Below are 72,030 nucleotides of genomic sequence, written 5' to 3'. Positions count from 1 at the left end.
AATAAGAATGATTGGAGGACTGGTTAGATATTGACACGAGACTTCCAAGGTTGAAAGATCCTTAATGATGATATTAAATAACAAGAATCCTCACCTCAAAAGACAAGCCAGAACCTGTAATTTGATTATCTGCACAGATCCACCTATGTTTTCCAGTAACAGCTACCTGTCCAACAATACTGTGAAGAAAGAATCTTAGAACAAGAACAACGCAGAAAGAAAATAAAAAATTGTAAACGGTACCAATTTTATATTTAATTAGTCATACCCTTCTCCTAAAGAATATGCATGATATGACATCTTAGCCACCGCTAACCCTAGTGCGCTGTGTGAAAATTTCCCACAACCAATCTGTTCCAAGGTCTTCTGGCAGTGCTTATTTTCTGAAGAGTCATAATCATCAGGATTGTTATAGTATGCGTCCTCCCATGTCAAGATCCTGCAAGCAAGTACCACATGCAGAAAATTTAAGGGATGGCAATATGGAATTCAACAATTGGTGCAAAGTGCATCTGTATCCAAAAAATAAATCACCAAAATTGCGTGCAAAATTATATCACTAAACAGTGAAGAGCTTACTGCCAACTACACTTAATACAAAACATCAACAATAACAACAAATGCTATGCTTATCCCATTCAAAATGCACTACGACAAGAGCAACATAAAGCATTTTGAATAACAGAAGGATTACTTGAACCAAAAAATAGACAACATCAAAGAGCGAAAAACCAAAAAACAGTGCAATATGATGGACTCAAGAGACTAGACACACAACACATGCTCTCCTTACTAAAAAAAACTCTAAATTCTAACCAAACTTGGAAGGACAAAGCACGGGGTTGAATATCAACGAAAATCTTCATACTAAAACTTGATAAAATCCATTATAAAAACTATAACATTATTAGGCAAAAACTGGAAAATGAACACAACCAATTAAAATAACCCGCCAAGAAAAACGGCCAAGTCAAATTTCAGACCCAACGATTCAAACATGCAAAACCACAACTTTCCTAATTTTAACATTCTGAATTGCCAACATCTAAGGTAGGTTGAAAAAACACACACACAAGGCACAAAAATAAAGGAACAACTACAACAACAACAATAGTAGTAGCATCATACATTCGAGCACGATGTTTGAGCTTCCAAAAAATGGCGTAGTTCCAGTGAGTATTGAAACATAGGCTTCTGAGCACTTGGTGCAAGTGAGTACCCATGTTCTCTGTCCCCCCCCCCCCCCCCCCTAACAAGTCAGAAACTTTCAGAGCCTCGAGAATAAGGGTGGTGAAATGAATCCTCCAAAAAAGAAAACCCCTCCAATACCATACACTAGCTCCCTCTGTAGGACCCTCTTCCAGCCTGCTTCCTCCGCAACCCCGCTCGCCGTTTTAATGGCGGTCCAACTGTTGGCAGTATCAGAAGATCCGCACCCATCACTCACCCCACCAATTCCCACCACCCCACCAACCAAAGCTTCAAGCTTTCCCTCACTATCGTCTAAACACGCACAAACCCACCTCCCCACTTAACGCTACACTCGACTCAACACAGCAAAACGAGCGAGTCTCGCAACTAGTCATTGAACAATACATATAACCAACCTTGCTAGTTTCCAACGGAAAAGAGTAAAGAAGGTTGAGTTGAATGAGGGAAGAAAAGGGTGATTAATAGTCTAGTCTAGCTTATATCCGACGACATGTGAGAGACTTTTGTGGTTGGGTGAAGAAGGTTCAGTTTCTCTGGAAATGCAATTGTGAACCAAGATTTGACCCTTTGTTTGCAGAATAAGAGTGAGAGGGAGAGAGAGAGAGAAAGAGAGGAGTTTGCAGATGTTGCCAATCGCTGAGTGCTGAGTGAGAGAATGTCAATGGTGGAAAAGGAGTGTGGCTCTTCTTCTATATTGGAGTCAGGTTGGCACACTGTTCCATCTAGCTTTTTCTATGGGAGAATCTCCACCGTTCATTCCTGCAATCATGCCAACCATAGCGTAATCCACCATCCCTTCCTATCATATCACAAACCATACCATGCATTTTAACAAAATTCCACTATATTTAATTTAATATACATACTTGTGTGTGAGAGAGTTGATATAATATATTGAACAACACTTACAAAATTATTGAGTGGGTAAATCAAGTAATAGTTTGGAGTAATATTTAATTTCGTCTTCTTAAGTATTATTTTGAATTCAAATTTTTATTTGAAAAAAGGAGATCTTATTAAAAATAATTAACTAGATTTTTCAACAGAGATTACTTACTTCATATCAATAATGCACTTAAAAAAATATACGTATACGACTGCCAGACACACTAGTCCTACGACTACCGAAATAAGATTGTTGTATTATAAACTTTTAAATAGTAAAACCAAAAGATGAAATGAAAAAAAAATGGCACATGAGGATTGGACAGTGGACAAAGGGCAAAAGCCCAAGGGAAGTCTATGAAGGATTAGAGGCTAATTTGAGCTTTATATTTAAAGGTAACTAAGTAGCCCATGGGCAAATAAAAAAAAAAAAGAGGGGAAAGATTGATGGGGAACAATCCAATTGAGGGCATGAGTGCACTTTATGGTGGTGTCAATTGATGGCGAACAGCATCATACCAAATTGAGAACATGCTTCCTTATTTTCCCCTCAAGTTTTCAATCCTTTCTTTGAAACCCTAGTGAACGTACCTTGCCACCCCTCTTAATGTCCTTTTCAACAATGATCTTATTGCCCTAAAGTTGTGACACCTTCAACCTCCCTACTTTGTTACGTTATAATTAAATCTTTTAGAATGCCAACCTTTGTTTCACACATTGGTCACCATGCTGCTCTTTATGATCATGCCTCGCACCGATTTACAGCTTCTTTCTGTTTTACCCTTCACAATTACCTAGGAACATGTTCTATTGGATAACTATAACATGTTTATCATCATAGTAAATTTATTCTAGATTATAATAAAACTTCATTTTAGACTTTGAGTGGTTGAAGGTGAGAAAATAAATAAATGAGAAATAAAAAAATTAAAAAAATATTCAATTTTTTTACTATAGTATAAATCATTATTGTACAAATATATTTCAATTGATTATAATATTTTAATTGATGACGATAACAACAGTTTGTGAACATCTTTTTATTTCTCACTTGAAACATTTTCGTTCAATCAAACCATGTTTTCACTTTTTATTTCTCATTTTTCTACTTTATTGATATACTATTTATTAATAGTTTTTGGTGAATACTATTTATTAATAGTTTGACATAATCAAACTCGTATAAAAGATGGAATTTAAAGTTAACTCCGAATGTTTGAGCATTTGTACCTCTGTGTTTGACCTATTTCTTGTCCTTCTACCACATGAAAATATGTACATTCGATAGTTATTATCATTATTGATTTCTATGATTAATCTTCAATTTGAAAAAAAAAAATTGGTATGGTAGACTGCAAATTTGATAAAAAGAAAACAAAAAACACAAAGCAGTTGTAGGAAAATGAAAATCTGAGTAAAAAGGGAAGCCCTATTGAATTCCATTGCTGGCAGATGTTCAATTTGTCGGAAGTAATTAACTTTGTTCTCAACAGAATCGGGAGGCATAATCATTCAGATTTGTCTCTGTTGCTAATTGGTTGGGTTAATTAATTACATCTACGGAATCAAATATTTCTCTAAGTTTCCTCAATTATCGATCATCCATCATAATTATGACCCATCATATCTATCATCCAAATTGGACGTAGCTACTAGTCATTAGTCAAATGGCTCTCTATTACTACTTTCAAATATTACCTTAACCAAAACCCACAATAAAAATATATAGACTATAGATGGTAGGTTCCTTAACCTATTTTTCTAGGTTCAATTTTTAATTGTATATGTGAGAAACATTTTTATCGAACAAACTGAAAATTAATTTGAAAAATTTTATGTCTCGAAAAGCTTTTGATTTCCACTGAAAAATATCCTTAATATATATACAAAATAATTGTATAAGTATATAAATATAGAAATTAAAAAATGAAAACAAGAAAAGAAAAACAATACCATTATGATTCAGTGGTGTGGAATGAATAAAAATCTTTGGACAGCCATTATTATTTTTGGCAATAAATTTAATTATAGGGTTATCGAAAGCTTTCACTGGGGATGGTCACAGGCAAAGTCAACTGGGCTATGCATGAATTTGCTAAGTCAGTGATTCTAATGATATAGTGTAAGGGAGTATTATGATGAATGCAGACAAAGACTAAACACCAATGATTTCTCTTTCCATTTTTACTTTAAATTTGATTTTTCTTTACTATACAGTACTGGTTAATTAATAAATTTAGCAAGTACACGTAATTACTGAAGTAATAAAATGTAAAAATAAAATTTATTTTCAAGATTGAATATACTAGTATACTACTTCCCTGTTTTAGATTTAATCACCACATAGGAATAAGAGAAACGTTGGTGTCGCTCTAGCCATGTCTAACACACTTTTGTTTTTAGTTAAAATTTATTAAAATTACATGATAAATTTTATTAATAATTTTGTATTTTTTAAATAGTCAATAATTAAAATTGTATTTCTAGAAGGAAAAAAAATACTTATATACCCTGAAAATTTCTGTTGATACATAAATATTTAACTTTAAAAAATTATGTAAATATTTCTCGAAAAAATTTTAGTTAACCAAATAGATTTTAACTATTTAAAAAATGATGATAACTAATATTTATCATTTTTAAGAATTATGATTAATTAATGCTAAACACCATCTTATGACTTATGTATGTATGAAATAAGCTTAAAATTACTAATATAAAGTCATATATTAAACATGTTTATTTTAATTTAACTAATCTATAACATAATCAAAGTAATTTATGAGTTATCAGAGCAACTTACTAAACTCACTCTAAGATTCTTCCACGTGATACCTGCAAAAATATTCCCAATAAAAAAGAAAATAGTATTCATTAAATGAGCATGCATAATCTTGATACGTGGGGATCGATGTTTCGCAAACACTATTTAATACATTATTTTAAGGTGTAAAAAAAATACATTATTTCAAAAAATATATATTAGACTATTTACAGTTCTTTAGCTTTACAGTTACAACTTATAAATCATATTTTAATAACTTATCGCGCGTTGTCGACATCTGACATCTTTGTTTTCGTCATTTTTGTTGCAAGATTATTTTTCCAGTATGGTAGAGTTCAAGTAACAGGATAAATGGAGACTAAAATTATTATATATGTACGAACATAGATTTTTTTATAAAAAAAAATGAAAGTATGAAAGCAGATAATATCTACTAAAACTTTAAACGAATGCCACCCCAATTTGAGGTATTTTAACTTCAATTAATGAGGAACACGTTTTTATTTTTCACTTTCTAATTTTTTTTACCCTAAAAGAATTAAATCCGATATTTATCAGCAAAGGCAACAAAAGGAAGAACATATTATGAAAATATATTTTTTGAATTTGCGTATAGATTCCAAAGGGCACTTTTATAATGTTATATGGTCGAGTTCCTTTCCCTGTTTTATTTTTCCTCTTAACATGGTTGGGGGCCAAAATCATCCCAAATAGATCTTGTAGCTCAGCTTTTTGTTAACACGTAATCTAATTAACAAAAGGATGCATGACTCCTTGGCCTTCAAAGTCATGAGTAGAGTGTTCCTTCTCACTATCTCTCATTCACTCATCTCTCTCTCACTTAGTCAATATCGATGGCCCGACATCAAAATGGAACACCCTAAGAAATAAAATTTAAATATTTAAGATGCATAAGTGCTCTAGTGGCCACTACTTGAATAAACTATCTTTAAGCTACAAGTTAAGCAACTATAGATTTGGAGTTTTTCCTTTCCCCTTTTCATGTATTTTTTTATATTGGGAATTAAATCTGCCAAGATACATATCTCAAGTGCTATTTGGTTAGAGATTTTGTTTGCACTCCCTGAATAAAACAGGCACAAGGAATCCAATGATAGTTAATCACTAGCTCAAAACTCTTTTTAAGCCTTTGTTCTTCTATAATTTTTTTTACCGAAGCAATAATGTTTCGGTCCCTGAGTGTAAAAAAGAAAAAGAAAGTCTTGTCATCTTGTGAATAATGAGTATATAGAATATTAAATTTCTTACCTTGTTGGGGAATATCATAATTATTTTTGTAAAAATGTTGTCCAATCTTCAATCACTAATAATGTTATATGATAACTACAACGGTTAATATGGTCCAAGTCCATGTTGTCACTTTCTGTAAAGGCTTAATTGGGGTGGGGAAATGGAATTGCTATTGATTTCTCTTGGGATCTTCACAAAGTAGACGTTGGCCATATCCAACAGTGTGTAATCTTAAAATGGTACTATTGCAAGTAAAGTCAAGCATTATGCGTTTTAAAATTGATAAACTTTAAAGAAAGTCATTCCTACCACCATGAAAGGTGCGATACTTTTGTGATTAACCACAATTAAGTTTACCATGATAAAAGTGCTTATTCCCATATGGAAGATAAGATTGGATTATACAGTGAGATTTGTTATTTAATATATATATATATATATGATTCGTTTATTTAAGAAATAAACATAAAATTATTTTATATATTTATTTGAATTAATAAAATGAAATTTTTAAATTTTTTATAAAAAAATTATAGATCTAATTTATGTATTAAAAATTTTAAATTTAACGGTTAAATCGTTAAAATTTAATATAAAGCATGAATTATGAATAGAATAAGAGTTCTTATAAATATTATATGTTGTCCTTTATTTTTTTATACGTGTTCATTTTTCTCGGTTATCTCTATTAAAATTAAACATTTCATGCCAATGATTATTGAAAGGAAGATCTTTTTCATAAATGTATTGTTAAGAAGTGATTAGTTTGTAAAATTTTCCACGCAATAAAATGATAAAAATTTGCCCACCTTGAACGATTTTGATTAAATGCAATCTATATTCAAAGCACTATGTTTATCCAAAGGGTATCTCTACTCTATAGCCATTAAAAAATTGTGAATATTCATAGGTTTGCGTAATGGTTCAACACATACTAAAAAAAAAAAAAGGCTTTGATTTATACTAATAGAACACTATTTATTGTTGAACAAAACAAGGAAAAATAAGATGAGATTTGTCTTCATGGTGAAGCATATTTCAACCCGGATCAAGATAATGTTGCTAACTTGTCATCTCTTGATAGGAAATACCATAGCAATAAAATTTTGAACACTCTGAACAAAATCTTTATAATAGGTTAAAATTTATAAAAGGTTATAAAATTGTATAAGTTTCATTCCTTATTTAATGAATTTCACTCACAAACCTCTACATAGAAATTGTTGAGTTTTACAAATATTAAGTGTCAATAGTGATATATATATATATATATATATATATATATATATATATATTCATATTTAATAACTACATTTAACTCTACAACTACTCTTGTAATAAATATTAAATAAGGATATTTTAGACTAAATATACTACTATTTATAAATATTACTCCTTTTAGTCCATTTTATATAAAAATAAATAAATAAGTGGCAATGTATTATTTTTTATTCTAAAAAATTTAGATAAATTGAGTCTCAAAAACTTAGCATTATCAAGGTAGGTTGTCTCAATATTCAAAGAGCTTCATCAATTACCTATTTTCACCATTTTGTTTTCGCCTTCATTAATGATCAAACACACTCTACATTCAGTTGTATATCAACATTAAGTGATGACAAAGGTTAAATATGTCCTGAATGGTCACTTCACAATTATATTTCCTTCAAAGCAAGGCAGATATCATAGAATTACCAGACTAAAGCCATGGGAGTAAAGCACTAAAGATTTGAGGGACAATGTACTGCTCTTTACATTTTTACCCTCTTGCGTGATTAGAAGTGGGGACACAACTTTGATTTTGACCAAACAACTAGACCTTGAAATTATGGAATATTTTCTTCCCTTATTTGGGTGCTGGATTCATCATCCTTGCGTAGGATCAATCTCACAAACATATTATGTTATCATCTTAATTCTGAATCACATTAATGTTTATCAGTTGTCACGTTTGTTAATTCAGTGGACCTGAACTGCTCATAGTGAGTATTAATTCAGCTATATTGTTCTGTCCTCAGACTATTCAACATTCTTTGTGTATGCAATCATGTGAAAATGGGAAAAATGTTCAGCACAATACAGCTGCCAAGCACTAGCCGCCAAGCTAGGATACGGAAAACTATTTTTTATTTTATTTTAACAGATTATTAATGATGGTAAAATTGAAATTCATTTGAGCTTAACAACCCAAAAGAGAAAATTGGAATGGCTAAATGCAAAATGAGTTGTATATACTGTCCACTAAAATCTTTCAATGCCAGCCATAATCATGACATCACTAAAATTCATGGTTTCTTGCCATTGGTCTAATGATCTCCATGCATGTTCCACTTTACTATTGGGATTTCTAAGAAAAATAACCACACGAAGTAAGAATAACACATGCACAATGCAGCTGCATATGTCCTTGCATGGAGAACAACGTTAGTGTTGTTTTGAGAAAAGAAAAGAAACCCAAATGAATAGTCTCTACGCAAATGACCAGAATTAGTTCCACAAGGGATATAGAGTTAGAGACTCAACAAGACAATTGTGGCCCATTATTGTATTTTCGAACAAAGTGGGGAAAACGAGAGGTAATTATTATGATCATGTGAGATTGTCTGGATAAATATATTGACCAATTTTAGTCCATACATTATAAAATAAAATAATTATCCATTCTTTAGATTACTTAAATTGGATATATCTGTTGGATAATCTTAAATTTCTAGAGATATCCGAGATATTCGAGATATCCAAGATATCCGGGATATCCGATTTAGTTATCTGGAATTATTTGATTTTGAGTTATTTGGTTTCAGATTAGATAAGATAGTTTTTTGGTAAGTTTTGATTTGATAAGATATTTTATTATCTTCTTGTTAATTCAGTACGTTGTACAATGGCTATTTAAAGGCCATCTCTTATTCAATAAAAATCACAGTGAGTTGCTACGATCACCCACAATTTTAGTGTTACTCGTCTCTCTTAGTTTTTCTACAAATTGGTATCAGAGCTATATGCTCTGAGTGCCGAGTGTGAGAGGAAAACAGTGTGCGCCTGTGAAGGGGGAAGAAAGAAGAAAGAGAGAGTAATGGCAAAGGTTGTGAATGGAATGACCGTACCACAACTGTCAAAGAAAACCAATTATGATAATTGGTGTTTACAAATGAAGACCCTGTTGGGTTCCCAAAGTCTATGGGACATAGTGGAGAAGGGGTTCCAAGAACCCGAGGAGGACGAAGACCAATCTGTGGCTCAGATTGCCGCATTGGAAAAGACACGAGTGAAGGACAAATCGGCTTTGTATTTTTTGTACAATGCCGTGGATGAGTCAGGTTTCGAGAAGATTGCAAACGCTGCATCTTCAAAGGAAGCATGGAAGATCTTAGAGGTTGCGCACAGAGGTAACCACCGTGTCAGACAGATTCGACTTCAAACTCTCCGAGGAGAGTTTGAGAGTTTGAAGATGGAGGATAAGGAACAAGTATCCGAGTACATAACTCGGGTGGAGAAGGTGGCTAACCAACTAGGAAGGAATGGGGAGCCAATGCCAGCAAGTAGAATTGTGGAGAAAATCTTGAGATCATTAACAGATGATTTCGAGAGTATTGCATGCGTAATTGAGGAGTCAAAGGACTTGTCAGTTCTCTCAGTGGAAGAGCTCGCTGGGTCACTCGAAGCCCACGAACAAAGGAGGAGGAAGATGAAGAATACTCTTGATCAAGCATTACAGGCGCAACTTGATTTGAATGAAACTCGGAACACTCAGGGCCGAAGATCAGGAGGACAAGGACGAGGTGATCATGGAGGACGAGGCAAAGGACGAGGTGATCATGGAGGTGATCAAGGACGAGGTCGAGGACGAGGTGATCATGGAGGTGGACAAGGACGAGGTGATCGTAGCCAAGGAAGTCAGCCGAGGTCCGAGGTGGAATGTTATAAGTGTGGCAAACTCGGCCACTACGCAAAGGAATGCAGATCGGCAAATTGCTACAACTGTGGCAAATACGGTCACATAGCAAAGTATTGCCGAGCTAAAAGCCGAAGTGAAGAAAAAGGGAAGAATCTTCTCACAGAAGAAGAGGACGAGGAAGCAGGAATTTTGATGATGACGCAGAGCTCGGAGACCAAGCTACGTCCGAGTTCTGCCTCCGAGGTCCAGCTAAACTTGAGTTGCGTCGAGAGATCAACAATTGAGCCTCCAAGCTCATATGAGAAGTCAGAAGCCGAGCTTGATTCGAGTTGCCTAAACAACTCGATCTGGTATTTGGACACTGGAGCGAGCAATCATATGTGTGGAGAAGAAAGTTTCTTCAATGAACTCATCAAGGTAAAGGCTGGATTCGTGTCATTTGGGGATGATTCCAAGGTGGCGGTAAAAGGGCGTGGAACCATCAAGTTTATGCAGAAGGATGGACGAGTTGGAGAAATAAGGAATGTCTACTACGTTCCCGAGCTTAAGAATAACATCTTAAGCATGGGGCAGATGATGGAGAAAGGAAACTCGGTTCTGATGAAGGATCGAGTGCTTTATTTGAAGGACAAGCATGATCGTTTAATAGCCCGAGTGGAGATGAAAAAGAATCGGATGTATAAACTGGAGATGAACATCATTCAAAATAAGTGCTTAAAGCTAGACGTGAAGGATGAAGCAATGATGAGGCATTCTCGTTTTGGGCATTTAAACATTGGAGGTTTGACCGAGCTATCAAAGAAGGAGTTGGTGCATGGACTACGTGGTGTTGAGTTTGACAAGAAGTTTTGTGAAGCGTGTGTACTTGGAAAGCATACAAGGACAAGTTTTCCGAGCTCGTCCGAGCACAAAGCGAAGGAGCAACTTGGGCTGATACACACTGACTTGTGTGGACCAATCTCTCCAGCATCTTTCAGTGGTAAGAAATATTTCATCTCTTTCATAGATGATTTCTCTCGAAAGACCTGGGTATATTTTTTGCAAGAAAAATCAAAGGCATTTGAAGCTTTTAAGAAGTTTAAAGTCATGGTGGAGAAAGAGACTAACAAGCAAATTAAAGCTTTGAGGTCGGACAGAGGTGGAGAATTCACATCGGCAGAGTTTATGGAATACTGTGAAGAGCAAGGTATAAAGCGTCTTCTCACAGCTCCATATTCATCACAACAAAATGGAGTAGCTGAAAGAAAGAATCGTACTATTCTTGAAATGGTCCGAACCATGCTTAAAGGGAAGAATATGCCTGAGAAGTTTTGGGCAGAGGCAGTACAGTGTGCTATATATATACAGAACAGGTGCCCACATTCAAAATTGGATGATGTGACACCTCAAGAAGCATGGAGTGGACAAAAACCGAGTATACGTCACTTCAAGATCTTTGGAAGCCTTGCTTACGGTCATGTTCCAGCTCAGCTCAGAACGAAGCTTGATGATAGGAGCAAGAAGTACATTTTGATCGGGTATGATGAAAAGGCAAAAGCCTACAAATTGTATAACCCTGTTACAGGTAAAATTCTGGTAAGCCGAGATGTCCAAGTAGATGAGGAAAGTGAGTGGAGTTGGAGTAACTCGGAAACGACCTCGGGGAGCTCGAACTCTGAAAGGGAGAACTCGGAGATAATAGGGAGAAGCTCGGATAGGACCAATGAGCATTCCGAGGAAGATGATGAACCTGAGCAACTTAGAACTCGGAGCTTGCAAGACATCTACAACTCCACTGACGAGTTACATGTAGTATGTCTATTGACAAGAACAGAAGACATAAAATCTGAAGAGGTGGTACTTGATGAAAGATGGAAGAAAGCAACGGATGAGGAGATCGGATCAATTGAGAAGAGTGAGATGGGAAGTAAAGCTGAGCTAGTTGAGGAGTTTAAAGAAGTGAAGAGGGAGTTTGTGATGACCGATTTGGACATCATGAAGTACTTTCTGGGTTTAAAGGTGGACCAAAGAGCAACGGGTATTTTTGTGTCCCAAAAGAGGCATCGGCCACCTCGACGCAGGGGGTGCTAGACGTTGCATGGCTCGCGGGGCCATGGTACACAGAGGAGTATCGCGCTCTGGTGGAAGAAGTATCGAAATGAAAGAAGAAGGAGAAATTTAAGATTATGGGGGAGTTTTGTTGGATAATCTTAAATTTCTAGAGATATCCGAGATATCCGAGATATTCGAGATATCCAAGATATCCGGGATATCCGATTTAGTTATCTGGAATTATTTGATTTTGAGTTATTTGGTTTCAGATTAGATAAGATAGTTTTTTGGTAAGTTTTGATTTGATAAGATATTTTATTATCTTCTTGTTAATTCAGTACGTTGTACAATGGCTATTTAAAGGCCATCTCTTATTCAATAAAAATCACAGTGAGTTGCTACGATCACCCACAATTTTAGTGTTACTCGTCTCTCTTAGTTTTTCTACAATATCTATCCAACCAGTGGTAATACTTTGGTGTGCAAACAGTGTTATTTAGTCCATTCTTTCCTTTTTATTTCTTTCAAGTTATAATATAATCATATGCATTATAAAATAACATAATTATTAGTACATGCTATGCAGATCGACACCACGAAAGTGTTTGAATTGAAAAAGCTTTGGTGGTGGTTGGGGAAGGGGGTCAACAAGAGATTATGTTGCAGGTTCTATCTAGCAACCAGGAAGGATGCATGAAGCTTCTCACAGATGTCCATCCAAACCTCTTGTTTGTAAACACTGATATGATTTAAGAGTGGAAATAGTTTACACTATTGTCGGTGATTTACAATCTAGTTCACATTAAATTTTAATAAGCACACATTTATTCATTAAATAAGTTAGGTAAAGTAATTTTAAAAGATTATATTATCTATATTATTATTGAAGTCATCTATATTCCTTAGTGTTTACTCACATAATATGTTTATTTTGTCTTATTTTCTATCACTTAAACTGACATTTTCTGTTATTTTCTAGCATAATTCAATTCATTTAGTTCCTTGTAATACTTTAATCTAAAATTAAATATTGAATTTCAAATAAAATGGTATTTTTAAATTTCTAAAGCAACAAAACCTTAAATTTTTGACTTAATTTAGGTAAAGTAGAAATTATAATTAAAATAATATTATCTAAAATTAGCTATAAATTAAAAAATTATTTAAAAACTTATTGTATTTATATTTTTGCATACTAAATACTTTATTTTTGAAAATATAAACGTTGTAATGTTAGTTGTTCAAAAAACTAATGTTAATGAAACCACATTATTTATAACGCCTGAGGTAATTAAATTTTCATATTCTCATTTCTAGACTTGCAGTAAAACTGAATAGATAATGCTTAAAAATAGTGTATATGACAATGAAATCTCATGTTATGATTTCCTTCTTTCTTATCTGGAGCCATCATTTCGAAAGGCACTGAGCTTAGGAATTTAAAAAGCAATGCGCAAATGTTAGGAATATGTGGGTCAATATTGATCTATAAGATAAAATGTACAAGTGTACTAGTTTTTACATGAGAAAAATAAGGTTCTATAAAGTTTTTGGAGGCAAGGACGTTTCTGACAATTGTGAATTGAACCATCATCTTCATCCCATAATCAGAAACTGTCCCCTCTACTTGTTGTCGCTCATACAATTGCTATGTCACCATGCATTGAACTAAGGACATCTTTAACGGGATTGTTTATAAGCAATTTCCTTATCACATCAGTTCATTTAAGGACATTTTTAACGGGATTGTTTATAAGTAATTTCTTTATCACATCAGTTCATTTTCTCTTTTTTTCTTAAGTATTGAGTTTGTACAAAAAAAATTAATAAAATTTAAACAACTCAAATGGACTGATGTGGCAAGGGGATTGCTTATAAACAACCTCATTGAAGATACTCTAAGATTATTAGATACAAACACCCTACCATTTCCAGACACTTGTTTTTTTCTTTATTTTCTAATTCCAAACCAAAATTAATCACAATAAAAGTACTTGCCTTACCGGGAGGAGATAGAATCAACTAGATTGAACCTGATTCAGCCTAGCATAAGAGATTAGTCTTTCACAGCATAATAAAATTAATGTTTAAATCCTATTAAAAGAAGTGCGATCGATCGATGTGGATAAAATTGTTACCGATGGATAAGTATCTCCCATTAGAACAACTCAAAATAGGTAAATTGACATTGGAATTAAGGTTAAGATCGAAGGTCTTTGAGCGCTATTTTTTTCTCTTTGAAAACAAACTAATTTTTGGATAAGAATATAGATGGTGAAATCAAGAGTGACTAATGTTCTTGAAGACTGTTATCGATTCTTATAGCTCGAGGGAAAGACATGCATTTGATTTGAGGTGTGCCTTACTTTTGTGAACGAACAAATATTTTCTGGAACTTTTTTTTTAATAGAGAAAAGTTTAGATAGGTTAAGTTTCAAGAGTTCACTACAGTGATGACTAAAGTTCTATGAAGATTTTATAGACATATTTATAAATTATTTATCAATAAAAATCTCACATCGATAAAAATTAAACTTACATTCTTTTAATATAAAAGTTTGTTACTTATCATCAATCATTTTATTTTAGATTTCAATAGTCATATAATACTAGTGTAAATTTTTTTTACACAATTAACTAATAAAAAATTATAATTTGTGTAATTCTTAAAATTAACAAACTTATTATTAAATATATCATTATTAAACCACAGGAAATTGTCGTATAGTAACATACATCCTATAATGACACAATAAGTGTCGCTAAAAATTACTTTTATCTACATAATAAATATAATATATATATTGATATATTGTTAAAAAATGTGGGTATAAGCTATAGTGACACAAAAAATATGTTATTAAATCTCATTCAAAATCAACACTAAAATTATGTGTAGCTATATGTCAAATAGATATATACTTACATATATTATATTTATAGTAACACTTTTTGTATGTGTATGAACTCTTTTATTTTACCATAAAATAAATGCTTATCCGATCAAATACTATTTAATTGGTAAAACAATCATATGGCATGGAGACTTGGCTTGAGGAGCACTAAATCCTTTTAGGGAATACTAGATCCTAAAATCGAATTCCATTGCAGGCAGTTTAGCATATACTTTAATTATGGACATGTTTAGATCGTCCTTATAAAATATAAACAAATAATGCGAAGTTCATATTTTATTAATAATTTTAAAAAATAAATCATTTTTTTTCATTAATATTGTTAACCAAACTTGCAATCAGTGCTACCTTTTATATTCACATTCTGGCCCATTAATAGCCCAAACTGATATGGACCCGCTTAGCAATATATATCCAAAGTCCACTACATAACTGGATGGCTATAAGCTATGAACATAAGAAGAAACCTTATCGACTAAGGCTCACCAACATTACGTCAATCATTTTTTAATCATAATACCGTTTATATGATCCTGTTAAAAAAAAAATTAATTACAAAATTTCAATCTAAAATCACGTAGAACAAATTTAACCTCAACCGGTTATCTCATTTTAATATATATAACTTTTCTTTCATTAATATTTCATAATTATAATAATAATAATAGAGATCGAATTTAATTTTAGAATTTTGTATATATATATATATATATATATATATATATATATATATTAAGGAAGAATTTTGAATATATTATTTCAACTCTTTCCCTACTATATCAATTCTAATGTATTATATCAACTCTCTAATGATTATTTCTTATATTAATTAATATGTATACAGAGAGAGAGAAAGAGATAAAACTTTCTCCTTGAGATTAAACTTTATTTTTTGGACCAAACAAAAAAAGTGAAACTTTACATCTTATCCAAGAAAATGATTTGTCAACGATATTTTAAATAATTGAGACCTTCATTATGTTGAATTTCTTCTAGTATATATAATTAATTTACTTGATTACGATATCTTACTTAGGCGACAAGAAAGTTTTCTTGTGTAGCTGTGCTCTCTCCCGGGATTTTTCTAGTTAATTAAAATGTTTCGGAAATTATTATCATTTTTAATTAATTTCTTATACTAAGAAGATGATCAACCTTCATGTGTGTCATACAGGTGGAACATTATTCAATTATATATTTTGAGACTTACATAAAGCATGAGCGGTTGTCATTCTCTTGATAGAATAAAAAATCCTTAGGACGATGCAGCAATTTTTTAGAATATTAAGGTTCATCAAGTATGCTACAAGAATAGGACAAAGCAAGTTTATTTTATAAATAGTAGCTACTACCATTTAGAAAAAAAATTGGTAAATTTCACTTCCATTAGGTAAGGTATTTAAATGATATTGTGTTTCCTTTTATTTCAAAAAAAAAAAAACAAAATACGCAATTCTTTTCTTAGGACTTTATATGTATTACATACAGTTCATGAAATTCCTATATTTTGCGAATTTATCTTTCCACTCTTATATCTCCATTAATAAGTTAGTTTTGAATGTTGGTTATATTGATTTTCGGAACTTCTCAACATAAAATAATGATAATTTTGAGCGAAAATTCTGAAGTTTATACATGTATTTAAAATAGGGGTGTTCAAATTGCTAAAGTAAACTAAACTAGAAGAAAACTAAACTAAACTAAACTAAATTGAATTAAAATAAATATTGACTAAACTAAATTAAACTATTATATAGATTAGTGCACTATAGTTCTAGGAGTTTGAACTAAACTATAATTAAAAATATGAAGAAATAAGAGATAAGATAAAATATATAAGTGGAATAAGAAGAAAAAAAATGAAAAATTTCAAACTTTTACTTTTTTTGAAAGAATTTGAAATTATTCAAGAAATTTTATAAATACTTAAATTTTTGAAAGATAAAATGTTACGTTTGGATAGATTTTAATAGAATGGATGTTGAATTGTTAAATATAATTAAAATATGTATTTAAATTACTTATAAAAAAAAATTAATTGGACAAGACGTAAGATATACTGATTGGCTATTGGTTCGGAAACTTTTTGGCAAAAAGCCTGGGGCTTTGGAAAGCTACATTGAGCGAGTCCGAATCCGTGAATGTGTTTCAGTTTCAGTGCTTGTATTTGGTTATAATGAACTGAACTATTAATTTTAATAGTTTAGCTTTATAAACTACACTAAAAATAATAGTTTGGTTTAAACTATTAAAAAATTAATTTAGTTTATTTTAGTTTAATTTAGTTATTTAAAAAGTTTAATTTTAAATAGTTTTGTGGACACCCCTAATTTAAAATATTATTCTATCTTCTATAATAAAATAACAATAGAGTATTTAAAATTAGTTACTAATTAATCACATAGGAACGAAATTGTTGAGAGAAAAAATATTTCTCTAAAGCACCTAGCTAGGTCATTTCCTCACATTGTTTATATTAAAATAGACTAGTACAATATTGTTTATATTTTAAGAATAAAGCAAGTAATGTTAAAATATAAAATGGAGAAAACCTAATTTTTTAAAGTTATTATTATTGGTGTAAAGTATTTATTAATTAGTTAATGAGTATTTTTTTTATCAAAAAATATGATCAATAACTTTATTAGAATCTATTTTTTCAATTACATTTTTATTTATATCTAAATGAAGCTCAAACCTAATATATGTATATTTGTTTAAAGAATCTAAATACAATTTCACTCATGCCAAGTTGCCAACGCGACATGTTGATTTTAATGCAATTTAATATCATTTTAAGGGAAGAAATATTTAACTCAAACAAGAAATATTGCACGTGAGACATGTTAGAATCTCGTGATACTATATATTCAGAAAATAAAGAGACATGTTCAAATGACAAGGCAGTAGCAACAAGTGACACGAACATAAGAACGTGGTCTGTGCATGGAATAGCATGAAACATGGTCAACACCAACCTTGTGGCCATCTAGTTTTAGGATCCATTCTAGGTAGCCATCTTCTCTTCTTCAACTGTGAACCCAATGTAATTGTGTTTTTCTCTTTCCTCTCAAATATATATACTAGCTTAAACAGAATCCCTCTTCTTCTCCCATTGTTCCATCTCTTGGCACTTGCCTCATGGTAGTCATCAAGATCATCATGAGCTGGAAAGATCTCATCGCGGGTCCGAACTGTGTTGAGTTTTGAATACTTTTGTTCAAGTGATGCCTTTGGTATGTTCCTCGCAAGCAAAGGAGATGCTCCTCCCCAATTATTTGTTCCTAAAGATGGGTGTTGTGGGGTTCTAAATTCCAATACTTTTCCCTCTCTCTGCCTCATGCTTAATTATTTTCAACCTTGAACATTTTGGGGTATCTTCCTTATTTATATATATGTGCTGAAAATCTCTAGGATCGATCCCTTGGAATCTTCTCAAACTTGTAAACTCCGATAACCAAATATGCTTTTCCGACAATTAGATGATGTAAATTAACGTTCTATTTGTATTAGGTGAAGAAATAAGATTAGATCCCAACTGGGTGAAGCAAACAAAAATTTTGCCTTGTGTCTCGTTGGTTCTTGTTTATTGACAAATTGACCCTTTGAGTACATTTAAATATTATGGCGTACGTATAAAGGTTTTCTTTGAGCCAAAGTGTTTCTAATTTGTTTCATCTCATTTTATTTATTCCGACCGGAAATGGCTAAATGATTTTCTGTGTGGCAAATTTTAGATTGGTCCGGGCATGCTGAAATGGTTGTCACTTGTCAGCAATCGAGAAGGGAAATGGGAAAGAAGATAGCTAAGGAATTTATTCCGGTGAATATAATCTATCGGGAAAAAAAAGGGGTGAAGATCGAAAAGAAAGGATTATAAGCAGAAAATGGAGAATAAGTATCTGTTTAGGAATTTTAACTGGTACAAAATTATTTCGGCTTAATTTGTGTCATGTGGTATGTAATTGTATTATTAGATATTTGGAAGAAATTTTTTTTACTAATGACTCATAATAAATTTTATTTGAAACAATATTATTTTTAATAAAATATATGCATGTGATCTATTAAAAAAAGTGTTTGAAATTCACATTGAATCACTCATAATCACAATTAAAATATCTATTAACATAATTTTAGGTATGGTTTCAATTGGTAAAAAGAAAAAGTTAATGGTTTCAACTGAAGAATTGATTTTAAGTTTAAGCAACATTAAGTAATTTTTACTTTGATTAAAAAAATATTTATTAATTTATTTTAAAATAAAAATATTTAAAACAAATCACATCACTTCAAGAATTACTTTTGACCAAAATCAATTTTATTAAAAATTATTTTTATAATTACTCACCCAAACTCAGAATAAAAGGAGAAATAAATTGTTGAACAAAAATTTTCAGGTTCATCAATTATGGTCGTTTAGGAAAACACCAAAAAAGTGTCGAAATATTGTGCACATGACAATGATGTATTAAAGACAGAATCTATTTCCATCATAGTTTTCTCTGGCCTGCATATTGTTAGTTGACGAAAAGAAGTTATTACTATAAAAAAGAGTATCCCAGGCCAAAAGATCCAAAAAAAAAAAAACCAAAAAAAATATATTCGCATTGTTTGCTTCTGTATGATGGTGACAATTAAGAAACCATATATAATAGTATTCAATGAATTTGTTTTGGTAAGAGTTTTAAGATTACAATAGAAAGTATTACGTGTTATTATGAATGAAGATTAAAAGTGTTTTGGATTTGGCTACGCTATTTAGGTCAAGGTATGTAAACAATTAAGTAAACATGTTCCAATGGTGCAAAGTCTAATTACGTTACTACAATCCAACACTTTTCAATTCTCATGAATTTTCCTATGTATAGACGTGAATCATAGGATCATGAACACTACTTGATGGTAACTAATAATGATTAATGAACACCACAAAATATGAGATTGACCTTAAAGGCACCGCAAGTAGTATTACACAAGAAATAACACCCTACTTTCAAGAAGAGTCGTATAAGTAACCAAAACACATCAAATGTAAACATTTTCCTCTAATATTAATTGCATTATTATTCACTTGAGTTATATATATATATAGATACCCCACAAGGGCTTAGGATATTCGAGGTGAAGGATTTGGGATTAAAATCCTCATGTCAATTTTTTTTTTAGTTTATAAAAAATAGTAAAACTTATTTTGAAAGATAAATTAAGCATTCATTTATTTTCTCCAAAAATATATTCGTGTTAGGGTCACTCAAAATCGAAAAAATAATTTGTCACTCGAAAGAGTTGATTGATGAAGCATATGCCAAGAAGGAACATCAAAAACTATAAACACATGTACTCGAGGATTGCTCGAATATGTGAAAGGAAGTTACTGAGGGTTTGTGACAGTTAAGGCATACCAAGATGGTTATTAAAGGTCGAATCGAGGAAATAAAACGTCGGACGAACGGTTACGAGGAGTTACATTTTAAGCCACGTAAATGATGTAGTGGATAGCGGCCATGCGCCCACGATGGATTTACACAAAAAATAAACCGCTCTCGATTATGTCTATAAATAGAAGAAGCGACCTCATGTACAAAGGTCAGAAATTTCATACTTGCACTCTTGAAAGCACTCTGCCTGCGCATATGGCTTCTGTGCATGTGATTGTTGGGTACTAATTTCTTGACCACATTTCCTTGCTTTTCTTAGGATTAGTGTAATTAGTTTCGTAATTAGTTTCAATTCGTAGTTAGTTTAATCCTCATTTGTACTTGGATCTTTATGTGAAATGAACTATGATCTGTATTGTCAATGTATTGATTGTTCATTCTGTTCGTTTGAGTATTTACGTGCACGAACGTTATTACTTAATATTCATTAATGAAACTCTGGAAACAAGTAATTATTAATCTTTCTACTCCGTTTTTCTTATGCTTTAAAGTTCAAAACGTCAAATATCTAAATTGAAACAGTTTCGTGCTAGTTTGAATAAAAAGAACTCATAAACAAATTTCACCACAAACAATTCGTTATTACACTATTATTTTTAAAATGATTATTTTAAGTTTTTCTTTTGTCCCCACCACTTCTTTAAAATATTTAATCCTTAAATGAATCTCTCAAAAGATTAAATATGTCACCAAATTAATTTCTCACAAATTTAAAATGAAAGATTAAAAGTGTAAAGAAATAATTAGTACATTAATTTAGTGAAAATTCATATTTAAAGGACTAATTTAGTGATTTAATATTTAAAGGATTAATATGATAAAAAAAAATATTTAAAAATTTATTCTGAGTAACCAAATGTTAAAAAACTAATATAATAACCAGTGTTTAAAAAACCGGACCGAACCGGCCGGTCGGACTGGTTGGACCGGGAACCGGTGGTCCAGCCGGTCCGAACCTTAAGTTGAATCGGTTATGCAGTCGACCCGTTTCAAACTGGATTGAACCGGTCAATTTTTCGGTTCAACTGGTGAACCGGTGGGTCAAACCGGTTCAACCGCTTTTTTTATTTTATTTTTTTATTTTTTTAAGGGACTATAAACCACAAAAATAATAATGAAAATTGAATCTTTTAATGGAAGAACAAAGATTCTTATTAAATATAACAATGACTACTTGTTCTAATGTATTTGTTTATATAATATACAACTTAAATAACTTTTATAGTATATTATTAATTTTATATTATATATTTAATAATATAATATATGTAGATATTACATATATTATTTTGTGATATCAATTGCAAACATATTATATATGTACATATTATTTATATTTTTAATTTGTATTAATATACAGTTTAACATGTAATTTTTATATATTTTTTACAAAATAAAAATAAAAATAATTTTAAATAAGATAGAAAAATTGAAATTTAAAATAAGATATGAATTTATTAAAATTTATAAGTATAAAATATATTTAATATGAATATTTTTTTAATAAAAATAAATAAAAACCAAGTCATGCGGTTCAACTAGTGACCTACTGGTTTAACCTTTGACCCACTGACCCAGTACCTTAACCGGTTCGATGACCGGTCCGATTTTTAAAACTAATATAATAACACATAATTTTTTATATTTTATAATATCATGTTTATTTTGGGATTGGTAGTTAATTGATCCATGCGGATATGATCTCGATTTTCGATTCTAGAGGTATGTTGCAAAGTCGCATGCTCCGTTTGGGCCTCATGGGCCTACTACGAAGGGACTTATAGTGGGTGCTCAGGACTTAGAACCCAGTTGAGTTTCAATACAACCCAATGTTGTGGGCCTTCAGTACTGTTGCCATTTTTACTATTTCCAGTCTCTATTCTATTTCGATAATCACTTGCAACGCTAATAAAAAGCAAAGAAACTTGTGCAGCAGTTCACATAACCCCATTAAAATATAAACACAAAAGAAAATTCAAATGATGCAACCATGCTACTAACATCGTGCACTTTTTTTTTCCCTGGCATTTTAAGGTCATCTAATCCAAAATATTTGGAAAGCAATAAATTGATTTATTAGTAGGGAAACAAATACAAGAAAATTTATGGGCGTTTGTTTAGATGGTTAAGTCATGCTATTGAAGGGATGATAGAAAGTTTATACCATATTCTAATTATGTTTAGCCTCTACATTCAAAATTTAAATTATATAATAAGATATTCTTTTAATTGCATGTTAGTGTATGATTTGATGACAACTTCAAAGTTATTAAATACATAATTAACAACTCATATATTTTATTTATTATAGGATATGCATAAGTGAATGATTTATATTCTGCTCAATAATATTGCTTACAATTCATTCATCTCTTAATAAAGAGATTTTCCATGTTACACGGATAATATGCACATCCATATATGATTATGTATATTTTTATATTAATTATTCATGTATCTAATACGTTATTGACTTCTTTTTTTATAATTACTTTCTTCAAGTGTAGGAGTCAAGTTTTTAAAGGAAAAAATATATAATCAGAAAGAAAAAAAATTCACTAGAATCAAGTTTTTTGACCAGATTAATCATTGACAAAATTCAATGATACTCCATATTAATAATATGGTTACCAAATTTTTTTTAACTAATTTTACCTCATTTAATCATTCTTTCTCTAACATACTTTTCATCTAATGGAGATTTTTAATTTCAATGATTTTTTTAATTCTTGATATCAAATTTCAATGAAAAGTGTTTTAAGAGATAAAAACCTATATTTTGAAATGAGATTAACACACTTAAACAGTGTTAACTAATTTATTAAGTAATTCATTTTTTTACTTATATTTGAGATCAGGTGACGAATAATTCGACGAATTGATATAATAGTTAGATATTTATCATTCATACAAGATAATTTATGTAATAGAGAATCTATGTTCGATCTTCATCATATAATCAAGACAATGAAAACTTCTATAAGATAAACATAATTAGTTTTTAATCTAATAGCCGGAGTTACATGTGGCAGGAAAAAAATTGAGACCAACAAATGATATAAAGAGTGTTAATAAAACATTGTTTTTAACACATACTTTTTAGTATATTATTATTATTATTATTATTTATTAGGATTAGAAAATCATAATAATATTTTTTTTAAATAAGAAATGAGTTTTATAAAAAGTTATATTTTTAATAAATCTTAAGTAATAACAAAAATATGTTAAAAAATATACTATTAGTATTTTCTTTTAACATATTAAAATTATATCCAAAATAATAACTTTTTATGATGAATTATATTTGAAACCATTTATTTACAAGTTAGGATCAACAAACACAAACTTACCATATAAGACAAAGATGTAATTTTTTTGTTTTGTCATTACATATACCTGTTTTCATATCTTTAAATCATTTTTGAAACCTTTAAAATTTTATTTTTTTAATATATTTTTTTTCCTATCCATCCTACCAAATACAATGAAATAATCTATACTATTATATAAAAATATAAAAATGATATATTTCTGTTAATTGCTTTAGTTTCTATTTTTCATATGTACCTTTTTATTTATTTATTTTATTTGATTTTCACAAATTATATGACATTTTTTTAATTATCTTTTTTATTTTATCTTTCACAATAAATAATTACGTGTTACAATCTTTTTGCATAGAGGTACCACTTTTTTTTTTTTTTTTCCTGCACAAAATACATAAAGACATGGTAATAAAAAGATAATGATAGTATTTGGAATTTTGAAGGAGGTGGAAGGAATACTTTATTGGATAGAACTTATGGGTGAAGGTAAAGACTAGAGAGAGCCAAACACGGCGTTCCTATTATATTAGACAATCTTTGAGTCTAGGAAGAGGAAGAGACAGAAGTGAGAAGACACAACACAACACAAGTACTCTACAACTTATATTTCCCAAACGCTAACTTTATCAAATTAATTATTTTAATTAAATATAATTTTTATCACTGTAATTTCATCGTCTTCCACGCAACTACAACCAAAAAAATAAAAAAAAACCAAAGAAAAACCCTTTCTCTTCTCTCTTTGCGTTCTTCCCCCAACTTCTATCTCCTTCTTCAAATTCTTCATCTCTCACTTTGTTTTCCCCAAATTCCATTCCTTTACTCGATTCCTCCGTTACTCCCGAGCTCTTTCCACCTTATCTGCTCCCTTCAAGGTGCGTAACGTTATCTCTTTCTTTTCCTTCATTGTTCGCTCTTTTATTTCTCGCTTTATCGTTTAATAGCTCTATAAGGTATAGATGATTTCGGTGTTTATAAGGAACGATGAACAACGAGTTTCTGTGGCTCCAATTTCTATTTGTTTCAGCAATTTTTGTTTCTCTGAATTGTTTTTTGTTGCCAAGGTTAGTTTTTTTTGACTTGTTTGGTTACAAGTGTCGATTATTCAATCGTGACGTGGTGATCGGTTTTGTTTACCGCGCGAAGTGTCTCTCAATGCAGTTGTGTTTTAATGCGAACCTGACAGCTAAATTTATGGTATATGGCTTCCGGTTTTGGATTTTTGCTTTATCATGTGAAAACAAAGAAAAGCTCATTACTTTTTGTTTTTTTTACTGTCTTACCTGCTTTGCGAATGCAACAAAAGGAAAAATTTTCCCCTTTTTTGAATGCTATATGGATATAGAACACGGTGCGCATGGTCTTTGTGGTGGGGTTAGCACATGCATGGTCAAGTGAATGCTGTCATAGATATGAATTTTGGCTTGGTGTGTCAGAGTGTATAACAGTTTGCTAGTTAATGAGGAGGTTGTGTGGTGTTTGTGTATCATGTGGCACTAGAATTAAAGTTATGTATGTGTTGAATGTGTTGTATGAAAAAGAGGATGTAAAAATAAACCTTTTTTTTCAGGGCGGTAGACTATAATGAAATTTGTGGAAGTTAGGATACAAAGTATAATGGTGTTTTTTTTGAAGTTTGAAGTTGATGCCAACCTGTTTGTAACAGGTTATTCACTGCATTCAGGCATTCTCGTACAGCTTGAGGTGCTTGTGCTGAAAGGAAATATTTCTTGCTGCGAGTAAATGCTGTTTGCACCAATTAGCAAACAGGCAGAAAAATCAGTTGCAAGTGGCAAGCAACAAATAGTCATCCTATATTGTGTTTGGCTGGAGCCTTGAGGTGGATAAATAAAGGTATCCCGTAGTAGTAATTGAAGATGACATGAAATATGCAAGAAAAATATTTAGAAGAAAAATATTGTTGAAAGTATGGCTTGCCATCGATTTCACTTTCACTGCTTTTACCTTTAGTTATGATTATTGGTCCATTGGATTATTCAAACCTGACACCAAACATTTGTGCTACTGATTTTGATTCTTATTGAACACTGAGGATTACCTGCAGCTTTCTTTCATGAACTTTTATATACATATATATATGTTTTTGTGAAAAAATGGTGTGATACTGATGTCTGAGGATGATAATTTAGGTGCTTCTCCCCCTTCAAATCTTTTGGAATGTCAGCAGTGACGCCGAGATTGATCATGATCAGGTATGTTGCTCATTCATTGGTAGGAGTCTTGGTCTGGATACATTGACAATATTTTTTGTGTTGCAAACTCCATACACATGATGCAAGACCTTCTTGAGTTGACCATATCTGGCTGGTGTTTCAAATTTTTTCTTCTCTTTTATTCTTCAATTGTTGAGGTGGGTTGGTGTACAGTATGACTGATGACAAATGTGTAGCTTATCCTAATATCTATTTTAACTTTTTAGTTTTTATGTTAACCTTTTCTATGTTGTCAATAGTCGCCGTATTGGCCACTGTAGTGGTGGAGTGGAGTGGCTCCTTGCCGCTACAGTACCCCATAGTGGGGCATTTCACTGGAATGGCTGCAAAACCGTGAAGCGGTTTACAAAAATAAAAAATTACTTCACCTAATGAGAGTTTTTTTTTTGTTCTCTTTTGTTGTTTTTCTTCCTTCCCCCCCCCCCCCCTTTTTTTTTTCTTTTTTGTTGGCAGCAGCAATTTTTGTTATTCTGTTCAATTTTTTTACATGTATGGTTGTGTTCTTTGGTAGTCAGCAAAATCATTGCCCGACTAAATGCTAATCAACAAACAAATCATAGTTTTGGTGCTGCTGATACTCATACACCATCAGTGGTCAGCAGGATGAAGATTGAATTTTGATGTTTACTTTTTAGTTACTCAGTACTTTAATTACTTTAGGCTTTAGCTTTAGATGATTTAAAGCTTTGAGCACGTTGTCTCCTTGACTTTTAATTATGTTTTGTTTAAGCACTATGAACTTTTATTATTAAAAATTATTAATACATGGATTTTGAGTTATTTTTCTGTTTTTTAACTTATATATCTATACATACGTTATTAATTATTTAATATATATAAATATAATATTAGAATAGTGGTCATCCCACTGTTTGCAATCGTGCTATCCCACTTTTGAGGTTGACCACTCCACTCTGTTATCCGGGATTGACATCTATGAACCTTTTGAAGATTCTAATATTGATTCCATTGTGTTTGTAGGACTTTGTCATAACCATTTTGTCTACTGGGCATGGACTGGCTGTTTATGCCCACTGTTAGTGTCTGTGAACAATGTTTAGCAGGCCAAGGGGTGCCAGTGCTTTTAGTATATTCAAATGGAAACATCCAGGGGCGTCATCTCTGACAACAGGTTTACTTCACGAAGATCCGCCGGAGATTGAATTGTCTGATTATGGAAAGATCCCCAGTCCAGGAAGTGAGAGCCCTTCAGGGCTTCTTAATGGTGAAAGCCTAAATGTAGAACCAATTGCCGATTTGGATCTCTTCTTTGAAAGGCTTTACAGCTACTACTGTGAGAAAGGGCTATGGTGCATCATTATTAAGTGGATTGTTGAACTTCTAAGTCTGGGGTTCACTATATGTTTTTCTGGATTTTTTTTACTATATGTAGATTGGAATGGGCTCCGTAATGCAAAGTGTGGGATGGATGCGGTTGAATCCGGAATTAAGCCCTGTGATCTTGCTAAAGAAGCTCTTCATCAACACCCTTTAACCCCACTAACACTTACCAAAGCTATTATTGTTGGATACTTGGGAATATTTTCTATCTATTGGATTTTTTGCTTCTTGAGATTCTTTGCTCAACTAAAGGATATTCTGGAAATTAGGCATTTTTACTATAACAGGTGAGTATGAATGATAAACAGTTAAATTGCAATGAAACAAATGGTTAATTGTTTTTGCCATATCTTACCATGGTTGTCTTGCAGTCTCCATGTTACTGACTATGAGATTCAAACCATGCCCTGGGCTACAATTCTTGAAAAAGTTGTTCTGGTACAAAGGTCTCAACAACTTTGTGTGGTAAAAGATCTTTCTGCTCACGACATTGTCATGCGGTTGATGCGGAAGGAGAACTACTTAATTGGAATGCTCAACAAAGGTGTACTAGCTTTCCCTATTTCACAGTGGTTTCCAGGTGCTGGTCCAACAGTGAAATCTAGTTCTAATGGAACACAGAATCGTTTAATACTAACCAAGACCCTTGAGTGGACTTTGAATTGGTGCATCCTGCAGAGCATGTTTGATCGGTAAGTTAATTATTAGACAAATGCCTGTTGTTTTACAATCACAGAGTTCTATCATTTGATCTTTTAATTCATTCATAATGTGCACAAGTTTATCTTCTATGGTAATCATCAAATTTTCGGTTTAGGCTATTTTCAGGAAATCATTTGTTGGTTCGAATGATGCAATGACCTTTTAAATGTAGGATGGTACCTTGTAGAAGGTTACAATTTATATCTAGATATTTGGTGGTAACCTGTTAAGCAGTTCATATGACATGACAATGTGATTATACTATACTTTTTCCAATATTTATATTTATATTTATATTCTCAGAACTCAAATGTGCTGCAGAAACTTTTGTGTCAGAAGGGATTTTGTGTCAAATCCAAAGACATTACAAAAAAGGCTTATGGTAGTTGGGCTTGCAATGCTTCTACTCTCTCCATTTCTTGTCATATTCATGGTGGTATATCTCTTTTTGAGGCATGCTGAGCAATTCTATAATCATCCTAGCACGGCATCATCTCGAAGATGGTCAAATTTGTCTAGGTGGATCTTTAGGGAATTCAATGAGGTATTGTTTTTCTTGATTTTTTATGTTCTGCTCTTCTGCTGCTCTCATGGTGATAATATATAATAAGGACCACAAACACTTTGATGTCATATCAAAGACCAATTCTCCTAGACATTTGAGTTGTTTCATGGAAAGCCCTTGAAAGGTTGTATATTTAATGCATGTATTTCCTTTTAGTATCTGAAAAAGTTTCATCATGGAAGAAAGATTTTAACTTGCAAACAATTATTTATGAAAATTCTTATTAAAAATGATAAGAGGAAATTACAAGAAAGGAATTCTTGATAAAAATATTTCTAGTTTAGGAACAATCGATTGTTTAACTGGTTAATGATGTTTGCATAGTGGTTTATGAATGACCACTTAATTGACTTAATTATCCAATAACCAGTCTAATTGTTTATTATTCCTACTTCTCAAACTGTAAAATCTTTCCCAGAAATCCTTTTTGTAACTTTTTTGGAAAGATGATAGATATTATTCTAGCCAATAGTCATTACTAGCTTGCTCGTCCTTACATATTTCTTTGAATCAGGTCTCTAATTATTAAATGTAGATGAGTGAAAGGAATTTCTAGTTTCTTTAATTGAATTATATTGCTTTTTTTTTTTTTGGTAATTATTATATTGCTTGTTTAACACAACTTATTTGAAGAAAACCTATATATTATTATATAGTAGTAATCTAAGTTGTGAAAGTTACTGGAGATTGAGTTTGTTGTTGTATATGTGTTTTCTTGTTCTCTTTGTGACAAAGGCATTAATTGGTCAAAAGTGGTATTTAGTTTTATCTGTTAATAGTTTGAAACTGATGCTGCCTAGTTATCTTTATTAACATAATCACTTGTATCCTTTTACTTTTATGCTAGAGCTTATTAATAAACTTGTGTCATAGGTGGACCATCTCTTCAAGCACCGGATTAATAGCAGTGTATTGCATGCATCTGATTATGTCAAGCAATTTCCTTCACCCATCATATCTATCATTGCAAAATTCATCTCTTTTGTATCGGGTGGCTTCGCTGCAATTCTGATCATCATTGCTTTTCTCGAGGAGTCTCTACTAGAGGGCCATGTAATGGATTTTTGTTAATTTTGCATAAGTTATACATTATGTCATGGCAGTCACTAAGGATTTTTCTTTTTTCAAATGAAACATATTGCAGATATTTGGTCGGAACTTGTTTTGGTATGGTGCTGTTTTTGGAGCTATAACTGCCATTAGCCGGGCTGCTATTACAAATGAGCTTCTGGTCTTAGATGCTGAGGGAGCAATGTCTATGGTGGTTCAGCATACACATTATATGCCAAAGAGATGGCGTGGCAAAGAAAGTATTGAAATGGTCCGTGTTGAGTTTGAAACCTTATTTCAGGTACTCTACATGAGGCGTTTGTTTAAAGCATTCACATTTAGATAGATCAACCCTTATCTGTTCTCTGTTTTCGTGATAGCATAGGTTTGAACATAACTTTTGATGCTCTTGTATTTTTTAATGGTGCAGTATACTGGAATGATGTTACTAGAGGAAATGGCCTCAATTTTCCTCACTCCGTACTTACTTCTGTTTGTTGTCCCAAAGGTCATTTCTGTGCTTGGAGATAAGATAACTTTCTTTATATGCCATCTGGTATAATGAATTAACTATTTGGTGTTTTCATTTTGCAGCGGGTTGATGATATCTTGCAGTTCATTGCTGATTTCACTATAAATGTTGAGGGTGTTGGCCATGTTTGCAGGTTAGTGTGGATTTTTCATTTTCATCTATATAAACTGGTATCCCTCACCTCTGGCCATTCTTTGGGGCTTCAACAGTTTAATTAATTAATTTATTTTTGAGTTCGAAGTTTTCATGTGTTACTGGCAGAACATATTGATTATATTGTTATGTCTATGATGCTTTCACAGTTTTAGCGCCTTTGATTTTCAAGAGCATGGAAACAGTCATTATGGTTCCCCTTGCAATGCTCCTTATAGCCGGAGAAGTTCCCAGGGGAAGATGGAGAAATCATTGCTGAGGTATGGTTTTGGCTGGGCTTGCCATAAACACAGCACTGGTCTAATAGAATTTTATTACATTACACTACCTTCATTTCTATTTATAAGACTCAATTACCTAATTCATCATGATTTAAAAAAAGTAGTTAATTTAATTGATAGCTATAAATTTGTCCTATTTATATATATATTTTTTCTCTAAAACTATCCTATATTATTTGTCTTTCCTAATTAATACTCATATCTTTTAACCAATTAGAATGCATATCCTATGTTATTTATCTCTCCTAATTAATACTTATATTTTTCCTAACCAATTAGAGTGCATGTTTTTTAAAGAGTTTATAATTAATACATTTTATCAAATTAAGAGAACACAAATTAATTAAGGGTATTTTAGTCTAAAACAATTAATATATGAGACAATATGAATTGGTCTTATATAAAATAACATACAATTATTCTAAACTGGATCTTATAAATAGGAACGGAGGTTTCATTGATGTTGTTTCAAAGAATCTATTAGGTTCTATCATTTCTCTTTTATTGTTGTCTTTTATCCTGCCTTCAAGCTTTGATAGCAGTTGGAATGGGGTAAATGTTTTTTTTTCTTGGTGGGGAAGGAGAGGAAAAGAAATGATTTCATTGGAAAATAGATAGATAGTTAGTTATCTAAGTTCCTTAGCTACAAGAACACAGGAAGGAAGGAAATAGTGCCATTAATTATCCATATATCTAATTTTGCCTTTAAAAATTATTCCCATTGCTTTTCTGATGATTCGGAAACTTTTTTTTTTTCCTTTTCCTCTAAAGTTCAATATACTGAATATAGTCTTTCTCGTCCATTCTTCTGGGACAAATGACAATTAGAGTGTCCAACCAATGGCGTCAACAATTAGATACCACCGCTAAACTTCCTCAATGCTCCAATCTTATATTTGTGTGTTTGAAATTTTATCTTTTGATCTCCAATTCTCCATTTTGTAGTTGACTTGCTTATGCTGTCAATGGTTCTCGTGTGAAATCATGGAAAAAATGAAAAGATGATAATTTTTAGCAGAAAAAGGAGAAAGGAAAAATTATGCTCATTTGGAGCAGAATTAAAATGATGTTTCTAGTTTGATTTTACTCTATAAATAATGCTCCTTAGGAAACTTGAATATTTTTTTTACTGCTTTTGAAATCTTTTACCTCAGGGCAGATGATTTTTTTATTGTTTTGGAACACTGATGTGAAACTGTGACAAGATGATTTTTGTTGTGTTTAACTTCTGTTGTCATCACAGCTTTCAGAGTAGTTACCCATCTTGGGAACCAAATGCAGAGGGAAAGCAGTTCTTGCTAAATCTTAGAACATTCAGAGAGAGAAAGTTATCGGTGCGTGGGGACATACACGCGGCTTCCCCTCCTAGAATGTGGAGGGTTAGTCCCAATATGGGAAGCAATGGAGACAGAAACAGGTTCATATCCAGGGAAATGTCGTACAGTACTTCTGCAACTGGTAATCACTTGGGTTTGTGGTTGATTGAAGCCAACCAAAGCAATCATCCCTATCTTCTGGATTGGTACTATACATCTCGATCTCATGACGCCAATCTGGGAGATGTTCCTTCCGAACCATTTGGAGTAATAGAGCATCATTCTAGAGAGCATTGGATGCCCTCCACCTTGACACAGACTGCAAGTGGGTATGAGGAATACTCAAACGAGTATCACGAAGGTCGAGCTGCATCTCATCTTGGGACTTCCACATCAGTTCCAATCTTCAGGGAAAGCCTAATTCAGGATCGAATTTATAATGTACTGTCCCATCCTAGCAGGAGTCATTGGTGGGCTAGAAGTAACCCACAGGGTGGACAAACTCAGACAAGCTTTTATGAGCCTCCAGATTTCAATCAGGACACACATAATTATTATGAAAAGTTTTCTGATAAAGGGTCAGAGGATCAAGATCATGAACAGCACTTGTACTCTAGAGATAGTGACAGATTATCTAGAACATACACAGATGACTTAGGGGCAGGGGAATTTAATCTTCATTTTGACGATATATATAGCAGACCTCCAGATACTCCCCCTGCAAGCTTTTGAGTGACAGCTCTGTTCCTCATTATTTATTTCGGAGGTTCTTGCTGTCATGAGCATGAATACATTTCCAGGTCTATTCTTTGTTGTATATAGATTCGTTGTAATGAGGTTAGACAGTTAAATGAGCCTCAGTTGATGTTGGAAGGTCTCGAGATTACCTTAAAGGGGTATGGGATGCCTTCCTTTCTTCTTGTAAGTATATATATATATATATATATATATATATATATATATATATATATATATATATAAAGAACTCATTCTGTCAAATGTCCTAATAATTCTGACCCAATTTCTGTTATTTTTTTCTTTTCAAAAACTTGTTTTTTTTTCCTTTACTAGTTCTTTGGTTAGATGGAAGTAGAGATGAGGGAAGACAATGTTCTTAACTGGCTGAATTCAAAATTTTGGAGGGTAGAAGACTAAAGTTTTTCCTCACTAAAAATGTGATGAAGACAAATGAAAACAAAACTTGTAAATTTTACCTCAAGTTGATTCCCATCTGGTCATTGTTTGAAGATAGATTAGGTTCCTATGTTGGCTGTCGTTAGAAGTAAAATTTTGCCTTTCAGAAGAGAAGGTACAGATTTTTTGCCTTTAAAGTTTTACTATTATGCCAAGCATTTGAAAGTGTTTTTAAAAAATGTTTTGGTACACAATGATACGAATGTTCTCTCTTTTTTTTGGAAAAATACTTTCAACATACAAAACATTTTTTTTTGGTAAAGATAGGAAAGATTACAAAAATGGTCGCAATGAAGATTGAACTTAGGTCCTCATGCTTTTAACTATCCCAACCCCTTCCCATCCAACAATATACAAAACATTTAAAGTACATTATTTTTATCTCGAATATGTTTTATATTTTATGCAAAATGGTCCTTGCATGTTTATATCAATTAATTGTATTTATGATTAAATTTTGATCTTATCACTATAGCTATTAAACTACCAAGGTATTTTTTTGTGTGTTCATATGTATTTTTTTTTAAATATATCGTTACAACTTAACTAAATTAAAATATTAGAACATATATAAAACATATAACTGTCAGTATTCTTTCTGTTAGGGTTATAACTAATTTCAAATATTTGCTTCATACTATGGATTCTAACGATGTTTAAAATAAAGGAGGACTTTGCAAACTAGGGAAGTGGAAAATGAGAGATTGTTACTATAGGTTGATTGTAATTGGAGTGGTCCACAGTACTATACAGAACGGGTGGAGCTAGCAATTTTATTTTGAGGAGCCCAATACAAAGAGCATTTTACGGATTCAAATACAAATAAAACTGAAAAAATGAAAAATTAAAGAAAAATACTGTAAACGAGAACAATATTATATTAAAGGTTAAAGTTAAAAATATATATATATATATATATAATGTAATAAAATAGTTACATCTTCGGAGAGCCAACATTAACCATTAGTGTGAAAGGTGCCGTTCACATCATGCGCGATTTAAAATTTAGTGCGTTTAGATTGTATACCTTCCCCGTTTCTAGTAAAATTCATGGATTAATTATGAGTCAATTTCGATAAAGTTTTTAATAAATATTTATAGTAAAAGGATAAAAAGTAAAATAAATCATAGTTAAAAATAAGTTACGTATTTCACCATTTTGAAAAACGAGAACTTTTATAAAATAAAATATTTTGTAAATATTTCTTGAAAAAATTATCTAAATAAAAAATGAATCCAATTAAGAATATATTAAAAATAAACGTGTCAATGTTGGTAACACTAGCACACTAGTATTTAAGAAATGTTACTAAGTTATGTGCTTGTCAGTATTTTTTCAAAATATTTTCAATAATTAATAATTCAAATAGTATTAAATAACAACGTAAAATTTTTAAATTTATATTTTCGAAATCAAAACCTTTTATATATATATATATGATAGTCTTACATAATATTTGATTGAAGATGAATAAAAGAAAGGAACAATGTTTTTATAAACCTTTTTTATTTAATTTAATTTTTAGGAGAGGACGGATGACAACAAAATCTCTCTTGATTTAAATTTAACTCCTTTCAAAATTGGAGAGATCTAAAGGAGAAGAAAGAGATTTTAAAAACATAAAGTTATAAAGATAAAAAATAAATTAATTTAAAAAAAAACTCACTTGTAAATTGTGATGGAACAAGAAAAAAATTACCTTCTCATCCAATTTTTTTTTTTAATTTCTCTTTTCCTTTTTCCTCTCCTCCATTAAAATCTTTTTATCTTTTGAATAAAATAAAACCTTAATAAACTGTTAACTGTACGTTATTATCTAATATTTTTTTTTAAACTATAAGTTATTGACTAATTCTTTTTGTGACAGTTTTTTTTCCCCTCTTTCAACAAAGTGTTCTCTGTATGTACGGTCATCAAATCGATGCTTAAGGAACCCGACTTGGTAGTTTCAACTACCAGTCTGTACAAGCTATCCTGAATAGTCTCTACTGTCGGTATCCTTTTTGTCTCAGATATTTTCATATATCATAAGACAAAAGGTGTAGTAAGTAGTAGTAATACCAAGTTGGTATCCTAAGTAGTTAGTGCTGTCTTTTGCACTTGCCTATGTCATCTGCATTTCTCATGCTGTTACTTATAGCTTCTCATTGTGTTGGCCCCTCACATCACAACTCTGCCTTCAATTCAATTCATTCGACACTCAAACAATGGAACCATAGATCATAAGTGCAAGTAATCATTTTCTTTCATTTCTGATTTAACCAATGTAATGACATGCCTCTACAACAACATTCCTTGTGTCAAGAGTGTCAAACTCACTCTATATAGTGTCAGTCCTCACTGTGCATACTCAAATTTAAAGATGTCACCAACAAAACTACAAAGAGAACAAGGGAGGGAAGTTCATTAAAGGAAAAAAAAAAATACATATTAAACCTCATCCTCCTAAAAGAACTACGGTTTTGAAACTCACATTCTAAGACCTATTATTCTGGTGTATTATGGATTGAAAATCCAAGTAAACTTGCCTATCATTTGCTGAATCCATGGAGAAAGATCTTCGAATAGGCTGAACAGAAAACTGCTCATCTTTCTTCCTAACATCAATACACTCATCTCCCATGATGGAAGAATGGTGACACTTTCTTGTATAGTGACTTCTTCTCTCTCCTATTCTTTCCCTTGAGCCACTTTTTTCTTGGTGCATCCGAGGCAGTGTTGTCCCATGTTCTCCCCCAAGTTCAATGACCACAAAATCTTCATTACTGTCCATGCAAGAGAGCAGTTGAGAATCCTGAGGAGAAGAGCTAGGAGCTGCTATGACATGATCCTGTGGACAGTGTTTGTTGCCTGAAACAATGGTTGATCTACAAAGAGGGCATTTAGCATTGGTTTGAAGCCAAACATCAATGCAATGCAAGTGAAAGGCGTGTTTGCATTTTGGCAAAACTTTTAGCATGTCATGTTCTTGAAACTCATTCAAACAAACCACACAGCCACAGACACTTTGATTAATGTTCTCAACCTCTCCTTTAGTGAATTGAAATGTTGGAATTTCTCTGATGGAAGATTCATCGAGTCCATGGTTCCACATGATGGGAGAGAGTGCAATGAAGGGGTCTTGAACCTCATGCTGTGGAGCTCGTAGGGTTAAGATCCATCTGAATGGATGCCAGTTTGAGCAGCATTTGGCGACAAGAGTTAAGTAGGTGATGAGTGTGATAGCAGTGAAAAAGATGGTGAGGAGAATGATGGGTAAAGCAGAAGCAGAAGCAGAAGCAGAATCTGAAGCATAGTGTGGTGTGTGATGGATTAATGTGGGTGAGGGAGCTTGATGTAGAAGCTTGTAAGAGGGGTTGTGGTGGATCAGTGCCATTTGAAACCTTTGAATGAAAGATATGTGGAGAGTAATGTAACAATTGGATGTTGTTTTGTATAGAAATTAGAGGTCATGTATAATTCATGTTTGATTTAGAGAAGCCGTGATGAAAGTGAAATGCAAATTAAATGAATGCATTTGGATTAGTTCTATGTTCTATGGAACAGGCACATGTGATGTGTTGGTCACAACTCACAAGGAAAAGGAACAATGTCAAGAGAACCACGAGGGCTCAGGTTTGACTCATATAAGGACGGTTATTTATTCCTTTTTCTTTTTTTTAATTATTATTTTAATACATGTATATAACTCTGGGGATGCACTTTAGGATTATTAGGTGATTTTAAAATTGTGTTTATTTTTTCCATACACACCGAAGAAATAAGATCTATCTCTTTATAAGCCGTTAAAGTAGCACTTCCACACGTAAAGTATCAGAAATTTACAAAACATTAAAATAAAAAAAACCATAGCCATGAGATTCATTTATGTTTAAGAGTAAGTATCAATAAACTAAGAGTTTTATTTACAATTTATAATTTATTTATTTTTAAAGATAGGAAAAATTATAAAGATGGTCGCAATAATAATTGAACCTAAGTATTCGTGCTTCTAACTATCCAAATCTCTCTCACTATAAAGAAGACATTTTATTAATAACTCATATTTTATATTAAATTTTAATGACTTAATTATTTAAGAGTAAATATCAATAAACTTAGAATTTTATTTATAATTTATATTTTTTTTTTGTAAAGATAGGAAAAATTATAAAGATGATCATAACGAGAATTAATGAACTTAGGTGCTCGTACTTCTAACTACTCAAATCCCTCTCACTACAAATAAAATATTTTATTAATAACTCATATTTTACATTAAATTTTAATGATTTAATTATTTAACTATAACTTCGTAATATATAAATTAAATCTACAATTTTTTTAAAAATTAAAAAACATATCATATTTTATTATATATTGGGATGACAAAGAAAATTTATAGATAAAGCCTATTATAAATAATAAATGAATAATTAAATGAATAACTATTTAAGAATGTGGTGAAAGTGAGTAGTAAGACATTATATATATATATATATATATAGATATTTATACTTTAAAAATATTAAAAATATTTTTCATTGTATATAAAATAAAATAATTTAATTAATTTTTACTATAAATATATATGTCATAAACACTTATTTTAGAATAAAAATATTTTTTTTAATATAAATACATGTATTTAAAATTATTTATTTTAATTATTTAATTTTTACCTTTTTATTTTAAATTTTGTATTTTAACAAATATTCATGGATACTTATAAATATATGAAAAATTCATTGATAATTGCTAAATGGATACTCGTACTAAATGGGGCAGATAATGTAAACTACTACCAGCTCTTCCTCGTTGTCATCCCTGATTATATAAATTCAAATTAATGATAAATATTTTTATAATTTTTTATTAATTTAAATAATGAAATAAAGTATCAAATAATTTTTTAATTTTTTAGAAATTTGCAAGTGATTAATTTACTTAAAGAGTAAGTCTTAATAAACTTATTTCATTCAATAATTCATGTTTTATATAAAAATTTAATGATACAACTGTTAAATTAAAAGTTTTTAATATATAGATCAAATTTATAAATTTTTTAAAATTGAAAAATTATTTATATTTTATTTCATTAATTCAAATCGATGAATATTAATAAACAATTTATTTTATATGTTGATTTGAATCTATATAACGAATTATACAATAATTTTCAAAAATTTTAAAAATTTGTAAAATTAATCTATACATTAAAAAAATTTAATTTAACGGTTAGATAATTAAAATTTAATATAAAAAATGAATTATAAAATGAAATAAATTTACCAAAGATTTACTCTTATAATAGATGAATCTCTTCCCTTATATATATATATATGATTCATTATTAAGAAGTAATATAATATACTTTTTAGTTGATATAGTATTTAAAAACTCAGAAAATAAAATTATTAATTATAATATAACCAGGTTGGTTATGCTAAATCATAATTAATTAATGAGAATTTCATCACGTATGTTCTATTTTTCATTATTTATGATCAATATACATAGTTAAATATATTCAGATGATTTGCTGATAATTAATCCTCTTTTTAAAATTAATTATGAGAAAATAAAATTTAAAAAATATTTTTTTTAGATATTTTACATTTAATGAAATATTTAATAATTAGTCTTGAAAAATTAAAATAAATAAGCACTTATCTAATTTTTTACACTAAAACGAAAAAAATAAATAATAAAAGATTACAAAGTTTATAAATAAGTTAAAATAGTAATTACATTAACCTTTTATTTTTCTCTATCTTTTAATTTTCCTTAGTCGGTGACATCTTCACACAAAATAATTGTGGATAATTCTAAGGTTTTCTATTTCATTTAGTTGTCACTTTCGACTTTGCCTTTTCCACCGTCCATCATACATAAGTTTCTGACATCCTTGTTTGATTGTCTCCATTGTCTCACGCTCCTCAATTTTCTTGAAATACTTTGTTACAGCAAGCACTGTAATTAAAATTAAGAGGGAATGCATCTTTATTTTGTATGATGCTCGTTTTCTCATTTTAAACGTGTTAACTTTCTGATAAAAAAAATAAAACGTGTTAAATTCAATGTAGTAATATAATACCATGTTTGGGAAGTTGTCTATGCTTTGCCTTTTATGTGTTTTTCTTTTGATCATTTTTTTTGTTTCTTAGATTTCCAACATTTTGTTGATTTCCAAAATCTTTGCTTCCATTGAATTTCATCCAAATAGCGATATTCCTATCAGATTCAGTAAAAAGACCTGCATACCCAAAATCACTTTCAGCAACAGCGTCCCTGTGATTGATCTCAGTGATGCACATGACACGAATGTGATTCAGCTCTCAATTACAATTCAAAAAATTCTCGGGGCTGTTCAACAATTTGTATTCTTTCAGGTTCACTAGCCAATTTTTATTTATTTATTTTTTAAAATTTTGGTCAAACAATGAGATTTTTGAAGCTCAACCAAGTTGATTCTTTACAGATAATTAATGAAACGTTCAGTTGAAATTTTAAGGGAAATTATGTGAGCTGGATGTAGTGATGATGGGGTTTCAGAAAATCTGATGAATAAAACAAAGTTTCTGAAGGGATTTTTACAGCTGAGTAGTGAGTGAGTACAAGCAAAAGTTGTATAAATGAGTGCTTTTTAATTTTTAATTGCTAGCAGCCCAAACTATGATGGTGAAAAGGTTCATATGGTGAGACAGTTTGGGATGCCTACGGTTTTGACCTGAAATCCCAGGTTGCTATTGGTAAGTGATGCACCTTCTTGTGCCAACATAAATACTTGCAAGTGCAATTGTGGCCTAATTCTAATGCATCTTTGTTTCCAAAGAATGTTGAGCCATGTTCTGATGTAGTAATTACTAATTAAGAAGTTAGCGTTTTCAAAGTTTGATCCTTGAAGGCTTAATCTGAAATGAGTTAAGACTTAAAAACTATTGTGACGAATTCAAGTTGTGCAGTATTTTCTCTTTTTTAAATCCATATTTTTGTGTTATTTAAATCCATCATATATGATCATATATATAATATAGTAGTAAGATATGACCCAGTTGCATCATTATGTAGGCATAAAATGTCCTTTGCAATTGCAAAATCTGCAATCAATTAACAACAGCCACAATATTGACACCATTGATTAAAAAAAAATACTTACATTGGTTTTATACGTTTTCTGCAACAGACGTCACTAATAATACAAATGAATTCACCACAAGAGACAAGGGATAAATGAAAAAAGGTCACTCTCTGCTACGTTAGTACGTTTTCATATATATTTTTTTAGTTTGACTTTATACTATATGATATCCTTAGAAAAAGGTTTGAGTTGACATGCACAACAAATAATGCAAATCGAGAGGGCCAGTAAGATCAATTCCAAACCTAAAACCATGATGGCTATTGGATAAAGCAAAATGAAGTTCAATGTTTCACCTTAAATAGAATCCTCTTAACCACGTGATGAATTTAATCTAATATTTTCACGTCTCAATCCCCCCCTTAAATTAATATATAATCTTCTCACGAGAATTTTCACTACAGAATTGATCTTGGGACCAGATGGATCATTAGTTTAGAGAAACAAGTGGCAAGGGAAGTACAAATGGTTATTTTTCTATATCCAAATGTCTATTATGTATTGCAAATAATGATTCGATTTGCATTATTAGCATAAACTTGATGCATGCTCCTTCTGACCTCATATTCTGTCCTATTAGAACTAGGATATGAAAAAGGACTTTCTTTATGAATAATTCTATAGACGACAGGCCTTTAGCAGTGATGATCACTATGTGATCCACATACGTTGAACACTAAAACCAATCTCCATCATGGGGTATCTTAAACATTCATAATTTTCTCATCCATTGAACCTATGATAAATTTCCACACATAGCCAAGACTAGCTACATTGTTAGCTCAATATAAAAGGCCAATTCAAGCTAAGAGCGTGACACAATGGAGGACTTAAAGGAAATGGTAAAGGAAGAAGAACCAAAGCAAATAAAGTATAGAGGAGTACGAAGGAGGCCATGGGGAAAGTTTGCAGCAGAGATTAGAGACTCAAGTAGACATGGAAATCGTGTGTGGCTTGGGACATTTAACACTGCTGAGGAGGCTGCAAGAGCTTATGATCGTGCTGCCTTTGAGATGAGAGGTACTTTGGCCATTCTCAACTTCCCAAATGAACACCCTCCATGCAATGTGCCTTCTCTTGGCAAGTCCTCATCATCTAGAACTCAGCATCAAGTTGTAGTGTTTGAGTGTTTGGATGACAAATTGCTAGAGGAACTCCTTGATTGTGATGACAAAATCATCCATGAAAACTTTTGATAAATAGGAAGATATATATATGGTTCAATTTTGTAAATATAAAAAATTATGTAACACTTTTGTTAAATTAAATATTCTAAAATTTAGAATAACGACTTGTATTTTTTAATCAAGTTATTCAGAATTTAAATTCTGATTTTAAATATAAAATAAACTATGTTAAGAGAAAAATATTTATACATTATTATGATTTCTAACAAATATGAGTCATTACTTTTAATTAATAGATGATCAATATCATAATAAAATAAAATAAAATTATTAAATAGTTATACAATTTTTATTCATACATGTATTTTATTTTAGGATTATAAAATTTGAATAATATCACTTCACACAATTGTTAAGCGGGAAAAACGTAGTTTAGTTATCTCGAAAGCAAGGTACAACTTCTAGGTATAAACTAGATTTTTGAGGATGCCTTGAACTTATTCATTCATCATAACTCGAAGGTGGGGTTATTGATAACACTACGAATAGGCCTTCAACTGATCTTCTTCCATTCCCTTTACAAAGCAATACAGGTCCTATGGTTTGATCCCAATCAAGCATTACCTAAGTAGGCCAAGTAGCTAGACAACAAAAAGTGCATCTTTATTATAGAATATTCCACAGATAAGAAAAATAACATGCTTCACTTTATTTATACATCATCTTATAAGACTTGTGACCCTATAATATTAGTAGTGACCTCACTCACCCATTTTTCAAGAATGTTTTTCTGATTTATATTATTTTTCTGTAATTAAATAAAATGTTTTGAAATTACAATATTATTTTACTTTTATTTATAACAATGTTTTATTACAATTATTTATATGAAATATTTTATTACAATTATTTTCTCAGTTCTTTTATTATATTATAAACACCAAAGATAATTTTTCTTATACTGCGTGTTATTTTAAGTATAAACCTTTGTTTATTTTAAGTTTTTTTTCTTCTATTTCTTTATATAATTTTACTATTATTATTATTATTTAAATTATTGATACTAGAGAAAAGAGACACTTCACATCTCTTTATTTAAAATAAAAATTAAATAGTGATAATATAGTAGATGATTACTTGTTGAGTAAAATATTTAGAGAGTAAAATTTAAGATGCGGGAGAGAAGGAAAAAAATTAGATAAAAAAATATTAGAAGAGAAAGAGTGGTGATGAAAATCTACATCTCAAGGATCCTTTTAGAAGAAATAAGTCTAAGAAGGGTGAAGGTTAGAGTTTACAATAGAGAATCATCCTTGAAGGCCATAAAACCTTTGACAAGATCTATGGTTAGGAAGTTAGAGAAAATTAAGAGAGATGTTATGTTTCTTAGACCTTTGCTTATCATAAGTATAAAGTATGTGTTCTTCTCATAGTTGCTTAGTCTTCTATTGTACATACTTTGTATAGTTTATTTTTTATTCCTCTATATGTAGTAGTAAAATGTATATGTTATTTTTTTGATATTGTATTTAGGGTGTATGTTTCTTTGTTTATAGGTCACGTTTTTAGGATTTAGAGACATGTTCCTTTTTAAAATGTATTCTATTTGACCTTGTATTCATGATCACCAAATTTTAGTTTCTTTTAAGTTTAGTAGTTGGAGTGGAAATAACTATTCTAGTGGTGTGGCAATAACCATTGTAGGTGGTTTGGAAGCAGTAAAGATGTGAAAATAATCAAAAGTGATATTGGACTCGTGTCTTTTTTTTTTCTCTTGACCTAAGTAATTGATTTGACTTAGTTTAACCTTCATTTGGTTAACCAAAGCAAACTAATTCCTTAATTTTTGGTTTAGTTAAGACAAGTCAAAGGCCACCTTGATCGCCCATTTTGGCAAATTCTTTATCTTGAAACTGCTTCTCCAACTATTTACAGATAATAGGACACTTGACACTTGCTCATTAACTCTTTTATATTTAGTTATCGTCCACATGTCTCAAATATATCCACATGACTTGTTTGTGATTGGTGGTACTAAATCTAAGTGTTTCCTTCTTGTCTCCTAGATGTTTAACTTCCTCTCCAAGCTACCTATAGCTTTATATATAGGAGTTTTGACCCATTTTGTACTTACTTTGAGATTTATAAATGATTTGGATGAAACTCCCTCTCCAAATTATCTCTCTCAAAGCTTGTTTTTCTATTTTAAATTCTTCCATTTCTCTTATCCTCGATTGAGTGGTGAGAAATTGAAAAGATTTATCATTTTTCAAGTGTGTGGTACCATCAAGGAGACTCTTTTCATCATCTTGTGTGGTAAAAATAACTTATAGCATCCATGAAAGTCATTGAAGAAGCTTAGAAGAGTCCAAGAGGTAAAGATCATTCCATAGAAACATAAAGAAAAATTTACATCAATACTGTCTCCCTTAGAGTTTTCATCAAGTGGTTTGCTTGTTGGTGATTATAATGACAAAATAGCTAGTTAACAAAAATGTGTAACTAAAAAGGCTTATCACTTTAATTATACTAAAAATAAATCTATATCTATATTAGTAGTAATAGAAATACTAATTTTTGGTGTGAAATATTTGTTTTCATATTTTATCTTTTAATTAACTATCATAAAAAATCTGTACATAATTACAAAAAGGAAAAACTATTTGTTAATTAACTACAAAAGAAAAATTGTTACTCTCTTAAAAATATGAAATGTCTTTTTATTTTTCCTGCTAGTTATTAGTATATAAGTATAAATATTGCTATTATTATTATATTATTATTATTATTATTATTATTCATACAAATAGATATTCAATGTCAATTTTCTATGATTTTACAATTAAAGATTATTTGATTTAATTTGTTTATTTCTACAAATTTTCTATTTATTTATATAATTTTACATTTTTCTATTATTATTATTTTCATCTTATTTTACATCTTAAAATTTAAATCATTGTTTCTTCATTATATAAAGTGTTATAGATAATATAATATTCGAATCGTAAACTAGTAAACGCACTTAATATAGTATCTAGACAATTTCACTAACAAAATATCATACTTTAAGAGCAAAGAAAAAACAGGTGAAAAAAATAAAAAGCATGGAGTCCAATATAACTAGTGTAAATAAGAGAAGTAAAGTTGAAATAGTAAAATAAATATACTTGTTAACAAATTAATTACAAACAATCCATTGCATTAACCCATTTATTTTGGGCCCGTTTCGGGCCCATCGTTGTCAAGATTGGAATCAGTGTTCACATCAAGGTACTATTCAGTTAATTTGGTTTAAGAATGTGAACTATCATTGATTTTGTCGTAAAAAAACTCAACACATTACCTTTTATAAGCTCTTTCTTTTTATCATATTTTTTTATTTATAAAATTCAAAATTCAAAATTTAAAATTTTGCTTAAGATGATCAAACTCAATTCTACTCGGTGTAGTTATCTAACATTACTTTTGCACTTTTAGTATAGAGAATTCAATAAATAAAAAGACTAAAAAAAATCAATATTTTCTTTTAAAGTTAAAGCACGATATTTATTTAATGAGAATGAGTCTCTTAAGTTTCTTTGTCTTCTGCACCAATTAATAATAAATAAAAAAAACCATTAAATAATAGTAACATAATAAGGAAATTGCAACACTAACCAGGATAGAGTATTATTATTACTAATACCTTACAAAAGAAATAGAGTATTACCAATAAAACAACAATAGAATATAAAATATATTTATTAATTTTTATTATAATTATCTTAAACATTATATCAATATCAATATCCGGTTGATAGATATGCTTAAATATAAGAAAAATTAAAATAGAATAGCTGGTAGGATTAGGTTAAAAGGCATATATACTACATCTATATGACGTATTATGAATATTATAGCTTAATGCAAGTGGTGCATTTACAATAATGAATATGTTATATTATTCTTTTTTAATCTAACAATTTATTTTGTACTGATGATGAGGTGTTTTTACATTATGTACCATTTAATATAAAATATGGCGGCCAGCGTCCGAGATCATAGCTTCTATCTTTATTTCATTGCCTTACATAGTTAATTTTTATTTTTGGCCAGGATATATATAGTAGTTCAATAAAACAGCCTTTGCATTTTTTTTGTCTTATTTTATTTTATGTTATTTAATACAAACTGCTTGAACGGTCAATTCATGCAATTTTTTTTAATAATAAAAACGAATTTGAAATCCAACCTTTTACATGATGACGTTGTGTGCCAATTTTTTATAAGATTTTTTTATATTAATCAAAATTTTTAATTAGTTTTAAGGATATAACTAGTATTTTAACTAGTAATACATGAGATAATTTATTTTATTTTATATGACTTAAACTTATAATTTTTTTAGAGCAACTCAAATTTACATTAAAAATTTATTTTGAATATAAAAATATCTTATAATTAAAATTTATAATAATTTTTTTATATAAATTATATTTTAAATTTATAATTAATGATAAATAAAATATATTATGATATAAAATTATTTTTAATTATAGACAATTTTTAAAAAATAAAATTTAATTTTAAAAATAAGAATAAAATGATGGAATAATAGAGATAAGAAATTAAAAAAAAAAATCTTAAAACACTTGGTTGAAGAAAACAGAGTAAAAACATTCTCGTTGAATATATAGTTATACACATACTCAAACAACACTAAGTTTGAGATTGACTCATTTGTATAATCTAGTCTAAAATTAAACTTGAGTTAATTAGTTTGTCTTTTAAAATAATTGATATTTTTGATAAACATGTAATTGATATTGTTGATAAACTTGAGTTAATTAGTTTTTGAGTTGATATCTATATAGGTTCATTTGTGTAAAAAAAAAATTCTTTTAAAAATATATTTTAATAAAATAAACAATGTTTTACCTTTTAAAATGTGTTTATTCTACTTAATTAGTCTTTAGGTTAAATGTCTAACTATAAAAGATTTTTAATTTGTCTCTAAAGAGTGCATTAATCACAATTTTGTTCATGATTTTGAGAAAAAAAAAAACTATACTTTTCTTAAGAAATCACTTAAAAATTTGTCCAATTCTTAAAATTGGTTTAAAGTTGATTTGGTTATGAAATCGGTTCTAAAGCAATTTTAAAACTATTTATAAACGTGATTTGATTCTAAATCAATTTATTAATATAGTTTAAATGATTTATAAACTGGTTCAATTTGATAAAATGATGCAATGTGATTTGCTATATTTTTTTTAAGAAACCAAATTATGCACACCCCTATTTAAAAACACTTCAATAAAAAAAAAAAAGATAAACTAAAATAAAATTTTCTAGATTTTTTAATAAATGGAAAAACTAATTGAAAGAGTTTCCTATAAATAAACTTTTTAGTTTTATTTATTTTTTCCTCTAAAAAATGTCTAATTTATGCCAACAAACTCATATATTAAAAGTAAATTGAACAAGGCTTCCATGTTTAGTCATTTTACAGAAACCATCATCAAAAGACAGAAGCAAACAATAACCAAATAGACTTATCCAAATCATGATCCTAAAAGATAACCATTGTAGACTTCTTTATGAAACAAAAGCTTCACAAAATCTTGAAAATGAGAAATGCATATACATATAATAATATGTTTGAAAAAAAGTTGAAGTGAACACAACCTACTTTTAATTCAAAGCAGCTACTATTTTACTTCTCTATTTGCAGTTTTGGAATTTGCAGTTGAAGTTTAGAGTCTTGCAAATGACAAACCAAACAAGCACAAAGTCATCCTCTCCTTAGCTGAAATATTAATGACTAAAAATGGTCAAAATGACTTTAATTACCAAATTGATAGACTTTGTAGACATAGTTGCAACTTGCAAGCTGAAAAATAGAACAAATCCAAATATTATAGATCGAACAATGTCCAAATTAATGAAGCCCAACATCTGGACTGTAATTGTCATGTCTTCTAGGCTCCTCAACAACACGGAATCTTCCGTGTATAAAAGTTCCATCACCACTGCACTAGCCTCAATAGAGAATAGAAATATCTTGACCTTATAGTGCATTACTAAACAACATCAGTTGTAGCAACAACACTTTTAAGAAAAGGGAATGCAACATCCTCTAACTCCATTTTAAAGTCATTCAGATTTTGCAACACTAATGACAAGAACATGAAGTAGCTAGGTTTTTGGCCATGGGATTTGGGATTTGGAAAGAAGAAAGAACAACGAAAGCGGGTCCTATAGCACCAATGATCAATTCTATAACTGACCAATTTAGATAACAGTAAAATTAAAGATATATCTTGCATTTTTTTTTGTTGAAAAGTTGATATTGAAACAGTTATAACTTATTAGTATGAATCTTGATATAGATATGAGCAAACACCAATAACCGCGAATCATAGGAGAATCAAATAGCAACAACAATCACAATAGAAAAAAGGAAAGAGATAAAAAAAAAAAAAAAAAAAAGCCATCAAGCAATCAAAGATCTCGTGAGCTTCATTATAACACAATGTTGATGCAAAATTACACCCATGCAATCGAAGGGTCTTGAGCAAGATTGGAAAACACCAATAATGGAACATCCAAATTAAGGCTTAACCGAACTCGATATATCCAATAGAATCTTCAAGAAACTAAGCACTAAATCTTTAAAATAAAAAATTCTCATCGCTCAATTGCAAAAGGGCCAAGAAGGGACCATGAACGAAAAACCTCCCACAGATTGCTTTATATAACATCTAGTTTTTAAGTAAAGTGAAGGATCAAAATCTGAATCAACGAATGATCGTTGTAAACTCAAAATAGCACAACGCCAAAGGATCCGTTTCGATCAAACCCTTTTGCCATTCATGGACTGCAAGAAGCTTCAGTTCCTGAATTAGAAATGGAAACACAGAGAAGTGGACTAAACAAAAGCATAGTTTGAGGGAGAAAATTTTGTGGTAGAAGTGGATGAACGAAAATGAGCTGGAGCTCTTTGAAGCAGAAGTCAATTCTCTATTCATGATAGATGTCAATATCTTTTTTATTGCCATTTTTATTAATTATTCTTTATTTTGTAATCATTCAAATTTAATACAGAAAATTAAAATAATGGTAAGTATATCTATGGAAGACGTAATATTTTCAACTAATATTATACTATTTGTTTATTTTTCCATTTTAATAAAATTTATTTTAAATTATGACTCATGATTAAGATATGTATTAAAATTAATTTGAACCACACAAAATTATATATTAATATATGTTAGATGATAATAGTAAAGGAAATGGGCAACCTATGGGGTGTGGTTGTGCAACAAATTATTGAAATTAAATAATCGTAGCCATGTCATGCACCAACAGAGGGAAAATTCTGCGTTAAGGGGGAGGCGCGCGTGGTTCACCAAATCGTCCAACCTTGGTCTACGATTGGATTATTACTTCAATGTTCAATCCTTTGAAATTGCGTTATTTGACTCACGTGCGCAAACCAAATTATAGTACTATACAAACATTAAATGATCCAGGACTAGGTCCAACCATTTATATATTTTAATTAACACCATCTTGGTATAATTAAAAATCCAAAGACATCCTCCCTATCCAATATTCGCAACTAAACCTTTCTTTAATTAATTCACTCCCCATTTGAACATCTTTATTTTACAATCCATTTGTTAATTCACCTCACAAGCAAAAATCCTATACGACTTCCTTCTCTTTTCAGCGGATATATAAAGTTCAAGGCACTCCAATTTTCTACGTCGGAAGTAAAAAAACATAAACACACATACATTCATATTTTTCATCTTAGAATGGATTTTAATCCTTCTATATTTTCGTACCAAAGTGTAGAATCCAATTTCATTTCATGGGAAGAGTTGTTTTCGTTCAACAACCCTCCCTTGAATGTAAGGGGTGGAGGAATAATGAAGGTACAAGAGCACAACTTGGATATTACATGTGATGGGTCAAATCCACAACCACTATCAATGGCCTCAACAACAACATGTAAGCGAGAGAAGAGACCCTATAGAGGGGTAAGAAGAAGGCCATGGGGAAAATTCGCAGCAGAAATAAGGGACCCCACTAGAAATGGTGTTAGGGTATGGATTGGAACATTTGACACTGCTGAAGAAGCTGCTTTGGCTTATGATCAAGCAGCATTCTTAACAAGGGGTGTTCTGGCTACCCTTAACTTTTCAGCACAAGTGGCCATGGAGTCTCTTCAAGAGATGGGTTTTAAGGCTATGAAAAGTGATCGCTCACCCTTGTTGGAACTCAAAAGGATGCACGTGATGAGAACAAAATCTAGGGTTAGTAGGAGTGGTGATAAAAAGGTTAAAAGGGCTTGCAAAAATGGGAAGTTTGACACTACTCAGAATGTGTTGGTGTTGGAGGATTTGGGTCCGGAATATCTAGAGCAACTTTTGAGCTTCACTTCACCCGGTTCTTGGTACTGAAATTGTGGGATCGTTTCAAGGAAAAAAAAATTTAAACAATAAAGCCACCTTAATTTATTCTTTTCAACTCATTCACAGCTTGAATTTAGTCTTAAGTTGTCTATTTCATTAATTCATTCATTTTCTTCGCCTCATGTATATTAACATTTTTTTAACAAATAATAAGAATATCCAGCTTGACATTTTTATATACTTAACTTTTACACTCACCTCATTTTTATGTCTTTCGTTTCTCTATATCTCTTTTTCTTCACCGTATTATTTATTATAACCGGGATTATGATCATTACAAGAAAAATAATCAAAACTTTATTGTATGTTCTAATGACCAAAATTTTTTCCATAAATCTCACTTTTATTGTCGGTTAAGCAATAGCCTTGGAATTATGCATGTTTAGTTTATTGCAAATTGGTATGAATAGTAAGAAATAGCTAAAGTTTAAAATTGATGGTTAAATAATTACTTAAACTGACACAAATAAACAATAATTTAAAAAAACATGGTAAAAAATTGATAGTGTTTTTTTTTCGGCAAAAATTCACAAACCACCACACTTAAAACTTCAACTCCCAAACCACCAATCCTTAACTATTACCTCAATTTGTAAGCTACCACCACTATAACCATCATCTTAGGGTAGATGCATGAGATTTTAGGTTTAATTTTCTTTATCATCATGCAAGTGTGAGAGTAAGTACGTGTATTTTTTTAAATTATATTACGTACTAAAACTTATTCATTGTTGTCATTCCTATATTGAAACGAGCTCCTTAGTTAATGATAAATGATAAGAATAATTTAAGCCTTTCTTCTAATGTTAATATTTTGTTCATTGGCATTGTTATGATTAGTGCATTTGATATATTGTTTAATTCAATGAGCATGTCATGGTTTTGTTCTAACTAAGTGCCTCAATATATATATATATATATATATATATATATATGTGTGTGTGTGTGTGTGTGTACATGTGTATGTATATGTAAACGTATATAAAGAGTGAAGTTTATAAATTTATTGAAAGATATATTTACATCAATCTTATTTAGAAATTCTATTATAAAATATGTTTTTAAATAAGTTATGATCATGAATGTCTTACTAAATCTTAAATATGTTTATATCATATAAAAAAATTTGACTCGATTTTTATAAAACTTAACATATATCTATTTTTTTTTCTATTTTTTAATATAAATTATTATAAAGTAGTACTTTAAACAAGTTTGTAAGTTAGGTTAGACTTTTATATAAATTAAGTTAGATTTTTTATAAAAAAAAACCTATGACAAATGTATATAGAGGCTTAAACAATGTATTTTTAACCAAGGTCAAATTTAGCCTAAACTCAACACAACATATATCTACTCTTACCCCTACCACTCATCTCATAATGAATTTCTCTGACATTTATTTATATCCATATATGTTTGGAGATATTTGTTAAGGTGTAAAACTTTAAAAATAAAAAAACAAGAAAAAAGATAAAATTTAATAAATATTTTTAAAACATATTTATATTAACAAATAACTTCTGTAACGTGTATTTGTAATAAAATTAAATGATTTTGAAATATATATTTATGTATAAAAAAACTAAATTAATTTACTATATTCAAATATTTAAAGTGTGAAAGTTACGAGTGCAAGTATTTCATTTCTCTTTCTCGTCCCATGTCATGTCCCATTTATAAGTAGATATATTTATTTAATTATTTATTTTTTAACTTAACGAGTTTTATTTATGAACATTCATGAATACGATTTTCTTTTTATTATTTTTATTAGAGAAAAATTTTATAAAATGAAATGTGTTTTTAAAAATAATTTTGTAAAAATTAGCAACAATAGCTATCTGTGTGTTTCGTTGCATTTGACATTCGTACGAAATAAAGTAACTCAATATGGCAATTTGGCCATTTTGGTAAACAAAGACCAAGTATTATTGGGAGAGAAAAAAAAACACAATTGACTTTGAATGATAGCACGGATAATTCGTGAAATACACTAAAATGACCGGGACAGCAGGTTTTTATCGGAAGAAAATAAAATAAAATGATTTAAATATTTTTTCCCCTCAAATTTAGGTTATATTTATTTTTTATTCTTCAAACTTAAAATTGTTATTTCTATATATATATCATGCAGGTTTTACAGAAGAAAATAAAATAAAATTTATTAATTTTTTTTTTTTGGTGAAGACTATAGAGTAACGAAAAACGGATACGGGTGCCGGAAAATAGTCACAAAGGTGGTTCCGGAGGTATCCAACAATAGAAAAATAAATTTAAGAAAATAAATAATAGTCTGGTTAATTATAAATAAATAAAAAATGACAAAAAAGTTACAAAGTCAGGTATTTGGTAAATCATGTCAGTCAACCAATTTTTTAATATTATATTTGACGGTCATGATATGTGTTTCATTTATATCCGACGGTCATGATATGTTTTCATCCATGAGGCATCTAATTAAGAGCTTTATGATATATTAAAAGGTATTTCTAAGAGTTATTCATTAATAAAATATTATAAAATAGTGTATAATTATTTAAAAAAAAATTAATTTTTTTTTATATTTAGAGATATAATAGTCTATTAAAAAATAAAAGCTAAAAAACGGTTACATCTTCTATATTACCTTTATAATAGTTATAGATAAATAGGATAAGACAAGATGGATCAATTAATAAAATATAATTCCCTGTCAAGGATTATTATACTCAAAAAACATTTTCATATTTATGTATTTTATGTTACAACATCTAACTTTAGTTGTACTAACAAGTTCCAACATAATTAATAAATAATTAAAATTTTCAAGCAGGTTAAGAATAGTTCAATTCTCTAATCATATAACATAAAAATAATTTTATGTCACAAAATATTAGTTTCACAATATTCTTGGTACAAATAGAAAAAATCTAACGGTAGTTGTACGTTACCATGCTTTGTTAGGATATACTCTATTTCTTTAAACTATGGATCAAATTCGACGGCTTATTAATAAAAAAAAAAGCTAGTAATAAGTGAAAGGACAATTTCATTAGCATGTGTATTTGGACCAAACTTAATTTTATATATATATATATATATATATATAATTTAACATATTCTTCAATTTTCATTAACGAAATCAAACCAAACTAAGGAAAATGAATCTCACGTACAAGTTTAATTTATGTTATAATTTATGGACTTATATATACATGTCTAAATTATAACTATTATTGCTTTGTGGTCAAACTTAGTACCTATTTATTATGCTTTGATTAACATTTTTAAGAAATATGTGGTTGACTAAGACAGTAAAAGAAAAAAAAAAGTTAAATATGAGTTCGTTGAAAACATATGTTTTGCAAAAATCGAATGAATCAAACCAATAAAAGTTAATCTGGTTTTTTTTTTTTTGGAGAGAATTTGATTAAGTTATTAATTACAAACAAATCAATTTACACTTTTTAAAAATAAAACACTGATTAATTTAACTTGGTGAACTATTAATTTCTTTAAAATCAAACTGAACTAATTAATCATGAATATCCTAGCTACCTGATAGGGATTAACCATTACAAAGAAAATATGGATTGTTTGTTCTTACAAACTTGAGAATGGTAGATAAAATTAAAAATTATTTTTATTTATAAATATTTACTGTAGGTTAAACTTAAATATTTGTATTTATAGTTATTTGTTGTAAGTAAAACTTAAAAACTCATTATATAACTCACATAATAGATAGATAAATTATTTGTAGATCAATGTAAAAAAATATTTACCTGCAATTTTTATTTTTAGTGAGAATTTTTGTCCTTGTAATTATAGGATGAGTTTTAGCCATTCAAAATCCATCTTATTTTTTGCACAACCTAAACTTTATTTAAATATTGATTTATTTATTTTTATAATGATCACAATAAGTTTGAAATTTATAGATATCATAAAAAAATACTTAAATCTTTCCTTACAAAACTGACTCTAATGAATTAATTTAAATATTAATTAGTATAAGAGACCGATTGCAGACAATTTTTAAAATATCGGTCCTTAGAGTTAAGATTTAAGAGTTAAATCTCTTTTAACATTTTGATAACTTTTTATTATATTTTTACATGACACATCAGCATTACGTCATCGATGTCAGATTATCTATCAATATCATGTTAACAAAATTTGTCATTAGCTAACGCCACATCAAATTTATTAAACTTTAATAAAAAATTAATGGATGAACTATAATTGTACCTAGGTGACAATTGCTCAATTGAAAAATTAGTGGATCAAAATTACTACTTTAAATTATATATTATCTTATAATTTTTATTCTTTTTCTTATTTTACTTTTCATAATTCTCATAAATTAAATACCTTTAAAATCTACCATATTTATTTGTATCCTATTTATCTCTTTCTTATTTTTGTCCATCTACTTTCTTTTTACTAAAGATGGCAAGTTATTATTATTATTATATTTTTATGATGAGTGTTCTAGAACCTAACTTAATTTAATTTTTTTACCTTTAAATCTTAATAACAAAGAAAAAAAAACATTTTTGATTAAGACAACAAATTTGTAATTCAACTTTCTTCATTTCAATTCCTTTCAAGGGTGTTCAATTCTGCGGACTTTTTTATTATAACATTAAATGATTACTCAAATTTCGTACCTTAAAATATATTTACTAAACTATTATCCTTACTTATGTTGAAAAATTGATCATACTAATTAATTAATTTCTCATCTGAACTTTTCATATTCTTTTTTTTTTTACATTGGTAAATTCATTAATATGTAATCAAATTTTTAACTGCAGTTTTTTTTAAATTATTCTTTTAATATAATATATATATATTTTATTTAATTTATTAACTTAAAAAATAATTAAAATTAGTTAATATAAATGAATTTAATTTTTTATTTTAGCAATTTCTATTATAAATGTGGGATTTTTTAACAATAATTAATAAATTTTGTAATATATGTATTTGTTAGATTATTAAAAGAAAATAAATATTTTTATAAATATTTTAATATATTATAAATGATAAAATTAAAATTTTACATAACATATGAAATTATTAAAATTGACTTTTCATAAAAATAATATGAAAAACAAAATAAAAGATGCAACAATGAAATATTTTAAAGAAATTATTATTGTTGTTGACTAAAAGTTTCCACACAATAAGAATATTTTTTCTTTGTATAACTTGAATTCTTACACATGAAATATCTTTTCACTTTATGAGGTTTTTTGATCATATATCCCTTTATGTACATATACATGAGGATTTTAGATGTCTTTTTTTAATTTCTTTCATGTCCAAATTGTGATAGATTTATGGTTCATTTCATTGTGACTAATATTATTTATTGTGCAACTTTTCAATAAATCATTTGTATACGTTGGAGATGTATTCTAACATGTAAGTTGGATATATGTAAAATGTGTAATCATGGTAAACAACACGTTTAAAAGCAGCAATGATATGTGAGTAAAATATGTGTAATTTTTTAAATTTGTCGCAATTACACCATGTTTTATTCAATCTGATTATAAATTGTCTAGTTAGTCATCTCTCTCTTGGATTAAACATTTCTTGTACCAAGAAACATGTATTGTATTTGTCGAACTCAAGCAAATGGTGAAAGTTTGTCTTTGTTTATATATCTGTTATTGCCTTATTTAATATTTTGAGTAAACTAGGTCATATCTCAATTTAACTGTAACTTCTATTCATCTTTAATTGAATAAATTGTTACATCTTTGATAAGCCAATAGAATTAACTCTATAATTGGTAGGTTTATGATTTTTCTAAGTAATTGTTTGTACTAGATTTGTGGTCATATACTCCCACCTTAACCTCTGACCCATTTATATTGTTAAGATAAAAATAAAATTTTATTATATATTGACCAATTTTAACTAAATTTTAAGATAATAAATTAAATAAATAATACATGTTATATAAAAATAATAATATTACACTGTGTGTGCTTACGGTCCTGACTAAAATTATCCATTATTTTTAAAAATAGATATTTCGCATCAATATCATAATTATCTAAAAATATAAAAATAATAATATTAAAAAATGAAATTATAAAAAAAATTGCAATTGGAAAATCAATTACACCAATTTCTCAATAAAAAAATAAAAGAAAAATACATATGAAATTAGTTGGTGGGACAAATTTCTCAACATAATAATAAACATTACACTTTGATAAATATATTTCAAAATATGATAATTTAATAATTTTTTGTAATATTATAATAAATAAATAAAAAGTCTTCAATTTACCTCTGACTTAAACATCCTTAATAAAAAAAACAAGTTCTATCAAATCAGCAACAAAATAACGTAGTATATATGAAGACAGAGGGACCCAAAATTATTGTACTGAGAAAATTGTGGTTGGACTGTTTCTAGAAGTCAAATCGCTGACACTAAGGCTGAGGCCAATATAAATTTTAGCCATTATGAGCATAGACAATGAAAAATTAATGTTCTTGCTATTATCTCACAGCAACCATTATGACTTCTCCTTTGTTTCAACATTCAGATTGGGGCACGTTGAAGGAGCCTTCGGAGATTTTGTTTGAATCATTTTCAAGCAAAGGTATTGATCATGATTATGACCCTTTTCATGACTATCTTTCCTTTGATATGATTGACTACTCAAGGGATCCACGGGAACCATGTGAAGTGATTGAAGTGCAAACTAAGAAGTCTTATGTTGGGGTGAGGAAAAGACCATGGGGAAAATTTGCAGCAGAAATCAGAGACACAACGAGGAAAGGTGTGAGGGTGTGGCTTGGAACGTTTGATAGTGAAGAGGAAGCTGCTTTGGCTTATGATCAAGCTGCATTTTCCATGAGAGGCTCCAGTGCAGTGCTGAATTTTCCTGTCAAAAGGGTCAAAGAGTCTTTACAAGAGATGAATTATTCAGGTTGCAGGAAAGGGTGTTCTCCTGCATTAGAACTCAAAGCGAGGCACAATATGCGACGAAAATTGTCATCAAAGGCTAAGAAAAGTAAAGGGAAACAAGAATTGGAGGAATCAAGTGTTGTGGTGCTAGAGGACTTGGGAGCTGAATACTTAGAGGCACTTCTTAGCATATCGGATCAAAGTGCAAGCTCTTGATGTTTAAGTAAAAGAGAAATTCTATGGTATAATTTGTTGTTGTTGTTTGGACACTCTTTTCTTCTGTTCCACTTGAGCCCAAAAATGACTGTATAAAATACCTTAAATTTCTCTTGATACTATATATCAACTCACTTGAATAAATTTGTTCTGATGAGATTTACTCTTCTTATGTTGAAGCTTCTCTCATGCTTCCTATTCTTCTTTTTTTCCTTTTCTCCAACACCATTTCATGGCCTTTGATCCTTTTAAAGTTACAATACCTTAAGAGGGCAAACCCAAAGTACATGGAAAGGCTTTCAAAATATATTTGTTTGTTGTTATATATATTGCATAGTTTCAAAAATTTAAAGATAATTGTCTGTTGTGAATCCTGGATAATCTCTTAAACTCATGCATTCAAGGCCAAGAGATCGAAATGGAGTCTAACAAACTTTTGCCCGTCGGTGTGTCATCTGCATTCCTGACTCGATAATTTATAAAGAGCACAGATTATGTATTCAATAGCCAACAGTCAAAAATGGTAAAATAAATTAATTATCATCAAAAATAATAAATCACTTCGATCATTATACGGAACAAGTTTCAATATTAATTTATAAGAATTTTCTACGATAAAAGCTCTTTATTCGTGATAGAAAAACTCTTTTAATCAAACAAATAGTTTATTTGGATAAATTTTTTTAGAAACACTTTTAGAAAGAAAAAAGAAAATAAATTTATTCATATATAAACTAAAATTAGCTTATTCAAAACATAATTGGTAGAGAAATTTTCTCACTATATATAAACAAGTGTTAGCTTATGAAAAATTGTTTCATTTTTTCTTTTTATTTTTTTTCTCATAAGTGTTTGTGAAATAATTTCTCTAAACATACCTTAATAAAACATAATGACAGTTAAATGCAGCTATTCAAGCAATTATTATAATAAAAACAGACTTAATTGGATAAGTTTCACCCCTCTAAAAAGGTATTCGGTATGCAAAAAAGAAAATCAAATGAAATTTAGGATTGCAGGTTCGAATCAATATACCTACTGAATCATGCAACATTTGATTTTCATGTGCTATAAACTTAAAGATGATGAAGTAGCTAGTATCTGTAACTAATAATTAAGGATATATAAGCAATTTTGATATTCAATTTTTCTTTTTTTACAAATTACCATTTAACAGCACATGCTTATTTTGTAGAGATAACTACACACTCATTCTCTATTCGACTTCCTCTTTATAAATGAAGAGAAACATGGAGACATGGAGTAACTCTCTTTCTCGCTAGTATAAATTTTAAGTGAATCTACATTGAGAAAATTGTTAAGATTTTTCCTTAGGGCATGTTAAGCAACTAAACTATACTACATATAAATCTTGATATGTGTCTCCCAAAACAAAAGACAAGAAGGCAATAAAAAGCATAAATGGGTTGGTGAGAATGAAATACCCAGGTTCCTTTTGAGCCGATATATAGGATTTGATTTTCGATGGATCTCAATGCTCACATCTTCTTCTGTCCCTCCGTTTGTACCAAATAGTTAATGAAAACGAACACTACTTAAATAGAATAAGAGTCAAAGAGAATAAGACTTATACTCAAAAAGGAAGTATCTAGATAAGTGTGTTGTATTAGGAAAGTTAGGAGAACAAACTATAATTTTATATAAGTAAATTCAGCACGACTAATTAATTATGAACTATCTTAACAATAACATTTCAGTGGAATGTTTAGGTTTGGAATTGGATTAACATAAGTAAGAATATGCCCTATCAATTAATGACTTAAAGATACACGTTCATCAAATCCTAATAAAATCAGCCTCCTTATTTACAGGAATAATTCTGTAAATGATATGCCAATTTACCTTCTCTAAACCTTACTAAGTGAAAATATATGTGCACTAAATTGCACTGGTTTATATTTTTTGCACGTTCAAATCATATAAATAGTCCCTCATTTACAGAGGTAAAATTACATATATCTACTTATATTAACCAAGCCACCGGAAGTTAACTATCCTTATTTTACTTCATGCACTTTTGCAACCAGAGGAAGAATAAAACTAGATGGCATGTAACTAACGAGAAAAAATGAAGCTAATTAATAGCAAAAGGTATCAAAGACCGACCTTAAAAAAGAATAGTTATGCATGATATGCAAAAGTGCAATTAGCAATTAGTTCATTATCTTGTAGCGGCTACTGCATTTCTATAGCAAAACAATTTATATATTTTGAATCAAAATCAACATACTCTTCAATCATAAAATAATTAGTGAAATAATAAGAATATGAGTATTTAAGCACCATATAAAAGTTGCAGATCGATCAAAGAACAATTTGACTATATAAAAATCAATAAAATCGATATGAAGAATAAATGTGCAGATTCCCCTACCTGAATATGCTGCCGTATTTGCATACATTATTTCCGACAGAGAGAAATTTTAATTTGACGGATAATTCCAGTAAAAATAAATTAAAATTATCAATCTAAAAAATATGATAATACATAGTGACACCAAATAAATGTGTTGTTCACCTCTAATTCCATTTGATCTTTTTAGAAACATAGGAAAATCTATATAAGACATCGCATGCATATATGAAGCAAAATAAATTAATGAGCGTTTCAGCATTGGAAATTTATATTTCCTCCTCAAAGCCTCCTTTTAATTCTCACATGCTTGTCATGAAATATTTGAAACAGTGTACGTGCTTTGTTTTGGGAACATGACGTGTTTATAGATGTGAAGTTGAAAATTTTTGCAAATCAAATATTCAGAGTCAAGACTCGGGACACTATCAAATTAAGTAGTGTACAGTGATTTAGCAACAGTTTAGTACCTAGCTTGTTTGAATTTATCTCACAGTGCTAACTTCCCCCACTTTCTTTACATTCCATTTGTGATCTGGCAAAGCAAAGAAGAAATTATTTACAACTACTATAGCCAAAGAAAATGTCTTAATTAATTAATGGGCAGGAGAAGTTAAGAAGTATTAAAAAACGAAGATGTATCCTTAACTACCTCATTGAGATCACGCAAGCTTAATTAATATAGGAAGTCTTGCACTGCTGCTATAAAATAAATGTGTCACAGAGACTGGCATTGTACTTCATTTGGATATAAAAACCAAAAATATCAAAAGAAAAATATATAAATATATACAAAAGCCCGATGTAGATAAGCACATGCCAAATGTCCAAAACTATGCAACAACTCTATCTTTTTGTTACTCGTTCTATAAACTATAACAATCAGAGAAATTGAAATCCACAATTAAGTTATACGATCAAAAGTCATCAGACAATTGATTTAATATTTGTTTCTATTAATCAAAGACAAAGGTTCAATTTCTAATTTAAGTATAGAGTTGTAACTAAAGATACCATTTTATTCCTATAAAAGTTAACTAAGAATGAGATGATGACATTGATTCTAGAAAGTCCAAGGATATACCTCATCAATATATAATTTTTTGCTGTTCAAAAAAAAAAAATGTACTGACAAAAAACTATTTATTATTAGCTTTCATGCACATATGTTAGTAAAAAAAAAAACTCCAAATGTATATCTCTAATTTAAAGTGAAAAAATCTCTTTCAAATTTTGTTTTAGGTCACACTTCCTATTTTGGTCGGTCTTGGTTGAGCCTAGATATATGAATAATCACTCTTTATAATTCTTATTTCGGCTTCAAATTCATTAACATTGTTAAGATCACAAAGATATTATTAGTTTTGAGGCTTATAAGGCCGCCATGTTCTTGCCATTGAAAATGCACTTCAATGGGTTAAAGGAGAAGAGTTATTTTATAAATGATCAGTGGCTTCCACTTCAAAGCGCGATTTAATATGTTGAAATAAACTTCCTAGTCGAGACTAATGGACAAAAATAACTTAAGTCTTCCTTCTAGCACCAATGTTTTGCCTTTAAGTCCACCGACAGCTTTAGGATCACCATATTTGACGTATTATCGGCTTAAGAGTTTGTTGGGTCGTCACAATTTTGTTCTTGAAAAAATATTTTGGTAGGTTAAGGAAAAATAATGTTTGTAAACGACCTTTAATCTTAATTCTTAAGTAATGCGAGACTTTTTAACATATCAAAATAGGCCCTCTAGTTAAAGCTAAGTCGCATGAATGGCTTAGGTCCTCTTTTTAGTACTAATATTTTGACCTTAAATTCATTGGCATCGTTAGGATCACCCTAACCAAAATATTGTCTGTTTTGATATTTATTAGATTATCACAGTTTTTCTTTTGAAAAAATGTCTAGGTGGGTTAAGAAAAGATAATGTTTATAAATAACCTTTAATCTCGATTCTTAAGTAATATGAAACTTTTCAACATACAGAAATAGACCCTCTAGTTAAGACTAAGGGATAAGAACGACTTAGGCCTTCTTGCTATTGTAAATACTTTGACCTTAAGTTTATTGACATTGTTAGGGTCACTACAACCGATGTATTATCCATTTTGATGTTTGTTAGACCGTCATAATTTTGTTCTTGAAAATGTGCTTGGTTGATTAAGAAAAAATGATGTTTATAAACAATCTTTAGCCTCAACTCCTAATTTATGCGAAACTTTTTGACATATCAAAATAAGCTTCTGAATAGAAGTTAAGAAAAAAGAGTGACCTACGTCCTATTTTTAGCTTCAATATTCTAACCTCAAATTTTTTGATATTGTTAGAGTCATTGTCTGTTTTAGCGCTCGTTGAACTTTCATAATTTTGTTATTGAAAAGACGTATCAATTAATTAAGGGGAAAAGTGTTTATAAATGATCCTTAACCCTTTGTTTCGATTCCTAAGAGATATGAAACCTTTTGACATAGTGAAACAAACTCCTTAGTTGAGACTAAGAGACAATAATGACTTATCCTCTTTCTAACACTAACATTCTAACTCCAAGTTAGTTGGTATTGTTAGAGTCACATAATTTATAATATTATCTATTTTGATACTCATTAGGCGATTATAGTTTTCCTTAAAAAAGTATATTATTGGGTTAAAGGAGAAATATATTTTTATATATAGAAAACTATTGACTTTATCTCTTAAGTAATATGAAACTTTTTCATATACCAAAACAATTCTTTAACTAAATTATAAACTAATCAAAATTAGTATCAAGCGGTAATATCAATAGTTGAACAATTCAACACTAGCACATTAACTATTGGGATCTAACTCAGTGGATTGAATAATGTGTGTGAGATGTTGCAAACTCAAGTTTCATTCCTATAATTTCAAAGAGAAAGAATTGGCACATTGAGAATTCAAATTTCAGAAAATAAAAAACAAAAGGCTAATTAAACCATAAAACATGTAGACTATTATTTGCATTGGTCAAAAAGAAACTGCAGACACATAAAACCAATAAATGTAGGTATAGACTTGCCAGCAGGTGATGCAGATCAATTCTCAATTGAATCAATATTGCAATTCACTTACTCTAATATTAGCAAGAAAAAATGATGCAACTTTCCGTTACAGAATGCATAATAATGAATTTTCTAATCAGGACAAAATACCTATCTATTTGTGTACTGTGTCCGTTGTGCTCCATCGTCTTCGAAAATTTTCCCTCTGCTGAAAAAGACAGTTAAAAATTGCAATCCAGTATCTGCAAAACCGTATAAAGTGCACAAAAAGTCAAAAATTGGTATGGCATTGAGAGTAAAGGGTAATAGGCATAAGAACTTAAGAAGAGGCTTCTATGTGTGGAAGATAGGGCTACGGATACAAAGGGGCAATAAGAGAGAGATGCGAGTTTAGAAACGTAATATTGTTATATGTTAACCGTGAATAACTACAAACCCATAAAATGTGGAAGAAGGGGAAATAAATGCATATTTATCTCTGCTAAAACAGCAGAATAACAGAATCACTTGAATCGCCTAATGGTGGTGTTTGGAAAGATTCGGAAGGCCTGCATTATAGGACAAATTTCTAAGTTCCACATCACATACGCTGAAGTGGCAGAATTATACTATAATAAAGTTTGCAGAAATTAAACAATAAAGTCAAAGAAATATAAATTGGTCACTTTATACAAGAAAACAAAATAGAAAGTCATGTATTAATAGTTGGACAAAGTATTTGCTTTTGTTGGTCTAACTTTTATGTAAAGAAAATTAAAATGTTAATATAGATATTGTAAGCATATATTAATAATCTAGTGCATCAGAAATTGATATATAATCTAGTGCATAAATTTTTTTTTGTCGAATATAAAAAAGATTACAACAAAATAAGAAAAAAATATTTCCTTTTTTGTTCATTCGTATGTGGATTTTTAATTTTGTAGTGATGTTCACAAATCTATAACATTAAAAGTGCATGAATTTAAGGATATATGTATAGTATTCCATATTTAATATAAGAGAAGGCGGATCAAATCCTCATCACCACTTGATATTAAAAAGAAACATGAAATACCTTTATCTTCTTATACATATAACTCTTTCTAGTATCTTTCTTGATTTTTTTTATTTAATTTTATCCTAATTCCTACCTTATTTTAAATAAAGAAAAAATCTGAAAATTTTGGCTATCAGCCCACCTCTAGATGTATTGAACATTTAGAGTAGATATATATATTAGCATAAAGGGTCAACACTCAACAAGGTGAGAATTTTAGGAAAACGGTGTGTTTGGATGAAAAATTTTACAAATTTAAAGAATTTTAAATTCTTGGTATTTGAATTGTTTTAATTTCAATTTCTATCATTCTTAAAATATTTTGTTTGGATAAGTCAATTCAAATTTCTTAAATTTTAAATTATTAGATTAGATATGATAATTTGATTCTACCATGATAAAATTAATTTTAAAAATATATTTATATGTTGAGATTTTTAAATTAAATTTTATAAAAATAAATATTAGCTAATTTTTAAGTATTTAATCATTTTAAAAATTAATATTAGATAATATTTAATAATTTTAAAAATATTTTTAAATATTCAATAATTAAAAACATTAAGAGATAAGAGATAAGATAAAATATATAAGTGAAATAAGGAGAAAAAAATATGAGAAATTTCAAATTCTTACTTTTTTGAGAGAATTTGAAATTTTACTATTTTAAGGAATTTCACAAATGCTTATATTTCAAATTCTTTATAAATTCTCTATCCAAATAAGGTATTTCACCTCAAAAAAATTTGAAATTCTTCAAATAAATGAATTACTCCATTTAAATTTCTCGTCCAAAAGAGTAATAATGCATAACAAAAAAGAGGTACTTACTTACATGTGTGCCCTGTTCTTAGTGAAGGCAGTCCTGGCTTTAGATGCAGAGAATGATGAGTTAAGAAGGCAGAGTGGGACGATGGAGATTTGTGATAGTAAGTGCGTGAAAGTGAAAAGCAGAATTGGAGAAGAGGAATTCAAACTGCATTGGTATAGTGGGTAGAGAAGATTGGTGATTAACCAGGGGAAGGTTTAATTTGTATGAATTTGAAATTGACAAGTGGGAGATGGATGCATGAATGCATGTAGTGAGTGGAATGGAATGATATAGAGTGTGTTGTGTCCAGGTACATTTTGGGTACACCAGGGACCTCACTAATTACAATCCCAGCAACTCAACTTGCTTTCTAACTCTGATACTATGAAATTGGACGAATCAAGAGAAAAAAAAATCAGGAATTGGGTATTGTACGTCATGCTCTGCTACCGTGCATGCACCAAACTCCTATCGGAACAAGTGCCAATTTCAAGCACCCAACCAGTACGGAACTTACATTACTGTTCAAGTCGTTACATTAATTTTTATCTTAAAATATTATATTTTACATATTCTAATTTTATATATTAAATTAATTAATAATTGTTTTTAATATTTACGTTTTTTTTTTTATATGTGATCATGATTACTAGTTTTTATTTTCAAAAAAGAATTATCTCTATTAATATAAGATTTCGGATTTGTTACTGTAATCAATTGAGTTTAATAATTTAATAATTTTTAATTAAATTATTAATATGTATTTAAAAATATTATATTTTATATCCCTAAATTTATATAGAACCTACTAATAATTATTTTTTATATTTTTATTTTGTTCTTTATATATATATGTTGATGGTTATTAATTTTTATTTTAAAAAAATTATCCTCGCTAATCTAAGATTTTGAATTCATCACTATAGCCAAGTATATATTGTACAAAGAGTTATTTCTTGTAATTAATTATATAACCCCCATTTTATATTTATATCATCCAACCTATTTAGAATAATTGTTTATTTTTTATATATAATTAAGATCTAATTTATATTGTTTCATATATTAAATATTTTTAGATTAAAATATTTTTAATTAAAATATTATTTTTAATTTGATAAAATACATTAATTATAAATTCTTTTAAAAAAATAAATACACTAATTAGTTAAAAAAAAGTGAGGATTAATTAAAAGACATAAATAGTATAAAATATATTTTTTAATTAGTTAAAAGATATATAAGTATTAATTACAAAAGAGAAATATTATAAGGATAACTTTGGATTCAAAAAAAAAATAAGAGTAATTTTAGAAAAAGAAATATTAATAATTTATTTTATTGTTATCAATTATATTAATTATTTTTCTTAATTTTGATGAATTGGATATTTAAGTCTTAAATAAAAGAACAGAGATAATAATATATTTTTAACTTTTTGTTAATTGATAACGTTAGTTATTTTAGACTAAAGAAATATATCGATACGTCGAGTCAACTTTATATAAAGGCAAAGTCCAACTTAAAAGAAAAGTTTGTAACAAACTAATTAACATGTTACAGGTTAAAATAAATATAAAACATCTCAAGTTGAACTTATAAAAGCTTAATACAGCCTATACTAACCTCAATTGACATTATTAATTAAAGTACTATATTGTTAATTAATCAAGTAATATTTCAGTACTATTTCAAATAATGTCAAATAAGAGAATAACATTATATCTGTTCATAATTTTTATTAGAGTAATTTTTTTTTTGCATTTTTCTTTATCATATATATCGTTATTCTTATTTCTGTCATCTCTTTCCTTATCATGAAAAAAAAACTAAAAAATTATTGTAACATCTGCTGAAATTATATGGTATAAATCGTAATATTTCATGAACCCGATGCAATATTCTATTGAACCTTAATAGAATATTCTATTTATGAAATAGAATCTTATAAGCAAAGGAAGAGATGAGCGACGCCAATTTGAGTGAAAGTCAAAGATTTTTGGAAATCGTAATGTGGCTGGTGACGAGTGTGAGTGCGTGACCCAGCTTTCGAAATTCAATAACGTTGTTATGTGACGTTTATCGGTCAACTAAACTAATCTTGTAGAGTAACTACATATTTGCTTCAAATTATTTTCCAATTATTTATTTATTTACCAACTTGATAAAAATATCAGACTCAATTATTTTTAAAAACAATTTATATTAAACAAGCACTTGGTATCTATTTATATTTGTTCCAGTAAGAGGATAGCAGCCGGAAAACCCTTAGCGATGTAAACCCTAAGAGAACCTAGCCGCCATCCAGACCTAGAACATTCAAGAATCAGAATAACCTGTCTGTTTCCAGTCGCTTTTTCCTTATTTCTATGGGTCATATACGCGTGATTCGTATCATCGATCCTCATTCCCTTAAATGCGTGCGGATCCCCTCTCTAATGAGCCTATGATCCACATTTATGATCGCAATCAAATCTTACGCAAGAATTACGGAAATCACAATCTTGATTAGTTTTACCAGAATTCACTCATCCATACACCTATGACTAGCCTAAAGTTCGAGATGTTCGGTTGGATGGGGATTAAGAAGATATGTTCTGTTCGGACTGCTCGGAAAATTAGAGATCAGGAGACGTTGATCGGTCAGATCGGCAAATTGGAGACTCGAAGGATACACAGCCCTCTTGGCTCGAGCGCTCATGACGTGTAGAGATATTGATCGGTCAGGTCGGCAGCATATTGGAGACCCGAAGGGTACACAACCCTCTTGGCTCGAGCGTTGGTGACGCGTAGAGTCATTGATCGGTCAGGTCAGCATATTGGAGACCCGGAGGGTACACAGCCCTCTTGGCTCAAGCATTGGCGATGCGTAGAGTCATTAATCGGTCAGATCGGCAAATTGGAGACTCGAAGGGTACACAGCCCTCTTGGCTCGAGCGTTGATGACGCATAGAATCATTAATCGGTCAGGGCAAATTGGAGACTCAGAGGGTACATAGCCCTCTTGGCTCGAGCGTCCATGACGCGTAGAGTCATTAATCGGTCAGGTCGGCAAATTGGAGACTCGAAAGGTACAATATTCAAAATATTTATTTTTTAAAATAATATTTAATTAATAAAAAAACACATCTCGTAGACACATACTAGTCATTAGCTATTAATTTTAAAACACCACATAAATCATGTTCATACAAAAAAAATTATGTATGTAATTTACAGGAATTTTATTAACTATAGTTATGTTCTCGGAATTGTTACTAAAACCTCAAATAAGTTTCTAAGATTTTAATAAGAACTCTGGATAACATTATTTTTTATTTCAATTAAAATTTCACCATCTTCAATAAAATTTGGACTCCCCCTCTTCCTACCTTTTTTTTCTTTCTCGATATCCTTTTTTTTTTTTTTCCTTTCCTTTAATTCCTAAGTCATTAGGTTCAATCACTAAGTCTCAGGACTCTCTAATCTTCATTGTCAGTCCTCGCTCTCTACCATTGGTTTCCTATGCTCTATTGTTGACTGTCTACTCTGTTGTTAGTACAATACGTTCTCTGGTTCCTTCAATCCCTAAGTCTTCAATTCCTAACCCATATATTGTCTACTTTCACCATAGGCTTTGTATACTCTCTGTTATCAAATCCAAACTCGATTGTTTAGTCTCTACAATCACACACTACAGGTACATAGTTATGTTTTTCGCATGTCTTTGTAGTGCAAAGGAGTATGGTTATGTACGATTGCCCAAGAGAGGGTTTTCTTGTGCTTTATGTTTGGGGTTTTAGGATTATGGTTGTGTTAATTTCATACTTTGTATTTTACATATCTATTATTTGATTTATTTTACTAGTTTTATTTTATATAACAAAAAGGTCATTATAAAGTAGATTTTTTACATTATATAATACAAGCAATGATATATGTAAAGAATATCTTGTGTAATATTAAATGTACATGTATAAGAAAATATTTTTAAAAAAGTATTAACAAGGGTTAGATAACCCACAGAAAGTACTTGCGATTTACAAAACGCAATATATATATATATATATATATATATATATATATATATATATATATATATATATATATATATATATATATATATATATATATATATATATATATATATATTCTATATTAACATGGCTTATATGACCCTAACATATTTTGGGGGTCTCAAACCGTAGACAAGAGTTATAAATACTAGTTATTTAATGGGGTTACATAACCCTAATTATCTATTAGGGGTTAAAAACTACAATTACATAATAAGGGTTTTTAATCGTTAGGAAATTCACAACTTTCCAAGGGTTGTTAGAAATCTTAGTTAACACATTCTGACAAATAATTTGGTGATGATATACAAAATAGAAAATAAAATATATTTAACAAGGTTAAAATCCTAATTAAAGTCAAAATTAACCCGCCAAATCTTTTTTGTTTTTAGTGAAATGAAATAGAGATGATCCACAATTAGTGGAGAATGTATTTATGTCTCCGAAAACATAATAATAAAAGAAATGAAGTCCCTTCAAAAAAAAATGAAGTGAAAAAGAAATCCAAACAATATTATACACTTATTATAACTCATTTGAAAATATGAATAAGATAAATTCTATCGATCGTGAGATAATTTATTGTTTACACACAGCAAAATATGACATTTTATCTAATCTCTTATCCTATTGTGTTAGTTTAGTATACTTTTTATCTAAAGCAGTGAGTTGTAATAGGAAGCAACACGATTAATTAGTTCTCATTCTTCCTTTCTCTCTCTATATATATATATATGTCATACATTATATATACTATATATACTATATCATATATATATATATATATATATATAATACAAAATTATAATAACAAAGTTATATTATAATATAATATATAGTATTAAATATTAATTTAAAAAATATATAAAATTATATATTATATAATATCAATGTATATAGTAATATATAATATTATTTATAACAAGGATACCTTACTTTGATCTCTATTTTTTTACACGTTTATATTCTTTTTATTATATTTTATTATTTTTCCACCAACATATCTCTTAAGGATAAAATAGAGAAAAAAAATGTATATAAAATTTATTCACTCCATCAATAATAGCTATTCACTTATAACTCTTTAATCACTATTTTTGTTTAAGACTATTATACCTTTTACTAACTATACATTATCTCACTTAATATACATATTGTAACCTTTATTTTTTATTTTATTTTATATTTAGACAAAATATATAAAGGCATAATACACACATATTATATAAATTTTGCATTTTACATTTTATCTTTTATATAATCATGTTAATTTTGATATGTAAATTTATAGTATATTATTAATTGAAATAAAAATATTATTAAAATAGTTTTAAATAAAAATTTAAATGGTAATTTTAATTTTTAAAATATTGTATAATTTTTTTTAAAAAAAGTAACTAGATAAATAAAAAATAATTTTGTATAATATATTTGGAATTTTATACTTTATAAATAATTTTAATAAAATAAAAAATTGGTCATTTAAGTATTATTTATATCTCATTTTATTGATATGTTAAATATAAAATGTAATAATATTATCTCATTTGTTATTATCGTGCACATTAAATATTGAATAAAATTAAATTTTATACTAAAATTATTATATTTGGATATTATCTTACTCTATTTTCGTAAAATAGGACAAGTTTAATTTATTTATAAATAACTTTATAAAATAGGATAAATTTGATTTGGTGAATACATAACGTAAAATTGAAATGAATTTGGTGTTACGGTGAGGATGAGAATGACTATACCCTATTTTATCCTACTCATGTGCCCTAAAATTGTTATTGACTCGATTTTAAATTCATTTATCTTATATTACTTTCGGTGCAATGATGAATACAAATGACCAAATTCCATAAAGTTGTTGCTCAAGACATATCCTAAGTCCTAACGTAAGTCTTCCAGCTCTTGGCTTCTAAATCTTTTTTTAATTTCCGCTGTCGGATTATTTAATTTGATTAATTAATTTCATGAAGGAGAGATGAAAAGCAAAACTGATATGTCATGGCAGAGATCACAGTAACCAAACATCAAATGCGTGGACCCGTCATTAACTCTTGAGCAATAAGAATTGCAGTCAACAAATTAAAATGAATGCGAGAGGAATTCAACTCGTTTACACACTTGGTAGTCACTAAAAATTTGTGGTAGATATTAATTTGTTCACTGCTTGACCAAGCTAAAAGATTAATAGCAGGTTCAAATCATTTAATTCTTCAATTTCAACGCCCAGACTTATAATTTGTGGCCTACAACACGAGTTACTCTTTAATCAGTACATTCTGTTTTGAGACGTTTTTACCTTCTTGATTCTCAAATTGCATGTATTAACACTTGTTTTGATTGATTGTTGGCACGATTTGATCGATCTAGTTTATTGATACGAAGGATTTGTGATTTTTACCTCTCTTGTTAAGAGTTTTCACAGCAAAATCTTGACACTAAATTCTTGTTAATTTTATGTCAAATATTTCGTTAATTGCTCCTTTGAATTGTTCAAATACACTGCATACCATAACTAATTGCGATATTATAAACTTTTCAGTTAGGAAAGCCATGACCATAAATTAATCACGACTTTAATTATGACAATTGACAACTCATTGTTGAAGTTCATAATTTTATTAAATATAAAATAAACTTAATTATTATGTCAACTCATTTACTAATTAAAACGACATGGTAAAGTTAAAATTAAATTTTAAATAAAATGTATATAAAAAGAAATACTTCAAAGTCATAATTGTGGTTTGTATAATGTTGTAATCAAATTAGACCATTTTATAAAAAGTAAATATAAAATTACATTGAATTGATAATATTAGAATATATATAATAGTAAAAATGTCGTTAAAAATGAAAGCCGCCACTAGACCTTTAAAGAGTGCAGAATGCAATGCACCAGCGGGTTCCACACTTCCACTTGTCTTCAACCATGAATTTTAAGCAACAAAGAGTAAGACAATAGTTATCAGAAAAGGGAAGAAACGATGAACATAGTGATTCATGTATCTGCTTTCAACGGTAAGATTAGGGTGCATTAAAATACGAATAAAGTTCCCTAGGACCTAATACTTATTAAAATATTGGGGAGCAAGCTTATTTAATTATTGTATCTAGCAATAGATCCATGTTCGTGTCACTATATTGTAAATAAATTTTAAATGCTCTCGTGTGCATTCCCTTTATCATTTTTAATTATGTGCTAGATTCGTGGATTCTTTTGCATCATCTCTGATGTATTTATATGTAAAACGACACGATTTGACAAATAAATATAAAATGTTCAGCTACTAGGAATTGACGAAAAGATGCTCCACAATCACAGTGGAACACAGGCAAATTTACTATACTTGATTTTAAAATTAAGTTAAATTTAAAATGTTAAATATAATTAATATATATAATATTATAACATATATGTTTATCAATATATTTTTTATATAGTTATTCAATTAAAGATTATTTTAAATATAACTTTTCAAATGATTATTATGCATATATCAATAATTACTATTGTATAAATAAAGGACGGAGAGACAAAGTAGGTATAAAAAGAAATTTTTAAACATAAGAAAGAATGAGAATAATCTTTGGATACATAGGAATAACATTATTTTAGTTATGAGGTTCCTTTGAATTAATTAAATTTAAATAATGGGTATGACTGTAAAATAGCTAGGATGAAGGGTTTTTCTAATTCATCTTATGAGTGGTTTATGAACTCATTGATATGTTTCAATTACCTATATGTAG

At 29.4% G+C, this 72,030-nt stretch overlaps 6 protein-coding genes and 1 long non-coding RNA gene across 9 annotated transcripts in view; 4 read left to right on the top strand and 3 right to left on the bottom strand.

Moving 5' to 3' along the window:
• LOC109796613 (transcription factor bHLH155) overlaps positions 1–1,950 on the bottom strand; it is a 7,691-nt gene extending 5,741 nt beyond the window's left edge. The window contains exons 1-3 of one of the 2 annotated variants that reach the window (XM_020356314.3): positions 1,129–1,950; positions 269–439; positions 95–179 (exon numbers count right to left, since the gene is read on the bottom strand). In XM_020356314.3, the coding sequence (XP_020211903.1) occupies positions 95–179; positions 269–439; positions 1,129–1,223 (351 nt within the window). In that variant the 5' untranslated portion in view covers positions 1,224–1,950. The remainder of the gene's footprint in view (positions 1–94; positions 180–268; positions 440–1,128) is intronic. The other variant, XM_020356315.3, reaches the window with a different exon arrangement.
• A 22,348-nt stretch (positions 1,951–24,298) lies between these two features.
• Positions 24,299–32,873, top strand: LOC109796201 (autophagy-related protein 9). Of its 2 annotated transcripts, none has more exons than XM_020355878.3 (12): positions 24,299–24,622; positions 25,414–25,601; positions 25,898–25,960; positions 26,963–27,609; positions 27,694–28,014; positions 28,328–28,568; positions 29,463–29,642; positions 29,734–29,940; positions 30,070–30,147; positions 30,234–30,304; positions 30,474–30,584; positions 31,849–32,873. In XM_020355878.3, exons 4-12 carry the CDS (start codon positions 27,035–27,037, stop codon positions 32,651–32,653), a joined length of 2,589 nt encoding a protein of 862 aa, XP_020211467.2. In that variant the 5' UTR covers positions 24,299–24,622; positions 25,414–25,601; positions 25,898–25,960; positions 26,963–27,034; the 3' UTR covers positions 32,654–32,873. The 2 variants fall into 2 exon arrangements, with proteins under 2 accessions (XP_020211467.2, XP_020211468.2); XM_020355879.3 differs by having other exon boundaries at positions 24,300–24,622; positions 28,346–28,568.
• Positions 32,874–35,494: 2,621 nt separating this feature from the next.
• LOC109796373 (RING-H2 finger protein ATL16) lies at positions 35,495–36,672 on the bottom strand. Its single transcript, XM_020356048.3, has one exon. It carries the CDS (start codon positions 36,490–36,492, stop codon positions 35,593–35,595), a length of 900 nt encoding a protein of 299 aa, XP_020211637.1. The 5' UTR covers positions 36,493–36,672; the 3' UTR covers positions 35,495–35,592.
• A 4,385-nt stretch (positions 36,673–41,057) lies between these two features.
• LOC109795791 (ethylene-responsive transcription factor ERF098) lies at positions 41,058–41,432 on the top strand. Its single transcript, XM_020355331.3, has one exon. It carries the CDS (start codon positions 41,058–41,060, stop codon positions 41,430–41,432), a length of 375 nt encoding a protein of 124 aa, XP_020210920.1.
• A 7,350-nt stretch (positions 41,433–48,782) lies between these two features.
• On the top strand, positions 48,783–49,927 carry LOC109796374 (ethylene-response factor C3). Its single transcript, XM_020356050.3, has one exon. The coding sequence runs from the start codon at positions 49,172–49,174 to the stop codon at positions 49,817–49,819; it is 648 nt and encodes a 215-aa protein (XP_020211639.1). The 5' UTR covers positions 48,783–49,171; the 3' UTR covers positions 49,820–49,927.
• Positions 49,928–56,360: 6,433 nt separating this feature from the next.
• On the top strand, positions 56,361–56,977 carry LOC109796375 (ethylene-response factor C3). The gene has a single exon (XM_020356051.3). It carries the CDS (start codon positions 56,361–56,363, stop codon positions 56,967–56,969), a length of 609 nt encoding a protein of 202 aa, XP_020211640.1. The 3' UTR covers positions 56,970–56,977.
• Positions 56,978–58,537: 1,560 nt separating this feature from the next.
• Positions 58,538–64,597, bottom strand: LOC114915828 (uncharacterized). Its single transcript, XR_014427606.1, has 3 exons — positions 62,508–64,597; positions 59,996–60,042; positions 58,538–59,878 (listed from the first exon to the last, which is right to left on the bottom strand). It is a non-coding gene; the product is annotated as an uncharacterized LOC114915828 (long non-coding RNA).
• Positions 64,598–72,030: the final 7,433 nt, after the last annotated feature.

The sequence above is a fragment of the Cajanus cajan genome, chromosome 6 (assembly GCF_000230855.2).
Source record: "Cajanus cajan strain Asha chromosome 6, NIPB_CcT2T_4, whole genome shotgun sequence".
NCBI classification, from domain to species: Eukaryota; Viridiplantae; Streptophyta; class Magnoliopsida; order Fabales; family Fabaceae; genus Cajanus; species Cajanus cajan.
Note: the sequence above shows the minus strand (reverse complement) of the source record. Positions and strands in the feature narration are given on the sequence as shown.

Excerpts from the sequence above, each read along its gene's own strand:
- LOC109796201 (XM_020355878.3), top strand. The coding sequence starts at position 27,035 with ATGTTTAGCAGGCCAAGGGGTGCCAGTGCTTTTAGTATATTCAAATGG. Across the intron at positions 28,015-28,327 it reads CTGCAGAGCATGTTTGATCG|AACTCAAATGTGCTGCAGAA; the intron begins GTAAGTTAATTA and ends TTATATTCTCAG. Across the intron at positions 30,585-31,848 it reads ATGGAGAAATCATTGCTGAG|CTTTCAGAGTAGTTACCCAT; the intron begins GTATGGTTTTGG and ends TTGTCATCACAG.
- LOC109796373 (XM_020356048.3), bottom strand. The coding sequence starts at position 36,492 with ATGGCACTGATCCACCACAACCCCTCTTACAAGCTTCTACATCAAGCT.
- LOC109795791 (XM_020355331.3), top strand. The coding sequence starts at position 41,058 with ATGGAGGACTTAAAGGAAATGGTAAAGGAAGAAGAACCAAAGCAAATA.
- LOC109796374 (XM_020356050.3), top strand. The coding sequence starts at position 49,172 with ATGGATTTTAATCCTTCTATATTTTCGTACCAAAGTGTAGAATCCAAT.
- LOC109796375 (XM_020356051.3), top strand. The coding sequence starts at position 56,361 with ATGACTTCTCCTTTGTTTCAACATTCAGATTGGGGCACGTTGAAGGAG.